This window comes from Rana temporaria, chromosome 13 (genome assembly GCF_905171775.1).
Source record: "Rana temporaria chromosome 13, aRanTem1.1, whole genome shotgun sequence".
NCBI lineage: Eukaryota > Metazoa > Chordata > Amphibia > Anura > Ranidae > Rana > Rana temporaria.
In genome coordinates, this window is record NC_053501.1 from 14,603,555 (window position 1) to 14,664,502 (window position 60,948).

Consider the following 60,948-nt stretch of genomic DNA (forward strand, 5'->3'; position numbering starts at 1 on the left):
GCGACGGGCGTACGTACGTTCGTGAATCGGCGTATCTTGCTCATTTGCATATTCAATGCGGAAAACAACGGAAGCGCCACCTAGCGGCCAGCGTAAAAATATGCACCCTAAGATACGACGGCGTAGGAGACTTACGCTGCTCGTTTATTAGCCTAATTTAAGCGTATCTGGTTTCCAGAATACGCTTAAATATACGACGGCGCAGATTCTGACTTACGACGGCGTATCTACTGATACGCCGACGTAACTCTTTGTGAATCTGGCCCATTGTGTGTGCACCTGCTGATGTACTAATAATGAGTTTACCTTGTCAATATCCATACAACTTTGAATGCAAAATGTTAAATTAACTATACGGCAACAGTGCGCTATTGTTCACTGGAATGCCAGCTGTCTAGTGGCTGTACATGGAGGAAAAGGTTGCATGCTGACCCTCGCCCTATAGGCTCAATTCACCAAGATTTAACACCAGGATAAAGATAATTTTTCTTTTAGTCATGTGACTGTAATTTTCAAATAAAATCAACGTACCTGAAAAGTCAGAAGGTGTTTTATCTTAACTACTTAAGGCAGGGCCGTCTTAATAGCACCATGGGCCCCTGGGCAAAGAAATGCACTGGGGCCCCACCAGGTTGCCCCAATTTACACATCTACTTTCAAGAAATAAAGTATAAATAGTTGATAGAATTAAACATATATTTATTAGTACTTTCAATAAAATCCATTTTACAAAAGAAAAGCATTCCATAAATCAAAGACTAGTCAACACAAAGGGCACAGTACAGGAGGGGTCAGGAGGGCACAACACTGGGATCAGGAGGGCACAGTATAGGTTCCGGGATGCTTCCCGGGACACGACTATATCGGTACAGTTTAGTAAAAAGCAGGACTGTCCCAGCAAATCCGGGACAGTTGGCAAGTTTGATGTAATGAAAATTATTGTGGGGCCGGTCTGCGGTCACATGACAGCCCGCCACTTTCCTTCCCTGCTCTGAGGACTACAGCGGGAGGGGCTGAAATTCCCCTCTGACATCAGCCGGGAGGTCACGTGACCGCGCACACCGGCATTGGGAAAGAAGGTATTTAGCTGTATGATTTAAAAAAAAAAACAGACTTTGCACAGTATACAGGCATACCCCACTTTTAAGTACACAATGGGACCAGAGCATGTATGTAAAACGAAAATGTACTTAAAGTGAAACAATATATTTTTTCACTTATAGGATGTAGTGGGGGGGTCAGGGGGTGTAGTGGGGGTGTTAGGAGCTGTAGTTAAGGTCTCAGGGGCTGTAGTGGGGGTGTCAGGGGCACACTGGAACAGGGCGAGCTATGCTCCCTGAGCTTCAGCTCCTTCTACTGCGGCTGCAAAACATCTGTATAATGCTTGTAAGGCACTTTACATACACTCACGGGTATGTCCTTAGTCGCGAGTGTATGTAAAGTGAGTGTACTTTTTTTTTTTTTTTTTTTTTTTTTTTTTTTCTTTCCACTTCAGACTCAACCTCATAGAGTGTGTATTATATGCTCATGTTCTGCGTACCAGCCCATTGCATCTCTATATTGGTTTTGCATCATGAGTGTCGTTTCTTTTTGTGTGGAAATTTGCTTTTTATTCCCCTTTCTTTTTTTTTTTTTTTTTTTTTTTTTTTCCTTTTTAATATGAGAATATATTATAGTTATTTATTAAATATCACTCCTCATATTTATGAGGCACAAAGTAATTATAATTTCCGTTATCCCCCCCTGGTCCTTCCCCCCCCCCCCCATCCCCCCTATCTCACCTTAAACAATCTCTTATATCTCTAGTTCTCTCTAGTTTTCTCCTAATGTATCTTTTAAGTATCTACCCTTAATTTTTCTGCGTGGCTCCACGATTTCTTGAAAGTCCTCCATTTATCCCATTTCGTGGTTTGTAAAATGTTGTTACCCTCTATAGCCTCTTTTAGTTCTTCCATTTTATAAGTTTCTTCAACCGCATCTATCCACTCCCAAATTAAGGGGCACTCTACCTCTTGCCACTTCCTTGGAATAAGTCTCTTAGCAGCATTGAGTAGATGTGGCACGAGCGTTTTCCTATAGCTTTTTATACCTTCCTCCCCCCCATGGAATAGGATGACCCATGGGTCCATCTTGATCTTTTTCCCTGTGATCTCTTCCACACAGGCCAAAATTTTTTCCCAATACCTCTTAACCTTGGGGCATCCCCACCAGAGGTGTGCCATATTTCCTGGTGATCTACATCCCCTCCAGCACTCTCCTGTCTGTTCTTCTTTAAATTTTTTTAGCTTATCCGGAGTCATGTACCATCCGGATATGCATTTAAAACACATCTCCGCCGTACGACTATCTACCGCCGAAGAGTGTGTCAGAGCCAACATTTTATCTATTGTGCCCCTATCCCTCTGTGTTCCTAGCTCCCTTTCCCATTTTTCAATGTATGGAGGTACGTTCCGCTCATCCATCTTCAATATAATCCTGTATAACTTTGAGGTAACTCCTTTAGATCTTTCCGTGGAGCATATTTTTTCTAATTCTACTAGCTGATCTCCCGCTCTCAACGGACCGGGGAGATCCTGGATAAAATGTTTAAGCTGCTGGTACCTCCATTCATTAATTTCCATTAAATTATTTTTAAGTTTTAACTCCTGAAGTGTTATTATGTGGCCATCCTTCATTATATCCCTTAATTGTGCCGTGTCCTGTTTAATCCAATTACCCCCTACTTGTGTTTTACCTGGTGCGAAATAATCGTTATCTTTTAGTGCTATTAAAGGTGAATTATATTCCTTCTGCGTTTTTTTATAAACATTGTCCCATATTTTAAGTGCATTTTTTGTTATTTCATGTGCGTTTTTATCTAGTGTCCTGAATTGGGGAGGGTTCCAAATTATCTTGTCCAACCTCGCCTGTGCTAACTCAATTTCTAAACTTACCCACCTTTTTTCTTTGTTGGCTCTAGCCCACTCCACCACCCTTGTTATTACCACCGCATCATAGTATCCTTTAATATCCGGAACCGCTAGACCCCCCTTTTTTTTTGGTTGTTTTAGGGTCTGGAGTGATATCCTATGTTTCTTATTTCTCCATATATAATTCATAATTAATTTTTTTAGTGCCGAAAATAGTGTTCTCGGGAGGGCTATGGGAATCATCTGAAATTTATATAAGATTTTAGGTAAAATAACCATTTTGCAATAATTGATTCGTCCTATCCATGATATTGCTCTATTTTCCACTCTTTTTGTTTCTGTCTTAATTTCATTCAATAGGGGGATGAAATTTATCTTATACATTTTTTTTATAGAATTTGCTAACAATATCCCTAGATATTTGAGTTCTTTAACCCAGGCGAACTGGTACTTCACTTTCAAGAATTGCTCTTCCCATTTACTTATATTTATACTCATAATCTCCGTTTTGGTGGGGTTTATTTTAAAGTTCGAAATTTCCCCGTAGTCTCTACATAGATTTAATAGGCTTAGGATTGATGTTTTGGGTTTATCCAAATAGAAGAGGACGTCATCTGCAAAGGCAGAGAGTTTGTATTCCTCCTCTCCTATTTTAATACCTTTTATTTCTTTACAGTTACGGATGCTGGCCAGTAACGGCTCCAAAGAGAGCACAAACAGGAGTGGCGACAAAGGGCATCCCTGCCTTGTACCGTTTTTCATTGAGAAAGTTTGAGATAGGCTGCCATTTATCTTAATTTTGGCCGTGGGAGACATATAGAGGGCTGCAATCCAGTCTATCATTCTCGGTCCAAACCCCATGCCCCTCAGAGTCAGCAGCATAAGTCCCCAGTCTACTCTGTCGAACGCTTTTTCTGCGTCGATCGACAGAAGTAATCCTGGGGACCCTACTGCCTTCATTCTCTGGAGCAACAAGAGTGTTTTTACTCCATTGTCTCTACCCTCTCTACCCTGAACAAAGCCCGTTTGGTCCGGATGTACCAGTTTTGACATTTCCTGTTTAACTCTTCCGGCCAATACCTTTGCGTACAATTTTATATCTGTGTTTAGCAGAGATATCGGCCGGTACCCTGAACAGCTTCCTGTGTCTTTACCTTCCTTTGGAATAACGGTGATGGTTGCCTCTGATGCTTCTTTACTTAATTTATACTCCCTTCCAAGGCCATTAAAGTATTGGCATAATTTTGGTAGAAGAATCTCCTTGTATTTTTTGTAATACATCACTGTGAAGCCGTCCGGGCCCGGACTTTTTCCTGCTTCCGAACTTGTTAATGCTAGTTTAATTTCATTTTCTGTGATAGGCCTATCCATCCCTTCTGCCTCCGTTTGATCAATTTTTGATATTCCTGCTTCTTTTAAAAATGTTGTAATCTTGTTTTCTTTCTCCCCTTTTTGCCAGTTCTTTTGCTCTACCGAGTATAATTTTTCATAGTATATTCTGAATGTTTCTGCAATATCTTTTGTTGTATGTAAGACCTTACCTTTTTCGTTTTTAATTTTGTCTATATAATTCCTGGATTTCTTTTTTTGTACCATCCGAGCAAGGTGTTTGCTTGTTTTATTTCCCCACCTGTATCTTTCCCTTGCTATTGAGTTGAGTTCCCTTTTTGTGTCTTGATCTAAGAGTTCTTTAAGCTCATTTCGCTTGTTTACTAAGTTTAGGTATACATCTTGTTGCTTTTCCATTTTCTTATGTTTTTGTTCGAGATTAAAGATCTCCCCTATAAGTTTTTCCTTTTTACTACTCTCTTCTTTCTTCTTCCTTGCTCCCTCAGAGATCAAGACCCCTCTTATCACCGCCTTATGGGCGTCCCATAGTGTTGCTTTAGAGATTCCATCAATCTCATTTGTTTTAAAGTACTCTTCTAATTCTTTTTTAACCCTCAGGAAACTTTTCTCTTTGATTATTAGCTCCTCATTAAGTCTCCAGTTTTGATAGGGCTTTTGATTCCCTGAGATATTTATGGATATGCTAATGGGGGCGTGATCCGAGATCGTCATGGTTTCTATTCTTGTCTCGACCACCATTTCCAGCATTCTATGGTCTACCAGTATGTGGTCGATCCGAGAATAGCTACCATGAACCGGGGAGAAGAACGTATAGTCTCGCTGGCCTGGGTTGAAGATCCTCCATGTATCCACTAATTGATTTCTATATAGGCTTTCCTTAACCTTTTTTAGTTGTATGTTTTGGGTATCTGATGTCTGATGAGTTTTATCTATTTTCGGGTCCATACAGAAATTTAGATCCCCTCCCAATAATAACTTTCCCCTCCTAAAATCTTTTAATTTCCCTAGTATTCCCAACAGGTATTTCATCGGGGAGGTATTCGGGGCATATATATTTACAAGAGTGTATTCCTCCTCCTCCAGTTTTCCTCTTAAAAAAAGGAATCTCCCTTCCGGGTCTGTCATTCTATCTGTTAGAGCAAACCGTGTCCCCTTCGCTATTCCAATTGCTATCCCTCTAGCTCTTTTTGAAATGGTATCTCCATAGTACCATCTGGGGTAGTCGGGGGAGTATATCTTTATGTTTGACCCCAATGTAAGATGGGTTTCTTGTAAAAAGGCAATGTCTGTCCTATACCTTTTCAACTCCCTCAATATCTTATGTCTCTTAGTTGGATTATTAAGGCCTTTTACGTTATAGGACAGACATTTAATCACTGGCATCTTTGTTTTCTTTTCTTCATATTATGCTTTCTTCTGATTGTTTTGGTGAGATAGGGTTTCCTCCCTCCCTCCTTCCCATCCCTCCCCTCCCTCCCATCCCTCCCTCCCTCCCGTCCCCTCCCCCTCCCACCCAACCCTCTCTCCTTCCCATCTCCTCCCCCCTCCCCCCCTCCCCCCCTATTTGGCCTATTAACGGCCTCTGAACCGTCTTCCATGTCTTGGTCCAGATCGCCCTGGGTGGGGGTCTGAGACTGCCTCCCCCCCCTCCCGGTATTCCTCCCGGAAGGGAGGGGGGGAGGGGACACAGCCCCAACCAGGGGTCCGAGGAGAGCCCAAGCAAGGGACAAAAGAGAGCACAGGGGGAAAAAAAAAAAAAAAAAAAAAAAAAAAAAAAAAAATATTTAGGAAGACACAAAGTCATACAAAGTAGGGAAGAGGGAAAAAAACAAAAAAAATAAAAAAAATAAAAATAAAAGGGTGCAACTAGAGAGAGCAGGGAGAGGGGAGAGGGGGGGGCCTCCCTTCTCCCAAAGTGAGTGTACTTAAAGCGGGGTATGCCTGTATCTTGTTAGTGATTACAATTACCAATAATAATAACTTTACAGACACATATACTAGCGGCCAGAGGGGAGGGGCAGGGAGGAGATGGCTCACACACTAGAAACTGAGAGGCAGGGAGGGGGAGAGACTCTGAACAGAGCAGGATGACGGAGGCACGTAAAATTGCTATGGTATTATGAATCGGCAGCTATGATTACCATGGTCATCGCACACAGAGGGACACAGGAACAGGCAGGGTCAACCAGGTATCTTACAGCATAGAAATGGACAAATAACATGCATAGGATGCATTAAGGTGAAAAAATATGAGGGTTTACAACCCCTTTAAGTAAAAAAAAGTGTACTGATTATCTTTGGGGATTGTGGATATCAGAGGCAGGGCCGTTTGAAGGAATTTGGGGGCCCCAAGCAAAATGGGGGCCCCTAGCACCCCCCGCATGCAAAGCCTACGTTAACGCTGCACTAATTTTTTACACCCATGTTCTTACTCCCCCCCCCCCCCCATCCCTAGTCCCTATGTTTTTCTATTCTCACCTCCCCTTTTTCCCTGTAGGCTGCCACTGTAGCGTGGCCGAGCTCCTCTTCCTCCTGTCAGTCTATCATTATGGTCCCCAGTTCCCTGTCAGATAGTGCCTGGGCCGGGCTGGGTACCACTGGGTACAGGAGATTCAGTTTCCTGTGTTCCCGGCCGGACTGAAAGGATGTGAGCACTCAGTGTGCACTTCCTGTCAGTCCAGTCGGGAACAGGAAACTGAATCTCCTGTACCGTGCGCGGTACCCGGCCGGACTGACAGGACTCCAGGAGGAAGGAAGAGGAGCTTGGCTATGCTACAGCCTGGGAAGGGGAAGTTGGGGGCCCCAGGCCAGCTCGGGGCCCCAAGCAATTGTTTGTTTTGCCTGTGCTGTAGCGACGGGCCTGATCGGAGGGGTAATCTGCAATGCATTCTATTTTTTTATTTTTTTTGGATATGCTTTAGATATGTTTCTTGTTTCAGGGTGTTGAAGTACGGCCCGGTTGTCCGTCTCAATGGTTTGCACAAGGTTTTTTTACTTGTTACTGATCCTGAAGGAATAAAGGTAAATACAGGCCTGTAAAACTGTCATCAAAGCCATATACATGGAGCTCAACCTGTGGCCCTCCAGCTGTTACGGAACTACAAGTCCCATCATGCCTTTGTTTTTTGGAGAAATGCTTGTAACTGTCAGCCTTGCAATGCCTCATGGGACTTGTAGTTCTGCAACAGCCGGAGGGCCACAGGTTGAGCGCCCATACGTGCAAATTAATTGGATGTTCTTTTGTCTCAGGAATTCTTGATGTCATCAAAGCACCCGAAGGACCAATTTTATGAAGATATATTCTATTTGTTTGGAGTACGGTAAGTGGCACAGAGAAGATCGCAACTAAAAATCGGAGAGGACACCCATGCGATGCGATTCAGGTGTCGGGGAAATAAAAAAAAATGAGTCTGGTCCTGTTCACACGGAATTCGCAGTTTCCACACCGCATCCAAATCGCACCTGTGACGGGAGTCACTTTGGACGGACAGCGCCCTATTAATGTATGGCTCAAATCGCACATGTGATGTGCACAGGAATGCGGTGCAATTCTTGTGCGAATCGCATGCAGTGTCCCGCACCGCACAATTGTCAACCCAGGCTCAATGTGTTATTATTATATAGGATTTATATTGCACCAACAGTTTGCGCAGCGCTTTAAACATGAGGGCAAACTTTATAGTTTCAATACAGGAAGAATCAGAGGGTCTGGCTCATTGGAGCTTACAATCTAGGACAGGGCCGGGTGTCAAACTCAATTTCAAGGGCCGCATCAGCATTATGATTGCCCTCAAAAGGACCGGTTGTATCTGTAAGATTAGATGTCCAGCACATCCCCTCCCCTTAGGCCCCTTTCACATTGGGCAGTGGAGGTGCGGTGACAGTATAGCGGCACGATATACCGTCGTATTTACAGCGATATTCGGTCGCTAGCGGTGCGGTTTTAACCCCCGCTAGCGGCCGAAAAAGGGTTAATACCGCCCGAAATGCGCCTCTCTAGAGGCTCATTGCGGGCGGTATTACCATTGATTTCAATGGGAAGGAGCTGTATAGGAGTGGTAAACACACCGCTCCTATACCGCTCCAAAGATGCGGCTAGCAGGACTTTTGGAGCGGTCCTGCTAGCGCACTGCTTCAGTGTGAAAGCCTTCGGGCTTTCACTTTGAAGCCTGCAGTGCACGATTTTTTCAGGCGGTATAGCAGCGCTATTTTTAGCGCTGAACCGCCTGAAAAACGTGTCAGTGTGAAAGGGGCCTTACATTAGATGTCAAGAGCCACCCCACCATCAGAAGTTGAGTCCTCCACTCTCCCTTACATCACAGTGCACCCCCCCCTTTCCTTATGCTGCTGCTGGGAAGAAGCTGGATGCATTGTTTGAAAGCAGAAAGTAGGGGTCTGGAGGAGGACCAGAGGAGGGCTGGAGGGCCGGATTCGGCCCGTGGGCCTTGTGTTTGACACCTATGATCTAGGAGTTCATCTAACATGCCTCTATTGCTTTCTGCCTACATTAGATTCTTAGGGAAAGGATTACTGACGGATCGGGATCACCAGCACTGGCACAAGCAGAGACGACTGATGGATCCTGCCTTCAGCCGATCGTAAGTAAACCCTCTCCAGTAATATTACCAATGGGCGCATCTCAAAAAATTTGAATATCAAAAAGGTCATTTATTTTAGTAAATCAATTAAAAAAGTGAATCTCATATATTTTTATATGGATGCGTTACACACAGTGATATATTTCAAGCATTTTTTTTTTTTTTTTTTTTTTGATGATTATGGCTTGCAGCTTGTGAGAACCCAAAATGTAGTAATTTGAATATTACATAAGACCAATAAAAATAAGGCTTTTTAATACAGCAATGTTGGCTTACTGAAAAGTACCGTATTTATTGGGGTATAGCACGCTCCCGCGTATAGCGCGCACCCCTAACTTTGCCCCCCGAAATTCCTGTGAAAAAAAAGATTTTTGTACTTACAGTTTGGTGTCTTGCGCGGCGTCCATCAGCGGCCTCGTCGGGTCCGGCGTCCGTCTGCGGCTTTGGGTGTCCTCTTCGTCGGGTCCGGCGTCCTTCTGCGGCGTCCTCCCCGCTCGTTTCCCGCTTTCCCGCGCCGAGTTTGAATACTGCGCCGGCATATACCGAGCGCAGTACACTCGGGCAGGCTCGGCTACTCGCGCGCTGACGTCCTGTACGTCCAGGACGTCAGCGCGAGAGGAGCCGAGACTGCCTGACTATACACGAGTGTACTGCGCTCGGTATATGCCGGCGCAGTATTCAAACTCGGCGCGGGAAAACGGGTATCGGCGTATATCGCGCACCCACGATTTTGCCCTGATTTTCAGGGCAAAAAAGTGCGCGGTATACGCCGATAAATACGGTATGTCCATGTACAGTATAGTATGCACTCAATTCTTGGTCGGGGCTCCTTTTGCATGAATTACTGCATCAATGCGGCGTAGAATGGAGGCAGTGCCGATCCTGACCTCCCTGGGGTCCCTAAGCAAAATGACATGTCACATTAAAGATTAAAGTTGAGAAGCGGGGGGGAGGGGGTGTTCTGCTGTCGAAAATGACATCTTACCTTAAAGTGAGAAGCTGGGGGTGCTGACTTTTTACCTCTTCTCCCATGCAGCCAGCGAGTGGAGAAGTGGGATGAGGGGCTGAAAATTACTTCTCACCAAGCGGGGCCTCTAGTAATTTGGGGGGCCCTCCGCAGCTTTGCGGGGCCCTAAGCGGCTTGCATAGTGAGCCTATAGGGCGGATCGACCCTGCGTGGAGGAGATCAGCCTGTGGCACTGCTGCGGTGGTATGGAAGCCCAGGTTGCTTTGATAGCGGCCTTCGGCTCATCTGCACTGTTGGGTCTGGTGTCTCTCATCTTCTTATAGACCAAACCCCACAGATTCTCTTTGGGGTTTAGGTCAGGTGAGTTTGCTGGCCAATCAAGCACAGTGATACCATGATCATGTGACCAGTTATTGGTACTTTTGGCAAGTGGGCAGGTGCCAAGTCCTGCTGGAAAATGAAATCGGCATCTCCATGAAGCTGGTCAGCAGAGGGAAGCATGAAGTGCTCTGGAATTTCCTGGTAGTGCTGCGCTGACTTTGGACTTCATAAAACACAGTGGGACCAACACCAGCAGATGACACGGCTCCCCAAATCATCGCTGACTGGGGAAACTTCACACTGGACCTCATGCAACTTGGATTCGGTGCCTCTCCACTTCTCCCCCAGACTCTGGGACCTTGATTTCCAAATGAGATGCAAAATTTACTTTCAACAGAAAAGAGGACTTTGGTCCACTGAGCAACAGTCTAGTCCCTAACCTTAAAAAAATATTTAATTAATAATAATATAATAAACACCCAAACCCGGGAAAAAAAAAAAACAGAATAATATTTAATATATTTTGTGTTTGGGGTTAAGGTTTTTTATTTATTATTATTTTTATTATTATTATTATTATTATTATTATTATTATTAATATTATTATTTTTTAAGGGTTAGGGGTTAATTATTTATTATTACTTAGTGTTCATTTATTGAATGTATTTATTTATGAGATGGTAGTAGTAGTAGTAGTAGTAGTAGTAGTAGCTAATCTAACGATAATATTAAATGAATAATAAAAGCTGAAATACAAAGCAACAGATAATAGTTTTTTCTATTGGCTAATAATAAAAAGCGCAAGTCGCACATAAAAATGTGCCAAGATCGTGCATAAAACGCTCAAAGATGCTACGCTCAGGTGTAAATGCAGCCTAACAAGTGATCTTAGGTTTTTTTTTTTTTTATTCCCTGCAGGGCAAGATCAATTAGTAAAAGCAGAACATAATACACACAGTAAACATTGTTAGGCGCACATTTAACCCCTTGATCACCCTTAAATGTTAAAGCCAGTGTCATTAGTACTGTACACTGTTACTGTACTAATCACTGTATTAGTGTCACTATCAGGGCCGTTTGAAGGAATTTGGGGGCCCCAAGCAAAATGGGGCCCCCAAACCCCCCCCCCCCCCCCGCATGCAAAGCCTACGTTAGCGCTACACTAAATTTTTTTTCTATTCTTACCTCCCCTTCTTCCCGGTAGGCTGCCGCTGTAGCGTGGCCGAGCTCCTCTTCCCAAGTCCCCTATCAGATAGTGCACTTCCTGTCAGTCCGGCCGGGAACAGGAAACAAAACTGAATCTTCTGTACCACGCATGGTACCCAGCCGGACTGACAGGACTCCAGGTGGAAGGAAGAAGAGCTTGGCTACATCCTGGGAAGGGGAAATAGGGGCCAGCTCGGGGCCCCAAGCAATTGTTTGTTTTGCCTGTCCTGTAGCGACGGGCCTGGTCACTATTGATGTCAGTGTACTCGCCCAGCCAGCATCAGCTAGTGTCACATTGCCGCTATTTTATCACAGTCCTACTATAAGTCGCTGATCACCGCCATTACTGGTGTAAAAAAAAAAAGTTCCAGTGTTTATACCAGACGCTATAAATTTCACGCAAACCAAATAATATACACTTACTCAGATTTTTTTTTCTTTGATGTTTTTTTTACCAAATACATGTAGCAGAATGCATTTTGGCCAAAATTCATGAAGACATTTTTATATATTTTTTTAATATTTTATAACAGAATTTTTTTTTTTTTATTTCACCCCCCTTTTTTTTCCATTTATATCACAAATAAAACAAACCCAGTGGTGGTCAAATACCACTGAACGACAAATTTAATTTGCGTATGGTGTAGCCAGTTAAATTAGCGCAGTGCTGAATAGCAAAAAATGCTAACCATGATGTGCAGCTAACACCAGAGACAATGGCCCCGGATTCACATACATTGGCGCATATTTATGCCGGCGTAGCGTATCTTTTTTAGGCTACGCCAGCGCAGCGCAGAGCGGCAAGCACAGTATTCACAAAGCACTCGCTCGTTAAAGATACGCTGGGTTTCCTCGGCGTAAGCCAGCGTAGGTGGTAGTGGGCGTGAGCCATGCTAATGAGGCTTGATCCCATGCAAATGATGGGCCAAGCGTCATAGAAGTACTTAAAACGAACGGCGCATGGACGTATCCCAGTGCGCATGCTCAGAATCACGTTGAAACTACTCCCTAAGATACGACGGATCACTGCCTACGACGTGAACGTAACCTACGCCCAGCCCTATTCACGTACTACTACGTAAACGACGGAAAATACGACGGCTGTTCCCTGGTCCATACCTTTGCTTGAGTTGCGCCTCATAGATAAGGAATAACTATACGCCGGACGTAAGCCTTGCGCAAACTGCGTATATTATGCGCCGGGCGCAACTACGTTCATGAATCGACGTATCTCCCTCATTTGCATATTTGCAATGAGGCGGCCAGCGTAAATATGCGCCCACGATACGCCGGCGTAGGAAAGTTACGTCGGTCGGAAGAAGCCTATTTTCAGGCGTATCTAGTTCTGTGGGCACGGCGCACAGATACGACGGCGCATAGTTACACTTACGCGGCGTATATCGAGATACGTCGGCGTAAGTGCTTTGTGAATCCGGGCCAGAGTACATGGACAGGAAGTGGCTGAAGGCGGCTGCAGGAGATCAGCAGCACTGAGATTGTGCAAACCGCATTTTATGAAAAAAAAAGGGCATTTACTGTATTTATGATACATGGGACTAGGTGTCCTCCAGTTATGGTTTACATCTACAATGGTAGGATTTTGAGCTTAGAAAGCAGAGTTGATGTTGAGCCTTTATTGCAGGTTCCTGATGGGTTTAATGGGAATGTTCAATGACAAAGCGGAGGAGTTGGTGGAAAAGCTGTCAGGGATGGCGGACGGAAAAACAGAAGTTAAAATGCACGATATGTTCAGTAAGGTGACGTTGGATGTCATTGCCAAGGTAAGCTACCTCCACCCTAGTGGTGGAACAGAGGAATGGCGTTAGGGGTATGGGAGTCAGGCTCCCGCCCCTCCATATGAAATTGTAACCTAATGCAATGGATGTCCATATGTTTATATTGTCCATGCGTCTATTTGGCAGGTTGCATTTGACCTGGATCTGAATACCATACAAGACAACCAGACGCCGTTCCCGCGAGCCATCCTCATGGCCATGAAAGGAATGGTTGAGATGAGAAATCCCCTTGTTCGTGTGAGTCTTGGCAAAATACAAACTGAGAAGGATAAAAACTTTTTTTCATTTTTTTTTTGTTAAAAGCTGGATGCTTGTAGAATAAACACAGTCTAGGCCATCTTTTATGTAGCACAACAATTCTTTTTTTAATATCCATAGAGAGTTCTATGCCATGTTGAACTTCCAGTGATCAGTATGAAAGAGTGAGAGCGATAACACCAAATTTATCACACCTGCTCTCCATTCACACCTGAGATCTTGTAACACTAACGAGTCACATGACATCGGGGAGGGAAAATGGCTAATTGGGCCCATTTTGGACATTTTCACTTAGGGGTGTACTCACTTTTGTTGCCAGCAGTTTAGACATTAATGGCTGTGAGTTGAGATATTTTGAGGGGACAGCAAATTTACACTGTTATACAAGCTGTACACTCACTACACAACATTGTAGCAAAGTGTCATTTCTTCAGTGTTGTCACATGAAAAGATAGAAGAAAAGATTTACAAAAATGTAAGGGGTGTACTCACTTTTGTGAGATACTGTGTGTGTGTGTGTATATGTGTGTATTTGGGATGTTTTGATGCCTCGGCAATCTATTGATTTTCATTGGGCTGCCCTAACGCATGTTAACAAGCAACATAACGCACCTTCATGTCTACTGGCTGGGGCACCTCTGACCCCTGGGTGGAACCTTCTGTTTCCAGGCTCTTGGCTGGGGCTCCTCTGACCCCTAGGTGAGGCCTCCTGTCTGTTGGCTTCTGGCTGGGGCTCCTCTGACCCCTGGGTGAGAGATCCTGTCTCTTGGTTCTTTGCTGGGGCTTCACTGACCCCTGGGTGAGACCTCCTGGCTGGACCTTCTCTTACCCCTGGGTACGTTCTAGCTGCTGACTAGGGCTCCTATGACCCCTGGGTGAGGCCTCCTGTCTATTGGCTCCTGGCCGGGGCTCCTCCTGACCCCTGGCTGAGATATCATGTCTCTTTGTTCTTTGCTGGGGCTTCTCGGACCCCAGGATGAGACCTCCTGGCTGGGCCTTCTCTTAGCCCTGGGTGAGATCTTCTGGCTCCTGACAAGGGCTCCTCTGACCTCTGGATGAGACCTCCTGTCTCTTGGCTCCTGGCTGGGGCTCCTCTGACCCCTGGGTGAGATATCCTGTCTCTTGTGTCTTTGCTGGGCCTTCTCTTACCCCTGGGTGAGACCTCCTGGCTGGGCATTCTCTTACCCCTGGGTGAGACCTCCTGGCTGGGCCTTCTCTTACCCCTGAGTGAGACCTCCTGGCTGGGCCTTCTCTTACCCCTGGGTGAGACCTCCTGGCTGGGCCTTCTCTTACCCCTGGATGAGACCTCCTGGCTGGGCCTTCTCTTACCCCTGGGTGAGACCTCCTGGCTGGGGCTCCTCTTACCCCTGGATGAGACCTCCTGTCTGGGGCTCCTCTTACCCCTGGGTGAGGCCTCCTGGCTGGGGCTCCTCTGGCCCCTGGGTGAGGCCTCCTGGCTGGGGCTCCTCTGACCCCTGGGTGAGGCCTCCTGGCTGGGGCTCCTCTGACCCCTGGTTAAGGCCTCCTGTCTTTTAGCTTCTGGCTGGGGCTCCTATAACTTCTTGATGAAACCACCTGTCTCCTGGATGGGGCTCCTCTGACCCCTGGATGTGATATCCTGTCTTTTTGTTCTTTGCTGGGGCTTTTCTGACCTCTGGGTGAGTTCTTCTAGCTGCTGACTAGGGCTCCTCTGACCCCCGGGCTCTTGGCTGGGGCTCCTCTGACCCCCGGGTGGGATATCCTGTCTTTGTTCTTTGCTGGGGCTTATCTGATCCCTGGGCTCTTGGCTGGGGCTCCTCTGACCCCTAAGGGACACCCCCTGTCTCTTCGGTGGGGTTTCCGCTGACCCCTTGGTGAGACCTTCTGGCTCCTGGCTAGGGCTTCTCTGACTCCTGAGTAAAACCTCCTGACCTAGGTGGAGCTCCTCTGACTCCTGGGTGAGACCTCCTGGTGGAGCTCCTCTGACTCCCTGGGTCAGGTGAGACCTCCCGTGACTCAGCCAGCCAGCTTTCGTGAAATTAGAAGCATATAATCTTGGAACTTTAAATTACTATATAAAAAGGTCCTTAATGAATGTGACACACATCCGTTTCAACCAAACTTGCTGTATTCTGTGATACCGGTATAACCATTACATATGATTGTGAGCGCCATCTACTGGCCATAAAGTGGTATTTGTTTTTAAATACCCCAATCAGGAAAAAAAAACATTTGCCCACTAGATGGTGCTTGTGGTCATACGAGATGGCTATATAATGCCAAATACAGCACGTTTCATTGAGCTAAGCAGACGGTATATCGCATTCGTTAAGAAAACCTTTTATACATAGACCCCCCAAAGTTGCCAAAGTGTAATAAATGTGCGTGTCTGTGCTTTTAAACAAAGGTTCTTCCATCAAAACGGTCCATTGTCCGGGAGATTCGCGACTCTGTACTTCTTCTCCGTAAAACGGGAAAAGACTGTATTGAGAAGAGACAGAAGATATTACAAGAGGGGGCAGAGGTTCCTGGAGATATACTGACACAGATCCTTAGAGGTGCTGGTAAGTGTTGTCACTTATTCCCAGAAAATGTGCCACCATGTTTCTTAGAGATAGACAAGGCAGATGCGTCAAATCATTTTAGGGCCCTTCACCTCACCAATGTCAATCCTAAAGCAATCTCATAACATCAATGTCAGGGGTCTCCGAACTTTCTAAACGGAGGGCCAGTTTACTGTCTTTCAGACTTTAGGGGGGCCGGACTGTGGGCAGTTATAGTAGAAAATGTCATCAGTGGGAGTAAACCATGCCTCATCTTTGATATTAGGGGAAAGAATAGCGCCCCTTCACAGATGCCAGTGGGAGGAATAGTACCCCATCTTTGGTGTCGGTGAGAGAAAAAGTGCCCCGTTGCTGGAGTCACTAGGAGGAACATTTCCCTCTTGTTGGTGTCAGTGGGAAGAACAGTGCCTCGTCGTTTCAGTGGAAGGAATGGTTCCCCACCATTGGTGTCATTGGAAGAAATAGTGCTCCATCATTAGGAAGAAATAGTGCTCCATCATTAGTATCAATAGAAGGAATAGTGCCCCATCCTTGTCACTGCAAGGAATAGTGCCCCATCATTGGAGGCAGTGAGAGGAATAAGGAATAGTGCCTCCTTGTTGGTGTCAGTGGGAAGAACAGTGCCTCGTCGTTTCAGTGGAAGGAATGGTTCCCCACCATTGGTGTCATTGGAAGAAATAGTGCTCCATCATTAGGAAGAAATAGTGCTCCATCATTAGTATCAATAGAAGGAATAGTGCCCCATCATTGGAGGCAGTGAGAGGAATAAGGAATAGTGCATCCTTGTTGGTGTCAGTGGGGGGGGGGGGGGGGGGTAGTGCTCCCATAGGTGTGCCCAGCCTATTGCATTAGGGTGTGCCCTCCCAAAGCTCAAACACATATGCATGTGTGAATAAATACTGACAATGGCCCGGATTCAAAGAGATCTGCGCTCTATTGCCCGGCGTAAGCGCGCGCAATGTAAATGATCCCGCCGGGGGCGGGAATCATTTAAATTAGGCGCGTTCCCGCGCCGATCGTAAAGCGCATGCGCCGTCGGGAAACTTTCCCGACGTGCATTGCGGCAAATGACGTCGCAAGGACGTCATTTGCTTCAAAGTGAACGTGAATGGCGTCCAGCGCCATTCACGTATCACTTACGCAAACGGCGTGAAATTCAAATTTCACGACGCGGGAACGGAGGGTATACTTTAGCATTGGCTGCCCCTACTATTAGAAGGGGCAGCCTTACGCTAAAGACGCCGTACGGAAACTCCGTAACTTGCGTACGCAGGGCTCTCGCAACATTGTGAATCGGCGTAAGTATGCAATTTGCATACTATACGCTGACCAAAATGGGAGCGCCCCCTAGCGGTCAATGCAAGAATGCAGCCTAAAATCTGCGTGGCATAAGAGCCTTCTGCCACGCAGATCTTAGGCTGCAGTCAGCGTAACAAGTTCTCTGAATCAGGAGAACTCGTTACGCCGGCGCAAGTCAGCAATTGCGCTGCGTAACTATGGTTACGCAGGCGCAATTGCTTACTGAATCTGGGCCAATGTCAGTAGAGCAGTGGACGGTGTCAGTAGGACAGATTTGTGTCAGTAGGGCAGTGGGTGGTGTCAATAGTTCTTATATATTTTTTTATTCTATTTTACTTTTCTTTTTTTGGGGAGCCCTGTTAGGGGGCTTTGGTGAAATATCAGGTATCAGGGAATCTGCACCACACGGGGTGATTAGGATGTGCTCAGGCACACCTGGAACACCCTGTGCTCACGCCTATGAGTGCTCCATTGTTTGTGTCAACTATATAGTGTCCCTATATTGGTGTCAGCGGGAGTAATGGCGCCTCAAGGGTAATATAAAAGCAACCAAAGGCCACAGTTTGAAGACCACTAATCAATGTCATTAATGCAAACAATTAGACCTCCAAAAATAGAAATTGCATCATTGTACTCGGGGTAATCTTCCTGTTTTTTCTCTTTACAGCTCTAGAAGATGAGTGTGACATCGAGGTCATGATAGACAATTTTGTGACATTCTTCATTGCTGGTGTGTATCTAGTGCAAATCCCAATGTTCCTTCAAGTTTTATTCTTGATGTCCTGCAATGCTCTAGTCCTGAAAGGAACTCTTCTATAGACTTACACTTCTGACTAAAGTTGGCCAGAGTAGAAGACGCTTGAGAGGAGATATGATGGCGATGGAACGAAGCTTTTCAGTTTCAGGGAGTGTAAGAAGACACAATGAGATTGGAGGAGAAGAGGTTTAACCTAAAGCTGTGCAGGGAGATAAGGATGTGGAACTCTCTTCCACAATTTGATGGTGTCAGCAGGGAGTATTGATATTTTTAAAAGACTCTTGGATGTGAATCTTGGTGAACACATCATAGGTCTCGTACAGACGACCGGATCTATCCGCTGGGATTGATCCGCGGATCAGTTCCAGCGGACAAATCCGGTCGTCTGTACGGCCTAGCGGATATTTATCCGCGGAGATTCGTCGGGCTGATCGATTTCAAGCGGATAGAAATTTCTTAGCATGCTAAGAAATCTATCCGCTTGAATCGTTTCCAGCGGATTGATCCGGTCGTCTGTACAGACTCACCGGATCAATCCGTCCGCTCCCCTCCCTCGCATGCGTAGTAATGATTCGACGCATGCGTGGAAGTACTTACCTTCCAGCGTCGCGCACGTCGCCGCTTCATCGTCGCGGCGACGGCGCAACACGTCACCGCGGATGTATTCCGCGCGGATTTTGATCCGATGGTGTGTACAAGCCTCTGTAGTGGCAAAGTAGTGTAACAATGGATCATCCAATTGGAGGGTGTCAGCGGTGCACTGCTGAAAAATGTGTTAGTTTTCGTTTCACTCTTTTTTTTTTTTCTGGTCGTTTGTTCTGTTTGTAGATTCGTAAATTTGAAAATCCAAAAATTCTAAATAAGAACTACTATAAATATAGGTATTGTAACTTCCTTTCAAATCTGGCTGTTGGCTATTATGAAATAACGAATGCCGTATCTAAACAAATGGATCAAATTATTTAATAAATAACTTATTATTAATTTTGTTACATTCCATTTGTTTAGATACGGCATTTGTTATTTCATAATAGCCAACAGCCAAATTTGAAAGGAAATTACGATACCTATCATTTTAATAGTTGATAATAGAGTCGGTTCACACTGGGGCAGCACGACTTGCCAAGTGACTCGGCAAGGCGATCTGCTCACGACTTCAGAGGCGACTTGCAATATGACTTCTGTATTGAAGTCAATGCAAGTTGCCTGACGAGTCGCGCTCGTGTGAACTGGCTCTTAAAGCGGGAGTTCACCCGAAAAAAAATGTTTTAACATTAGATTGGGCCTAATTACGGGAAGCAGAATCGGGTGTTTTGATTAAAATCAATGCAGTACTTACCTTTTTTGAGATAGATGTTCTCCCGCCGTTTCCGAGTATGGTCTTCGGGACTGGGCGTTCCTATTTGATTGACAGCCTTCCGACGGTTGCATACAGCGCGTCACAAGTTGCCGAACGTCGGTGCGGCACTATAGGGCACCTGTGCACCGACGTTCGGCTACTTTCGGAAACTGGTAACGCGCTGTATGTGACGGTCGGAAGGCTGTCAATCAAATAGGAACGCCCAGTCCCGCAGCCCATACCCAGAAGCGGCGGGAGAACATCTATCTCTAAAAAGGTTAGTACTGCATTGATTTTAATCAAAACACCCGATTCTGCTTCCCGTAATTAGGCCCAATCTAATGTTAAAAATAGATTTTTCGGGTGAACCTCCACTTTAAGTTATTTTGAATTTTGTGATTTTTCAAATATTTAGAAACAATCGTTAAATGGATTTTTGTTAATTCGGATATTTCCGAATGAATGAATTTGACTAAATTCATAAAAAATAATAATTCGGAACTAAACAAATTGCACAATTTTGGTCAGCGGTACTCCACATCAGACTGGGACTATGGAATTCTCATCTTATAGGTCTATAAGGCTCAATCAAGGAGAGAGAAGCCTCCAATAGTGTGATATTGTTTAAAATGTATTGTTTAAAAGATGAAAAGTGACTTACAAATGAAATCTCTTGTTAGCATGCAATAAATCCAAACGCATACGCCACTGGTGCTAGCTCCAGCTAGGCGAGGATAACGTGCTCCACCTTGCCCTGACGTACGTTTCGTCTAAACAGACATTAGCAAGGGGATTAGAATATCTCATTGACAACGTCTGTTTAGACAAAACATACGTTTCTCATGTTGCTTGGAAGAAGAAAGAAAATGTCTATATGCTGTGGATGACAAACCCTTATTTATTTTTCACTGCTTCAGTTTTTATTAATCTAATATACTGGTAAATAAAACTAATTTTAAAAACAATTGCATTTTATAGGGATGGAGACAACTGCTAATCAGTTGTCATTTGCGGTCCAGTCACTGGCACAAAATCCGGACATCCTGAAAAAGTGAGTAGATGTTATTACAATGTAGAGTTAAAGAACTGAAGAGTCCCTTTTTATTATTTTTTTTTGTCTATGAGAAAATCTTGCTTAAAGTGTTACTAAACCCAGGACCCTGCATTTACTATATCTGGTCTCCCACAGTACACAGAAATGCAAGGTATGGAGGCAGGGCTGGTGCAAAGATTTTTAACACCAGGCGAAACCTAATTTTGCCACCCCCTTGGCCCCACCCCTGGCTCCACCTCCTTTGCCCTGCCCATGTATACCCCACCTTTTTAACAAAGCGAACCATCAAATGCAGCCTCACCAGCACCCATCAATGAATGTTTGCTTGCTTCCATTCATTCGGGAGCCGGGACACAGATACAGTTCTCCGCCACCGCTTTGCCTCTGACACTATGTGCAAATGGAGCACCGGCTGTCTGCTGATGCTGAGACTTGGTAGCTTGCTGCAGAGAGAAGAGAGTAGGAACACCCAGTGGTCAGGCTAATTTGCCTAGTGGTAGCACCGGCCCTGTATGGAGGGCTTCACTCACGACTCCTGAACTCAGGAAAGGGCTGCACATAATATTTAATAAATGTAAGACTGTCGGAGACTGTATAATTACTAGAGGGGATAGTAAGAAATTGCGGACATTCTACAGGTGGGGGTTGGAGATATGCTTGTCTAGACGACTTGAACGTGTTACCCGAGACTGCTAGAGATGACTGCCAACACAGCCCTATTATAAAATCAACGGTCCAGGGGCTGTATGGCAAGCATCAAAGGTCCACAGATTGGGCACCAGGGCCTTTGAGAATTTAATACTTAAGTACAACCAGTAAATCCTTTTTTACTGATCCACAGGGCCCAGGCGGAGGTGGATGAAGTCATCGGTTCTAAGAGAGACATTGAGTACGAGGACCTTGGTAAACTCCAGTACCTATCTCAGGTAAGATAACATAGTACAACAGTGTGGAGATTTTAAGATGTCACCAGCACTTTGTCAAGATGCAGAGTAACATTTTAATGGATTTGTGTGTGTGTAATATATATATATATATATATATATATATATTTGTCAACCAGGACTTTTTGTCACAGGGAATAGGTACAGGAACTTCCCCTTTGGCTCCATCTCCTACCCACCTCCGAGGATCTTTCCTTGATTCCACCCCAAACCCACCTCCAAGGATCTTCCCTTGGTTTCACCCCAAACCCACCTCCAAGGATCTTCCCTTGGTTCCACCCAAAACCCACCTCCAATGATCTACCCTTGGTTTCACCCCAAACCCACCTCCCAAGGATCTTCCCTTGGTTCCACCCCAAACCCACCTCCGAGGATCTTCCCTTGGTTTCACCTCCAAGGATCTTCCCTTGGTTCCACCCCATACCCCACCACCCAGTAGCTTCCCTTTTGAAGAATACACAAAATTATACCAAGTATCATATTGTGGTGCTAAATAATTTTGTATGGAATTTCTTAATAATAACAAGAAAAGCAGTAAAATAGATCTTTTTTATTTTTTATTTTGTTTAGATGTGATCATTGTGTTCTGCTGGTGGGGAAGGCTCCACGCTTGTAGAACACAATAGCGCTGCGGAAGGTATTTTACCATCATCACAGACTGTGTTGATGGGAGGATCAAGCACTTTTCTTTCCTTTTTAACCCGTGGTTGAAGGATAGAAAATGTTATAATCTCCTCTTCAAATTTATCTGGGAGCTCTCAGAAGAACAACCAGCACTGCCCTGAAAACACCGGAGTTGGCTGGTTACTGTTGTAATAACAAGTTTATGTCCCCTTTGGGGTGGTCTCCTACATGATGTTAGCCCAGGGGTCCTCAAACTATGGCCCTCCAGTTGTTCAGGAACTACAATTCCCATCATGCCTAGTCATGTCTGTGAATGTCAGAGTTTTACAATGCCTCATGGGACTTGTAGTTCCGCAACAGCTGGAGGGCCGTAGTTTGAAGATCCCTGTGTTAGCCAGTCTGGGCTGGATCTCCTTTCTTATTGACAGTGGGGCAGATTCATCAAGGGGATACGACGGTGGATCTCCTAATCCGCCGTCGTATCTCTGAGATCCCACGGTCGGATCTATGCGACTGATTCATAAGAATCAGTTCCGCATAGATCTCCCTTAGATCCGACTGGTGTAAGTGCCTTACACCAGTCGGATCTTAGGCTGCAATCTCCCGCAAATCTATCGAAAATCTGATGGAATCTGCCCCACTATGTATAAAGTGGGGATGGAGCTGCTGGTGTGGTGGTGTATGGGTAGAGCAGAACCATGGAGAGCTCCAGTAGGTTGTAGCCACTTGTCTCCCCTCAGTAGACCGCAGCTTTTGAGTTGTGTTATGCCCGTACACACGATCGGAAATTCCGACAGCATAAGTCCGATGTGAGCTTTTGAACGGAAATTCCGACCGTGTGTAGGCTCCATCGGAATTCTGCTGCTGGAATTTCCACCAACAAAAGATGAAGAGCAGGTTCTCAAATTTTCAGGCGGAAAAAATTCCTATTGGAAAATCCGATCGTCTGTAGCAATTCCGACGCATGCTCGGAAGCATTTAACTTAATTTTCTCGGGTCGTCGTAGTGTTGTACGTCACCGCATTCTTGATGGTCAAAAGTTCAGAGAACTTTTGTGTGACCGTGTGTATGCAAGCCAAGCTTGAGCTGAATATCGTCAGGAAAACCATCCAATTTTTTTCCGACGGAAAATCCAATCGTGTGAAAACGGCATAAGAGTAGCCTATGATAAAGACTCAGAACCAGACCATCGCTGGCTAAATACCTCTTTGCAGGACAATGTGACCATCAATTTGACTCTTATGCCATTATTTGGACCTTTTGTAATATCCGTTTCCTTTTTCGTTAAGAAAAGCAAATTCCTTGACTGGACATTCCAATAATGGGTCCTTACAGTTTATAGGACCACTTGTGGGCTCATTTATGCAGGGGTAACAGGGTGAATTTAAGTAGCTCCTACATTTTCTGTCCATGGACAACTGATCAGAAGAACTCTTGGGTAGTAAGACCAAGTCAAGCTGGCTATGGGGTGGGATGGCTGCATAGCACCCAACTGTCCCTGATTTGAAGCAACGTCCCTCTGCCCCTCATTCGTCCCTCATTTGTCCCTAAATTTGGTCTGATCTATATAGTTGTACATAAAATTTAGCTAGATTCAGGTAGTTTGCCGCAACTTTAAGGTGGTGTAGCATATCGTATTTACGCTACGCCGCCTTAAGTCAGAGCGGCAAGTACTGTATTCTCAAAGTACTTGCCTCCTAACTTACGGCGGAGTAGCGTAAATGCGGCGGGTGCAAGCGCGCCTAATTCGAAATAGGCTGAGGGGGCGTGTTTTATGATAATATGCTTTGACCTGACGTGATTGACGTTTTTTTGGAACGGCGCATGCGCCGTCCGCCTACATTTCCCAGTGTGCATTGCGGCTAAGTACGCCGCACGGTCCTATTGATTTCGACGTGGACGTAAATGACGTAATTCCCTATTCAAGGACGACTTACGCAAACAACGTAAAATTTTCGAATTTCAAAGCGGGAACGGCGCCCATACTTTAACATTACTATACCAACTATTTGATGGAATAACTTTAGGCCTGATAAAGCGTTGCGTAAACGGCGTATCTGTACCGCGTCGGCCGGGCGTACTTTCGCGAATAGGCGTATCTAGTGATTTACATATTCTACGCCGACCGCAATGGAAGCGCCACCTAGCGGCCAGCCTAAATATTGCACCCTAAGATACGATGGCGCAAGCCATCCTATCTTAGATAGGTTTAAGTGTATCTCTGTTTGAGAATACACTTAAACTTAGGTCGGCGCAGATTCCGAGTTAGGTCGGCGTATCTACTGATACGCTGACCTAACTCTACCTGAATCTAGCTAAAAATTCACTTTTTATCTATCAAAAAGTGTTTCCCAGCGCTAAACCTTTCATCTTATTTCTAAATTGCTGCATTTGTAAATTTCAAAAGCTAATATAAAGGAAGAGTAGTGGTAAAAAAAAGCACTTGTGGGTTTAACCAATCTTGTTTTTTGTACAATTCTCCTTTTAAGGGGGCGTGGCAAGGGGTGTGTCCTATGCCTGCATACTTTTGCTGATAGGTGTCCCTCATTCCCATCTGAAAAAGTTGGGAGGTATGTGGCTGTGGTTCCCCACATGGAGAAGATTCAGGGAGTTTTTAATGGAACGAGGTGTGGGAAACTGTTACTGGTGGCAAAGAACACAATCGGTGATGGTCTGCAAGTTACCCAATTTTTTGTGGGCTGTCTTTACTACCAATGCCCACTGCAGAATCGTATCTGCTGATTTCAGGAGAACAGGTACCCATCCTGTTCGGATTTAATACGTTTAAAATGATCTTCTTGTGTAGCTGCTGCCGGCTTCCATCTGTCTTTGTTTATAGAGTATGGCCCGGATTCACAAAGCACTTACGCTGGCGTATCTAGAGATACGCCGCGTAAGTGTCAATGTGCGCTGTCGTATCTATGCGCCGTGCCCACAGAACTAGATACGCCTGAAATTAGGCTTCATCTGACCGACGTAAGTTTCCTACGCCGTCGTATCGTGGGCGCATATTTTTACGCTGGCCACAAGGGGCGCTTCCATTGATTTACAAATCGAATATGCAAATGAGGGAGATACGCCGATTCACAAACTTACTTGCGCCCGTCGCAGAAATATATGCCGTTTACGTAAGGCGTACGTCCGCCGTAAAGTTATTCCACCTAAAGGAGGCGCATCCCATGCAAAGGTATGGACCACGGAACAGCCGTTGTATTTTACGTCGTTTATGTAGGACTACGTGAATAGGGCTGGGCGTAGGTTACGTCACGTCGTAGGCAGTGATTCGAAGTATCTTATGGAGTATTTTAGACGTGATTCTGAGCATGCGCACTGGGATGCGTCCACGGTACGGTGCATCCGCCGTTCGTTCGGCCCATCATTTGCATGGGGTCACGGTTCATTTAAATGGATCACGCCCACCGTCCACCTACTTTGAATTAGGCGGGCTTACGCCGAATAATTTACGTTACGCTGGCGCAACGTAGGGAGAAAGTGCTTTGTGAATACTGTGCTTGCCTCTCTGTGTTACGTCGGCGTAGCGCATATGAGATGCGCTACGCCGGCAGAAAGATGCGCGGATCTACCTGAATCCGGCCCTAAGTGTTCAAAGTCCCTCTTACATATACAAGCCACTGCTTTATTTATTTATTTATTTATTTATTTTAACAGGTGCTGAAAGAGACTCTGAGGTTGTACCCCAGCATAGCAGGAACATCCCGACAGACGTCAGAGGAAGTGGTGATCGAGGGAGTGAGGATTCCCAAAAACACATCTGTTCTGGTAAGGAATTCACTTCCATCATGGAGTTCCCTACCATCATTCACCCTTCCCATGAGGACTGGTCCTTTTCGGGTCCTGCATAAAAGGAAGGTCTGGAAGCTAACAACATTTTCCTTTTTAGAAAAAAAAAAAAACACTAATATTTGAACCATGATAATGAAGTTGCACCATTGGTCTCCATTTATCAAAGTGTTGGTAACTAGAATGCATGTATTGCTCTAAGTCAGGGGTCTTCAAACTTTCTAAACAAAGGGCTGGCTTACTGCCCTTCAAACTTTAGTGGGAGTAGAAAATGTAATGATTTCAGTGGAGGTAAATAATGCCCCATCTTTGGTATTAGGGGGAGGAATAGTGCCCCATCATTGGTTTCAGTGGGAGGAATATTTCCCCATTATTGGTGTCAATGGGAGAAATGGTGCCCCATCATTGGTCTCAGTGGGAGGAATAGTTCCCTGTTGTTGGTGTCAATAGGAGGAATGGTGCCCAATCATTTGTGTCAATGGGAGATATAGTGCCTCATTGTTGGTGTCAGTGGGAGGAATAGTGCCTCATCAATGTCAGAAGGAGGAATAGTGACTCATTGTTAGTGTCAGTGGGCGATCTACTGCCCTTTGGTTGGTGTCAGTGGGCACAATAGTGCCCCTGTGGTTGGTGTCAGTGGGCACAATAGTGCCCTATGGTTGGTGTCAATGGGCCGGATTCAGGTAGAATTGCCCATTATTTACGGAGGCGCAGGGCAACGTTTTTGCCCTGCGCCCCCGCAAATTTGCTCCGCTGCCCTTGATTCACGGAGCAGAAGCTCCGTGAATTGCGCGGGCGCGCCGGCAAAATGCCCGGTGCAGGAGCACGCAATTTAAATGATCCCGTAGGGGGCGGGAATCATTTAAATTAGGCGCGTTCCCGCGCCGATCGTAGCGCGCATGCTCCGTCGGGAAACTTTCCCGACGTGCATTGCGGCAAATGATGTCGCAAGGACGTCATTTGCTTCAAAGTGAACGTGAATGGCGTCCAGCGCCATTCACGATTCACTTACGCAAAGTACGTAAAATTCAAATTTCGCGACGCGGGAACGACGGGTATACGTAACATGGGCCGCCGTACGTAAACGACGTAAATTGCGTACGCAGGGCTCGTGCAACGTTGTGAATCGGTGTTAGTATGCAATTTGCATACTATACACTGAGCACAATGGGAGCGCCCCCTAGCGGCCATCGCAAGAATGCAGCCTAAGATATGCGGGCATAAGAGCCTTATGCCGCGCAGATCTTAGGCTGCAGTCGGCGTAACGAGTTTCCTGAATCAGGAGCACTCGTTACGCCGGGGCAAGTAAGCAATTGCGCTGTGTAACCTATGGTTACACAGGCGCAATTGCTTCTTGAATCTACCCCAGTGTGTGCAATAGTGCCCTATGCTTGGTGTCAGTGGGCGATCTAGTGCCCCATGGTTGGTGTCAGTGGGAGGAAAAGAGAGGCAGGAACCATGCTCCACTGTTGCTGACAGTGGGGAGAATTATGCCCCAAAGGCTGGATAAAAGCAAACAAAGGGCCACATCCAGCCCCGGGGCCACAGTTTGGAGATCACTGCTTTAGGTAATCATAGCAGTGTGGAAGAATATGGTTGCCTTTGGCAAGTCAGTCTGTAGGTGCCAGATCGAATATGTTGGCCAATGCCTTGGGCAGCAGGCTAGAGTGGACAGCTACAAGCTTCAATGTAAACAAATTAGTCATTTTTAATATTGTTTGCTTCTTCGGTCCATCTTTGAACACTTGACAAAATTCAGCATAAGAACCACAGGGAAAAGAGAATGAGAGGAGCCAGAAGACTCATCAATAGTTAATGGAACCAGTTTTGCGTTCTCATTTGGTGATTCTCTGCAGAATGAATGTTCATTGAAAAAAAAATTGTGTGAATGGGGAAAATACCACAACATGGCCACTAGATGGAGCTGATAAGTAGACTTATTTTGTATACTACTCTGCGCCCTCTAGTGGCCATAATGCGGTATTTTCCCCAGTCACTTAAAGAAGAACACCCAATCTGCAAAGAATATAACACAATCGGATTGCTTCCAGGGATGTTTGCAGCAGCTTCTTATTTGGTTCCCTTTTCTTACAGCTGAACACCTACATTACTGGGAGGATGGAGACGTTTTTTCCGGATCCACTCACTTTTAACCCAGACAGATTCAGCCGTGGCTCTCCCAAGTGAGTTTTTTGCTTGCATTCAAAGGAAAGGATTGCACTGGGACAGAGGCGTAACTAGAATGGGGGCCCCCCTGACTCCCCTCTGAGCCCGGTCTCAAGTACGACCTTTGTGACCCTAGTAGTTCCGCCACTGGTGTCAGTATTTTTTTTTTTGTGTGTTTGTGTGTGCGTTTTGTTTTATTTCTTTTTTTACAGTTTTTATTTGATTTTTCAGTTTTTTTTCTAGTTGCCCTGTTTTTTTTTTTGTTTTGTTTTTTTTGTGAAATCTCATCCCTCAATCTATATCTCTGCAGCCTCAGCTGCACAGAATGAATGGACAGGAATAGCTCTGTACAGAGCTTCCAGTTCATTCACAAACGGAAGCATAGTAAACACGGTTTACTATGCCTCAGTTATAAATGGACAGTCGGTGATTGTTACGAATCTTCTTCCATTCAGAAAAGGAAGGGGCTGGTAAATGACAAACCTAACAGCTCCCCCCCTTTCCATCCTGTCAGATCCCCCAGCAGCATCCGGTGGGAGAGGGGAGGGGGGAAGACGCTGATTAGGAGGAGAGGTGGGGGCTGCTGCATGTAGAGGAACCGATCCCCCCCTCAATTTTTCCTCCTGAATGCCCGCCTCTCCTCCTCTCCCTTCTGCAGGCATTCAGTGGCTGCAGAAGGAAAATGGAGGGGAGTAGTTCCTCTATATGCATCTGCCGCTACCGCTCCTCCTAATGCGGGTCTCTGCGGTATGTAGTACCGCATTTGGCCAGAGGTGTGGGGGCACCATGATTAAGCACTAAGTATTAGTGTGAAACGCGTCGGCTGTGTTTCTTAATTTTTGCTGTGATTTGTAGTGATGTTATCCTTATTTTACAAATAAAGGCAACCGAAAGTTTTTTTTTTTTTTTTTGGAGTGCGGCTGTCCAAACATATTTCTTTAAAGAGGTGTGGGGGCGCCGGAGCCGTTCGGAAACACCCGGAAATACTCAGGGTTAGGGGTTCCCATTGAAGAATATGGCTAGGACTCAGGAATTGGAACAGAGACCTCCCCCAAAGGTCAGAAGGCGGGTTTCCAGAGGTCAAAGGTCACAGGGCGTGGCTGACCCACCCCCACCAAAGTGTACCGCCTACCCCAACTAAGTCGGGGAATGAACAAGTCGGGGAAAGCACCTTAATACCCCTAACACTTTAGTGGGGGTGGGTCAGCCACGCCCTGTGATCTTTGACCTCTGGGAACACGCCTTCTGACCTTTAGGGGAGGTGCCTGTTCCAATTCCTGAGTCCTAGCCATATTCTTCAATGGGAAACCCTAACCCTTAACCCTAATGGACACATTTTTTATCAGTTCACATGTCTAGGTCCCTGCACCATTCTCCCCATTTCACAATGATGCAGCGCAGGATTCGTAGCGATTACCGTGCGGTTATCGCTTGCGTTTGGGTGGCTGCAAACATGTGCGCGTTTTTCTAGATGCATTAACAATAATAACACCCACACACGTCGGCAGCGCGTTCCTGCCCTGTGCGGGAAACGTGCGTTTCCGTGTATGTTTATTAAATAGGGCTTTACAGGGATTGCATCATTAGATGTAATATGTATGGCCTACTTTAGTGGGAATTCAGCCGGCTGCTCTTTAATAAAGATGGTGGGCCTCCAGGTCCAAAATTGTTTTTTTTTTGGCCTGTAAAAACTGTTCGGTTTCCTGGTCATGGTAAGTGAAGTAGCAGAATGACGCAACATTGGTATTGATCCATTTTTTTTTTTTTTACAGGCCGTATTTTACTTATTTTCCATTCTCTCTTGGCCCCCGAAACTGTATTGGGCAGGTGTTTGCACAGGTATGTGGATCATTTTATATCTCAGTGTTTCCTATCCTGACACCAATGATGGGGCGTTATTGCTCCCACTGACACCAATGATGGGGCGCTTTTGCTCCCACTGACACCAATGATGGGGCGCTTTTGCTCCCACTGACACCAATGATGGGTCGCCATTGCTCCCACTGACACCAGTAATGGGGCACGATTGCTCCCACTGACACCAGTGATGGGGCGCCATTGCTCCCACTGACACCAGTGATGGGGCGCCATTGCTCCCACTGACACCAGTGATGGGGCACGATTGCTCCCACTGACACCAGTGATGGGTTGCCATTGCTCCCACTGACACCAGTGATGGGGCGCCATGGCTCCCACTGACACCAGTGATGGGTCGCCATGGCTCCCACTGACACCAGTGATGGGTCGCCATTGCTCCCAGTGACACCAGTGATGGGTCGCCATTGCTCCCAGTGACACCAGTGATGGGTCGCCATTGCTCCCACTGACACCAAGATATTAGATGGGCTCCATCTGACTCGCTGCAGCTTCTAATGCACATTGTGAGAAGCTCACAGTGTGCAATGAAATCAGAGTAAGAAATTGCAGCCCAGGGGAGGAGCCGGTACAATTGTGCAAGACTGAAGTAAAGGCCGGAGTTCCGCTTTAATAAACCTTTTTCCTTTTTCTGCCAATACTCAGGTGGAGGCCAGAGTCATCATGGCCAAATTGCTGCAGAGACTTGACTTTGAGCTGGTGGCGGGTCAGAGGCTCACCATTTTGGATGCAGGAACGCTCCGCCCCATGGACGGCGTGATGTGTCGTCTTAAACTCCGGGAGAAGCACTGAGAAGAATGCAGAAGAATCCATCCGGAGAAAACGTTATTCCTGATCATTGCGGCGACTTACTGAGAAGCGCTAGTCACGTTCTTTGTTACATGTAACTCTTATTTGCGGTATTTTGCTTCTGGAATCGGCATTGGATTCCTATAACTCAGGGAACTAAATTCAAATATTTGTACATTTTTTTTTTTTTTTTTTGGGCATAATTTTGAAGAAATGTCTTTATTTTGTAGATTTTTTGCTGCTTTTACTGTAAATAAGCCTTTCCAGACAAAAAATTACCATATTTATCTATGGAAAATTATAAGCATCTGGATGTCCAGGGGGCCCAGCTACAAGCCAGGGGGGCATAGTGCAATTGGTCAAAGCTGTACACCAGGGCATGATGAACTTGTAGGTTGGTAAAGCGGAGCTCCATCCAAAAGGGGAAGGCCCCCATCCACTGCCACATTTGGTACCTTTTCGGGGGGGGGGGGTACCTGTTTTTGACAAGTACCCCGTCCCTACTACCAGGAGACCTCGCCGCCAAAGTTCAGCCCCCTCCTCCTCCTTCCCCCTGCTGCCGGACCATTCACAAAGTACAGCGTGAATGCGCAGTAGGGAATCTGCCTACGACGTGAAAGTAACTTCCGACTCACGCAAACGACGTAAAAAGATGCGCTTGTTCTGACATCCATACTTTGCATGGGCTGCGCCACCTAGAGACCAGCTTTATCTTTACACCGGCGTATGTCTTATGTAAACGGCGTAACTAATTGCGACGGGCGTACGTACGTTCGTGAATCGGCGTATCTTGCTCATTTGCATATTTGACGCAGAAAACAACTGAAGTGCCACCTAGCGGCCAGAGTAAATATGCACCCTAAGATATGACGGCGTAGGAGACTTACGCCGCTCGTATCTTAGCCTAATTTAAGCGTATCTGGTTTCCAGAATACACTTAAATATACGACGGCGCAGATTCTGACTTACGACGGCGTATCTACTGATACGCCAACGTAACTCTTTGTGAATCTGGCTATATATCTGGTCTCCCACAGTACACAGAACATGGAAATACAATTATTTTAGTCAGAGCTTTTTTTCTCAGAAAATAGGTGCAGGAACTCAACCACGAACCGTTCAGATTTCACAAACAGTAGAAGGGTCTTAAAGGGGCATTAAATACCAGGATTGCATTACATACAGAGTGCAGAGTTCAGGGGTGTTACATACAGAGTGCAGAGCTGTCACTTGTAAACACAGAAACCGGACTTCTGTATTTACAAGTGATTGTGGTGAGCTGGCACCAAAGGGTCTGAGCCAGAGGTGGTGGAACTGAGTTCCCCCAAGTTCCCCCTGAAAAAAAGCCCTGCTTTTAGTAAATATAAACTGCTAAATACCTTTTCTCATCAGCAGTATATAGCAGTCTTGTGACTTCTATCAGTGTCCGGTTAAAGCTTGTAGGAGGAGTTTTCATTCTCCTCTGACTGTCCTATGAGGCTGCAACACCCCTGACCCTCTGTCTGGACAGTGCTGATTGGCCCTGTGCTGATCACATGCACCTTCTTAAGAAAAATCTCTCTAGCAATACACACCAAACTGAGCCTGTGCAGAGTGCCTCCAAGGCTCTATACTATCAGGAGATGGATTGGGGACTGTAAAAGAAGGGGAAGATCAGAGAAGACAGGACCAAACAGCCTTTTTACACAAGGCAGAGGATTAACCCCTTGGGTTCCACAGTGAGTATTAACAAACATGCTTTACTGCATATACAGACTGATTTTACTGTTGTGGGATTAGTAACACTTTAATCCGGCCATAAATGGATGGAATCTCGGCTGGTTCAGTAGGGACTGGCTGAGATTCGATCCATCTGTGGGCAGGTTGTTTGTGCTGATGTCGATCCATTGATCAACTTCAGTACAACCAGCCTGTCAGATTTATTATTTTCATGCAATCACTGATCAGCAGTGATCATTGTGTTCTGCCAGCAGGGAAGGCTCCCCCACCAGCAGGAAACAACAGCGCAGCGGGAGGGATTCCCCCATTAACACTGACTGTGAAGCAACGTCAAGCAATTTTATTTTCTGGTGGAAGGAATGAAGATTGCGTAGTCTGTGGGCTGCTTTAGCGTCTGACATTGCTTTGCTCCCCCATCAACTGCAGTTGACTACCAGTTTAAGACGGCACCCATTGACATGAATGTGTTTTGACTTGTCATGTGACTTTGTGTCACAGGTCACATGATAAGTCGCAGCAGTGTGAACTGGGGCTTATAAGGGGCCACGCAACAGGAGTTAAGGGCCCCCCCCCCCCAGGATCAGTGGGAAGGGCCCTAAGCCCAGAGCGAAAGGTCTCAGGCCTAAAAGGGAAGGACCTTGGGACCAGAGGAAAGGGCCCCCCCAGTGGTCAGGGGGGCCCCTTCATGGTTTCTTGCACCGGGGTCCTAAAGGTTCTAGTTGCACCTCCTGGGCTGAAGGCTTCTATTTCCATAAATGAATCCATAGACATGTATAAAAAAAAAAAAGAAGGGGGCAGATTCACAAAGATCTGCACCGGCGCAGCGTATCTGAGATACGCTACGCCGCCGTAACTTACCTGGCTTTGGTTTGAATCCAGAATAAATTTGCGCCGTAAGTTACGGCGGCGTAGTGTATCTCCCGCGACGTAAGGGCGCGGAATTCAAATGCGGCGAGTAGGGGGCGTGTTTCATTTAAATGAAGCGCGTCCCCGCGCCGAACGAACTGCGCATGCCCCGTCCGTCAAAACTCCCAGGGTGCATTGCTCCAAATGACGTCGCAAGGACGTCATTGTTTTCGGCGTGAACGTAAATGGCGTCCAGCCCCATTCACGGACGACTTAAGCAAACGAAGAAAATTTTTCTAAAATGATACGCGGGAACGACGGCAAAACTTAACATTGAGTACGCCACCAGATAGCAGCTTTAACTATACGCTGGAATAAGCCGAACGGAAACGACGTAAAAGAATGCGACGGCCGCTCGTACGTTCGTGGATCGTCGGAAATAGCTAATTTGCATACTCGACGCGGATTACGACGTGAACGCCACCCAGCGGCCGCCGGAAAATTGCATCTTAGATCTGACGGCGTACTAAGGCGTACGCCTGTCGGATCTAACACAGAGGCCGTCGTATCTGGTTTGGTGGATACCAAAACAAAGATACGACACGCAAAATTTGAAATTACGCCGCTGTATCAAGAGATACGCCGGCGTAATTTCTTTGAGGATCTGCCCCACTATATTTCTTTAAATTTGTAATGCCAATGACACATCAGCAGGTGGCGCTCTACATAGAGAACAAAGAACAGGATCAAGTCTTGTCTATTAGATTGTAAGCTCTTAGGAGCAGGGCCCTCCTAACCCTCTTCTAATGAATTATATTGTTGATGTTCTGTCTCCCTTTATATTGTAAAGCGATGCGCAAACTGTTGGCGCTATTTAAATCTTGTATAATAATAATATAATGATAATCTAAATTCTCAAGCTTTTTTAAGCAAACTCATTAAAAGATATAAGCTGTAATTTGTGTTACATATTAAAAAAAAAAAAGTTTTTCTTTTTTTTTGCGGCCTGTTTTTTATTATTTTTTTAATTTTTATTATTAACTATTTTAGTCCAAAAGAAAAATGTAATAAATGTGTTTCAAAAGCACAACACCAAGGGGTCTGTGTATAACATTTTCAATATGGGGATGTCATAAGCTTCCATACAGGCACCCCGAAAGTCTACCGTATTTTTTTGTAATGATGATTATCTCCTATGATCATCGGCTCCATCAAGTGGCCATAATGCAGATTTTTTTTTTCTTTTTTTGAAGGCATTTCAGGAAAATGCTGCATTATGGCCACTAGATGGAGCTTATCATGGGAGATAATCGTAATGACTAAAAATACATTGGCCCGGATTCACATACATCGGCGCATATTTATGCGGGCGTAGCGTATCTAATATACGCTACGCCGACGCAGCGCACAGATGCGAGCACTGGATTCGCAAAGCGCTCGCCCCCAAATCTACGCTGGGTTTCCTCTGCGTAAGCCGTTGTAGGTGGAAGTGGGTGTGAGCCATGCTAATGAGGCGTGACCCCATGTAATTTCCTAGATACGCCGATTCACAAACGTACGTGCGCCCGGCGTTCGTTTTTTACGTCGTTTGCGTTAAGGCTTTTTCGGCGTAACGTTGCTCCTGCTATTAGGAGGCGCAGCCAATGTTAAGTATGGACGTCGTTCCCGCTTCGAAATTTGAATTATTTACATCGTTTGCGTAAGTCGTTCGCGAATAGGGCTGGACGTCATTTACGTTCACGTCGAAACCAATACGTCGTTACGCCGTACTTGGAAGCAATGCACACTGGGATATGTACACGGACGGCGCATGCGCCGTTCGTAAATCACGTCAATCACGTCAGGTCATCACATATTACCATAAAACACGCCCCCTTCCCCATTTGAATTACGCACGCTTACGCCGGCCCCATTTACGCTACGCCGCCGCGACTTACGGAGCAAGTGTTTTGTGAATACTGCACTTGCTCCTGTAAGTTGTGGAGGCGTAGCGTAAATACACTACGCTGCGCCGCCGTAAATTATAGCGTAGCTACCTGAATCTAGCCCAGTAAGGCTAGGTTTCCACTATTGCGACCCCAAAGTCGTGCGATTTACAGTGCGATTTTCGATGCAATCTCATGCGAACCAGTGAGAACAAGTCACACCGATGTCGGGGGGGAAAAAAAGTGGTGCAAAAACCTTTTTTGGAGTGCCAGTGACTTGAGTCGCACCGATTAGAACAGGGACCATTGAAATGTATGGGTTGTGACTCGTCATGCGACTTCACATGTGTCAAGTTGCACAACAACTCGCAGTAGTGGAAACGGCGCCTAAGCCCCCGTTGACATTTGAGCGACGTGTCGTGCATTTTGACAGGTCAAGTCACCGTTCCAATCGGTGCGACGCTGACTTTGCGCCACCGTACCGATTTTGCAAAAGTAGGGCCAGATTCACGCAGAAGTGCGGCGGCGTAACGTATCGTAGATACGCTACACCATCGCAAGTGCCTGATTCACAAAGCACTTGCAATGAAAACCTACGCCGGCGGCCTCCGGCTTAAGCCCGCGTAATTCAAAGGGGCGTGTGCCATTTAAATTAGGCGCGCTCCCGCGCCGGACCTACTGCGCATGCTCCGTTCTGAAATTCCCGCCGTGCTTTGCGCGAACTGACGTCATTTTTTCGAACGGCGACGTGCGTAGCGTACTTCCGTATTTTCCCAGACGTCTTACGCAAACGCCGTGAATTTTTAAATTTCGACGCGGGAACGACGGCCATACTTTATACAGCACATACGTGTGCTGTGTAAAGTTAGGGCACCCAAAACGACGACTAACTTTACGACGGGAAACTAGACTAGCAGCGACGTAGCGAACGCGAAAAAACCGTCGTGGATCGCCGTAACTCCTAATTTGCATACCCGACGCTGGTTTACGACGCAAACTCCCCCCAGCGGCGGCCGCGGTACTTCATCCTAAGATCCGACAGTGTAAAACTATTACACCTGTCGGATCTTAGGGATATCTATGCGTAACTGGTTCTATGAATCAGCCGCATAGATACTCTGAGAGATACGACGGAGTATCTGAGATACTCCGTCGTATCTCTGCTGTGAATCTGGGCCGTAGTTCCTGCAATACTTTTGGCGATTTTTGGGTTGCGACTTCAATAGGCATCTGTGCATGAAGCCGCACTGATGTCTTTCAAGTGGCACCTGAAATGCGGCTTTGTGATTTCAGATGAAAAGCCGCGTTCAATGTGAATGAGAGCTAATATGAAGAAAGTTATCCTATTGGACATTCCTTTTAGAAATAAGCCCCTGGTGGTATTAGGAGTCCTTGTCATTGCATTGTCCACTGGGTGGCAGCAGAGAGCCAACTACTGTATATCAATAGCCTGAGCCCAGGTAAGGATTGCTGCCTCCTCCTCCCACACAGTGGGTGTCCCTGAGCCCATCAACCCTCCCCATTAGACAAACAGGGACAGGCATTCCTTTCCTAATTAACTCATTTACAGTAAAGGGACAGAGGTGAGAAGCTGGTCACAGCAGCAGCACAATGAAAGGACACATCATTTTCCTTGGTGCCGCTCTCCTATTTATTGGCATTTTTGTGAAACTTTCACCCCAAGGAAAAGGTTCCTATAATGACAAATACCTGTCCCTGCTGGGGTCCCCGCACAGCCCCGACCTGCGCAAGGAAATCGCCCAAAGGCACAGGGACCTGATGATCTTCCATAAAATGTTACTGGGTCGCCAAAGGACAGATCCCGAGGGTGAGCCGCTGAGGATTCTGGGAGCCGAGCCACCGCCACGCGAGACGCTAACGTGCCAAGACCTCTCCGATTTGTCGGCAATCGATTACATCGGGTCCGGCTTTACCAAACTGGTCCTGAGGGGGACTTTATTGAACGGCGAAGCTATTGCGATCAAGACGGTCCACGGCGAAGGGAACGACGTGAAAAACTGCGTGAAGGCGTACGGCGACCGCGTCGGCTGTCACCGGCTGGCTACGTACAAACTGCAGAAGGAGATCGCGCTGATGCAGATTCTGCGCCACCCCGGCGTCACCCAGGTACGGTGTCCTGATCAATATACTGGGGGGTAGAGAACAACGGGATTTTTTATTCCTTAGTTACTTCTTTTTGCTATTTATATTAGCGAGATTAACCACTGAACCGCCGGACCATATTGCTGGTCAAAGACCAGAGCACTTTTTGCGATTCGTCACTGCGTCGCTTTAACTGACAATTGTGCGGTCGTGCGACGTGGCTCCCAAACAAAATTGGCATCCTTTTTTTTTTTAGATACCTCACTCTTTAAAATTGCGCACATTCGCGGAATGGCGCCAAACATTTGTACTTAAAAATCTCCATAGGCGACGCTTTAACGTCCTTTTTTCCCCACAAAGAGAGCTTTCTTTTGGTGGTATTTGATCACCTCTGCGGTTTTTAGTTTTTGCGCTATAAACAAAAATAGAGCGACAATTTTGAAAAAAAATTATATTTTTTACTTTTTGCTATAATAAATATCCCCCAAAAATATATAAAAAAAACAATTTTTTTCCTCAGTTTAGGCCGACACGTATTCTTCGACATATTTTTCGTAAAAAAAAATTCGCAATAAGTGTTTATTAATTGGTTTGCGCAAAAGTTATAGCGTTTACAAAATAGGGGGTATTTTTATGGCATTTTTAGTAATATATATTTTTTTTTACTAGTAATGGTGGCGATCAGCGATTTTTTTTTTCGGTACTGCGACATTATGGCGGACACTTTTGACACATTTTTGGGACCATTGGCATTTTTATAGCGATCAGTGCTATAAAAATGCATTGGATTACTATAAGAATGCATTGGATTACTATAAAGATGCCACTGGCAGGAAAGGGGTTAACACTAGGGGGCAGGGAAGGGGTTAAGTATGTTCCCTGGGTGTGTTCTAACTGTAGGGGGGGTGGACTGACATGGGGAAATGACTGATCTTCTGTTCATACATTGTATGAACAGAAGATCAGCATTTCTCTTCCTGACAGGACCGGGAGCTGTGTGTCTGTAACGAGCGATCGCGTGTGCCTAGTTAAATACGGTTACAGTAAGGTGGTCCAGGGTGTTGTTACCCCAACTGGAAAATCCGGGTACATGGCTCATATATATACTCGTCTCCAGTGTCTCAAAATGTCACTCCGTCTTACTATGTCTGTCTCCATGTTCTCATTCATGTCTCTCCTCTCTCTTCAATTTATTTTTATACAGTATATAATATATAGTGCCTACATGTGGGCTGTACAAGGGAAGACTATAGAGGCCACAACACTACGAGGCAAAAGTGTCCCGCTCTTCTTTCCTTTATATTCTCGTTCTCTGCTCTTTTCTCTCTCTCTCTCTCTCTCTCTCTCTCATTCATTCATTCATTCATTCTCTCTCTCTCTCTCTCTCTCTCTCTTCTCTCATTCATTCTCTCTCTCTCTCTCTCTCCTCTCATTCATTCTCTCTCTCTCTCTCTCTCCCCCCCTACCCTTCTTTATTTTCTCCCCCTCGCTCTTCTATCCTCTCTCTGTCTCTATTATCTCTCTATTTTTTACTCTCTATTCTCTCATTTTTTTTCTATTTTCACGACCTCTCTCTCCTCTTTTCTTTTTTTTCCCCTCTCCGTCCCTCCTCTGTCTCAGGCCCCATACACACCATAGAATCCATCCGCAGATAAATCCCAGCAAATGGGTTTCAGCGGATAGATCCTATGGTGTGTACACGCCAACGGATATTTATCCGCGGATATATCTCCTCTGGGATGGATTTCAGCAGATGAATATTTGCTGACATGCACAACAAATCCATCTGCTGGAATCCATTCCAACGGATGGATCCGCTCGTCTGTACAGACTTACCGGATCCATCCGTCTAAAGGGATTCCCCGCACGCGTCGTAATGATTTGACGCATGCGTGGAATTCCTTATATGACAGCGTCGCGCCCGTCGCCGCGTCATAATAGCGGCGACGGCGCGACACGTCATCGGCAGAGGATTTCAGCGCGGATTTCAATGCGATGGTGTGTACACGCGTATCCGCGGATAAATCCTCTCGTGTGTATGGGGCCTCACTCTTCTATTGTCTCTTTCCTTTCTATTCTCTTCTCTCTCTCACCCCCTCTTTCTCTCTTCCCTGCCTTTCTTCTCTATTCTCTCTTGCCTCTCTCTCTCCTTCTCTCTCTCTCTCTCTCTCTCCTTCTCTCTCTCTCTCCTTCTCTCTCTCTCTCTCTCTCCTTCTCTCTCTCCTTCTCTCTCGTGCTCCTTCTCTCTCTCACCCCCCTCGTTCTCTCCCTCCCCTGCTCTCTCTCTCGCTCTCTCTCCCCCTCTTGCTCTCTCTCTTCTCCTTTCTCTCTCTCTCTCTCCTTCTCTCTCTCTCTCTCTCTCCTTCTCTCTCTCTCCTTCTCTCTCGTGCTCTTTCTCCCCCCACCTCCTTCTCTCTCTCACCCCCCTCGTTCTCTCCCTCCCCTGCTCTCTCTCTCGCTCTCTCTTCTCCTTTTTCTCTCTCTCTCTCTCTCTCTCCTTCTCTCTCTCTCTCTCTCTCTCTCCCACCTCCTCTCTCTCTCTCGTGCTCTTTCTCTCCCCACCTCCTTCTCTCTCTCTCTCTCTCTCTCTCTCTCACCCCCTCGCTCTCTCCCTCCCCTGCTCTCTCTCTCGCTCTCTCTTCTCCTTTTTCTCTCTCTCTCTCCTTCTCTCTCTCTCTCTCTCTCTCTCTCCCACCTCCTCTCTCTCTCTCGTGCTCTTTCTCTCCCAACCTCCTTCTCTCTCTCTCTCTCTCTCTCTCTCTCTCTCACCCCCTCGCTCTCTCCCTCCCCTGCTCTCTCTCTCTCTCGGGCTCTCTCTCCCCCTCTTGCTCTCTCTCCCTCTCCCCGCTCTCTCTCTTCTCCTTTCTCTCCTCTCTCTCGCTCTCTCCTCCCCTCTCCTCTCTGCCCTCTCTCATCCTTCTATTCTGTCTCTTCTCTCTCTCCTCTCTCACTCTCCCCCCGTTCTCGCTCTCTCCGCTCTCTCTCTCCCTCTCGCTCTTTCTCTCTCGCTATCTCCCCCTCTCGCTATCTCTCTCTCCCCCCTCTCCTTCTCTCGCTATCTCTCTCCCCAAACGCTCTCTCCCCCCCTCACTCTCTCTCTTCTCCCCTCGCTCTCTCCCCCTCCTCGCGCTCTCTCTTCCCCCTCTCTCTCTCCCCCCTCTCTCTCTCTCCCCCCTCGCTCTCTCCTCTCTCTCTCTCTCTCTCCCTCCCCTCGCTCTCTCCCCCCCCTCTCTCCCCCCTCGCTCTCTCCCCCTCTCTCTCTCTCTCTCCCTCTCTCTCCCCCTCTCTCTCTTGTGCGCTCTCCTTCCCCTCCCCCTCTAGCTATCTCTCTGACCCCCCTCTCGTTCTCTCTGTCCCCCCTCTCGTTCTCTCTGTCCCCCCTCTCGCTCTCTGTCCCCCCTCTCGCTCTCTCTTCCCCCTCTCTCTCTCCCCCCTCTCTCTCTCTCTCCTCTCTCTCTCTCTCTCTCTCCCTCCCCTCGCTCTCTCCCCCCCTCTCTCTCTCTTCCCCCTCTCTCTCCCCCCTCTCTCTCTCTCTCTCTCTCCCTCTCTCTCTCCCCCTCTCTCTCTTGTGCGCTCTCTGTCCCCTCCCCCTCTAGCTATCTCTCTGACCCCCCTCTCGTTCTCTCTGTCCCCCCTCTCGTTCTCTCTGTCCCCCCTCTCGCTCTCTGTCCCCCCTCTCGCTCTCTCTCTCCCCCTCTCTCGCTCTCTCTCTCCCTCTCTCGCTCTCTCTCCCCCCCTCTCTCTCTTCCTCTTCTCTGTTTTCTCGCCATCTCTTCTCATTTTTATCTCTTTTGTGACCATGCTTCCAAAAGTGCATTTGTGAGGTCAGGCACTGATGTCGAACGAGAAGGCCTGGCTCGCAGACTCCGCTCTAATTAATCTCTGTGTGCGTGCAAGGGAATGTGTCCCAATACTTTTGACACTATAGTGTATGTGAACGCTGAAGGGTCTTAGTGCGTTCCTTTGTTTTCAGAGGGCTCCATTGTGCTCAGAAGACGTCATCAAAGTGCCACAGTCCATAAAAGTGGTAAACATAACAAGGAGATCATTAGGAACTTTGTAGCCGGCCATCCCTGCAATAATACTGTCACTTTCCTCAGTGTCCTCCATTCATGAGAAAAGCACTTTTAATTGGACGGGAAGGTGTCGGATGACCTCAGGTTGCCCCATTTGACGTGATCACTGTCCCCCGAAGTGGGGGGTTGGGGCCCTTGTCTATGCCTGACCTCCGACCAGGTCACTTCCTTAGGTAAACGCAGAGGCCGGGCCTTTCACATGTGCGACAAAACCGCGGGGGAGGCCCGACGCCTCTAATTGATCAAATTCCAGACATTCAGGGCCAGATTCACAGAAAAAGTACGCCGGCGTATCTGCTGATACTCCGGCGTACTTTAAAATTTGCCGCGTCGTATCTTTAGTTTGAATCCTCAAACCAAGATACGACGGCTTCTGGCTTCGATCCGACAGGCGTACGGCTTCGTACGCCTTTGGATCGTAGGTGTAATACTTCGGCGCCCGCTGGGTGGAGTTCGCGTCGTTTTCCCGCGTCGGGTATGCTAATTAGCTGTTTACGGCCATCCACGAAGGTATGCGCGTTCGTTGCATTCTCTTACGTCGTCGCTAGTCGGCTTTTCCCGGCGTAAAGTTACGGCTGCTATTTCATGGCTTATATTTAGACCAGCCATGTTAAAGTATGGCCGTCGTTCCCGCGTCGAATTAAAAAAAAATTTTTTTTGCGTAAGTCGTCCCGGAATAGGAAAGGACGTAACGCACGTCGCCGTTCAAAAAATTATGTCGGTGCAACGTCATTACGCGCAAAGCACGGCGGGAAATTACAAAACGGAGCATGCGCAGTACGTTCGGCGCGGGAACGCGCCTAATTTAAATGATACACGCCCCATTTGAATTAGGCGGGCTTGCGCCGGACGGATTTACGCTACGCCGCCGCAAGTTTACAGGCAAGTGCTTTGTGAATCAAGCACTTGCCCGGAAAACTTGCGGCGGTGTAACGTAAATGACATACGTTACGCCGCCGCAAATGTACATGAATCTGGCCCATAGCATCTGTCAGCCTATCCAGATGTATGGCGGAAAAGTGACGCCTTTTTATGTCTTACTATTTCATGAAATTTAGACGTTTTTTGAACCTCTGTCCGGTTTTGATTGTTGCCTGAGATCTGGGCATGTGCAGAGCGGAAAAAAAAATTGTTATGTTCCAAATCTTTATTTACGGAGGCGCAGGGCACCGTTTTTGCCCTGCGCCCCCGCAAATTTTCTGCGCTACCCGCGATATTCACGGAGCAGTAGCTCCGTAAATTGCGTGGGCGCTCCGGCAAAATGCCCGGCGTAAGCGCGCGCAATTTAAATGATCCCGTAGGGGGCGGGAATCATTTAAATTAGGCGCGTTCCCGCGCCGATCGTAGAGCGCATGCTCCGTCGGGAAAATTTCCCGACGTGCATTGCGGCAAATGACGTCGCAAGGACGTCATTTGCTTCAAAGTGAACGTGAATGGCGTCCAGCGCCATTCACGATTCACTTACGCAAACTACGTAAAGTTCAAATTTCGCGACGCGGGAACGACGGGTATACGTAACATTGGCTGCCTTACGCGAAAACCGCCATACGCAAACGACGTAAACTGCGTACGCAGGGCTCGCGTAACGTTGTGAATCGGCGTTAGTATGCAATTTGCATACTATACGCTGACCACAACGGGAACGCCACCTAGCGGCCATCGCAAGAATGCAGCCTAAGATATGCGGGCATAAGAGCCTTATGCCACGCATATCTTAGGCTGCAGTCGGCGTAACGAGGTTCCTGAATCAGGAGCATTCGTTACGCCGGCGCAAGTAAGCAATTGCGCTGCGTAACTATGGTTACGCAGGCGCAATTGCTCTCTGAATCCGGGCCACTATTTTTGACGATTTCAGGTGTGACTTCAATAGACATCTGCGCATGAAGCCGCACTGATGTCAGCCACGTCGCAACTGAAATCGCACTGATGGTGGGATTTAAAGTGAACAATTTGAACCCCTTTGCGTCCGTGCTATAGCAGAATGACGGCTACAGCGCGGACCAACATTGCCGGGTGGCAGTCAATAGACGTCCTCCCCTTTGCATCCTCCCTGCGCACCCCCTGTGGGGCACTTGCGGCACTGTCTGTGATCACCTATACCGGGCCCCTTACCACGTGATCAGCTGTCAGCCAATGACAGCTGATCACGTGATGTAAACAGAAGATCGGTAATCAATTTTTTTTCCCTCCTCACGCAGAGAGCGCGAGGAGAAAAAAAAGCCAATCGCCGGCTTCTGTGAAAGGGACATCGGTCTCGAAGAGAAAGAGGTGCAGCTCAACTGTGCCCACCAGTGCCGCCTGCCAGTGCATATCAGTGCCACCTATCAATGCCCACCAGTGGTGCCAATCGGTGCCTCATCAGTGCCACCTAGCAGCACTGCTATGACTGCCGCCCATCAGTGCCACCTATCAATGCCCCATCAGTGCCACCTATCAGTGTCTCATCAGTGCCACCTGTCAGTGCACATCAGTGCTGCCTATCAGTGCCATGACTAAGCACTGATCGCAGTGCGAAACGCGTAGGCTGTTTTCCACCCTTTACTGTTACTTGTAGTGCATTTTCCATCCGCTGTTTTATAAAAAATAAAGACAACCTAAGGGTTTTTTGGAGGTGCGGCTGTCCATCCTTTTAGCCTCTACATTTTGCCTGTCAGTGCCCATCAGTGCCGCCTATCAGTGCCACTTATCAATTCCCCATCAGTGCCACCTATTGGTGCCACCTTTCAGTGTCACCTATCACTGTCCATCGGTGCCACCTATCAATGCCCTTCAGTGCCGCTTTATCAGTGCCCTTCAGAGCAGCCTATTAGTGCCCATCAGTGCAGCTTCATCAGCGTACATCAATGAAAAAGAAAAATTACCTGTTTGCAAAATGTTATAACAAAATATAACTGTTTTCCAGGATTTTTTTTTTAAAGTGGCATTTGTGATTCCAAGGTGCGAACTGGTCGAACTATAAGCGCGCCACAACGCGTGCTGCGCAAATACGCAACATGTTCTACTTTTCTTCAGTGCCCACCAATGCCGCTCATTCGAGTGAACTGAACTGATGAGGACAGAAGGCGTATTGCCTATCCGTTGGGTCTTGTGCCAAGTGTAGCCCAACCAGTCCTTCTATGGTCCAACCAATCCTTCTATGGTCCAACCATTTCTTCTATGGTCCTACCAATCCTTCTATGGTCCAACCATTTCTTCTATGGTCCAACCAGTCCTTCTATGGTCCAACCAGTCCTTCCATGGTCCAACCAGTCCTTCCATGGTCCAACAAATCCTTCTATGGTCCAATCAGTCGTTCTATGGTCCAACCAGTCCTTCTATGGTCCAACCAATCCTTCTATGGTCCAACCAATCCTTCTATGGTCCAATCAGTCGTTCTATGGTCCAACCAATCCCTCTATGGTCCAACCAGTCCTTCTATGGTCCAACCAGTCCTTCTAGGGTCCAACCAGTGCTTCTAGGGTCCAACCAGTCCTTCTATGGTCCAACCAGTCCTTCTATTGTTCAACCAGTCCTTCTATGGTCCAACCAATCCTTCTATGGTCCAACCAATCCTTCCATGGTCCAACCAATCCTTCTAGAGTCCAACCAGTCCTTCTATGGTCCAACCAATCCTTCTATGATCCAACCAGTCCTTCCATGATCCAACCAGTCCTTCTATGATCCAACCAGTCCTTCTAGGGTCCAACCAGTCCTTCCATGATCCAACCAGTCCTTCTATTGTCCAACCAGTCCTTCTAGGGTCCAACCAATCCTTCCATGATCCAACCAGTCCTTCTAGGGTCCAACCAATCCTTCCATGATCCAACCAGTCCTTCTATGGTCCAACCAGTCCTTCTATGGTCCAACCAATCCTTCTATGGTCCAACCAGTCTTTCTATGGTCCAACCAGTCCTTCTAGGGTCCAACCAGTCCTTCTATGATCCAACAAGTCCTTCTATGGTCCAACCAGTCCTTCTATTGTCCAACCAGTCCTTCTAGGGTCCAACCAATCCTTCTATGGTCCAACCAGTCCTTCTATGCTGTGTCGTGGTGTCCTGTAAAGAATTTGCCTGCACTGAATAACAATGGGACCCTCCTAATGTTTTTAATGATGATGAGTAGGACCCCCTATGTTCATTCCATGCTTTATCATGACAATTTCTCTTTTCTCTCGGCAGCTCCATGGACAGTGCTACGTGAATAGCGAACCCGCGGACCTGAGGGTCACCGCCATGCTGGATCTGGGGTCTCCCCTTGAGATGATTCAGCTCCTGCAGGCCCCCTGGGAGGAGAGATTTAAAGTAAGGACAAGCAAACAATGGTAATTGTTTCAGTGGCTCTCAGGGACCCCCCCACTGAGGTCGGGATTAACCCGTTCACAGCTGGGGGCGGGATGCAGCCTGTGGCTTTTGAAGGTTGGGCTTTGGCCTCCTGCTGTGATGTGGTTAATGAGTCCAGTTCTCAATGGACAGAAGGGATTAGAGAGCTGAGCAAACAGCGTGTGAGTGGCCAGAACACAATGGGGGGGGGTTCTCTGCTCAATCACTCAGGATGGATGGGGGGTCTGTGTCTCTGCTCAATCACTCAGGATGGATGGGGGGTCTGTGTTTACATAAATGACACTGAGAAAGGTCAGGGATCTGCCAGGGACTTGCCATGTCAGTGGATCAATCCGCTCATCTCAGCGCCCAACTCCAAGGCTCGGCTCGTTTACACTTCAACACACATTAAAGCACCTACCGCTTCAACGAAGCTTCGGGGGGGGGCTTTCGATAATGGTTCTGCGGTGCCTTTATGATGCTTTGGTGGGGCTTCGATGATGCTTCGGTTATACTTCTGCGATGCTTCAGTTGTACTTCAATGATGCTTCGGTGGGGCTTCAATGATGCTTCTGTGGTGCTTCAGCGGGGCTTTGATGATGCTTCGGTGGTACTTTGATGATGCTTCGGTGATGCTTCGATGATGCTTCAGTGGTGCTTCGATGATGCTTCAGTGGTGCTTTGATGATGCTTCAGTGGTGCTTCGATGATGCTTCAGTGGTGCTTTGATGATGCTTCAGTGGGGCTTTGAAGATTCTTCAGTGGTGCTTTGATTATCCTTTGATGGGGCTTCAATGATGCTTTGGTGGGGCTTCAATGTTGCTTTGGTGGGGCTTCAATGTTGCTTTGGTGGGGCTTCAATGTTGCTTTGGTGGGGCTTCAATGATGCTTCTGTGGTGCTTCTATGATACTTCGATGGTGCTTCAGCGGGGCTTTGATGATGCTTCGGTGGTACTTTGATGATGCTTCGGTGATGCTTCAGTGGTGCTTCGATGATGCTTCGATGGTGCTTCAGCGGGGCTTTGATGATGCTTCAGTGGTACTTTGATGCTTCGGTGGTACTTTGATTATGCTTCAATGATGCTTCAGTGGTGCTTCGATGATGCTTCAGTGGGGCTTTGAAGATTCTTCAGTGGTGCTTTTATTATCCTTTGGTGGGGCTTCAATGATACTTCAGTGATGCTTCGGTGATGCTTCAGTTGTGCTTTGATGATGCCTCAGTGATGCTTTGATTATGCTTCGGTGGTGCTTTGATGCTTTGGTGGGGCTTCAAATATGCTTCGGTGGTGCTTCGATAATGCTTAGGTGGTGCTTCGATGATGCTTCGGTGGTGCTTCGATGATGCTTCAGTGGTGCTTCGATAATGCTTAGGTGGTGCTTCGATAATGCTTCAGTGGTGCTTTGATGATGCCTTGGTGATTCTTCAGTGGTGCTTCGATAATGCTTTAGTGGTGCTTTGATGATGCTTCAGTGGTGCTTTGGTGATGCTTTGGTGATGCTTCAGTGGTGCTTCGATAATGCTTCAGTGGTGCTTTGATGATGCTTCGGTGGGGCTTTGATGATGCTTCGGTGGTGCTTTAATGATGCTTCGGTGGGGCTTTGATGATGCTTCGGTGGGGCTTTGGTGGTGCTTTAATGATGCTTTGTGGGTGCTTTTTTTTGACACATGAAGCTTGGCAGTAGCCCTGTGTGTGTGTTGATATCTTATACCTGCAATACCTCCTAAACCAAGCGAAGCTAAAGCTGATATAAAGCCTCTCAAAAGCTTCAGGTGTTTTAAAGTGGAGGTTCACCCGGAAATAACATTTTTTAACATTAGATTGAGGCTCATTTTGTGAAGGGGAGTCAGGTGTTTTTTTTTAATCGAAGCAGTACTTACCGTTTTAGAGAGCGATCTTCTCCGCCGCTTCCGGGTATGGGCTGCGGGACTGGGCATTCCTATTTGATTGACAGTCTTCCGACGGTCGCATACATCGCGTCAGAGCCGCTGTATAGAGCCGCACCGACGTTCGGCTACTTTCGGAAAATCGTGACGCGATGTATGCGACCGTCGGAAGCCTGTCAATCAAATAGGAACGCCCAGTCCCGCAGCCCATACCCGGAAGCGGCGGAGAAGATCGCTCTCTAAAACGGTAAGAACAGCTCATATTTTAAAACAACTAGCCGATTCGCCTTGACAAAATGAGCATCCATCTAAGGGTAAAAAATTTTTTATGGGTGAACTCCCGCTTTAAGCGAGCTTTGCCATAGACTTCTATGGAGGCTTTAAAGCACCACATGGGGTATCATTTTTGAAGCGAAGCAAAAGCACTATGAACAGGGCAGCTCCCCATTTTATTTAGTGGCAGGAGCTCTGCCTGGCATTCAGAGAGCCTTGTTTAGAAGCGAGTGTAAAGGCGCCCTCAGTGCCGCGTGTCGGGGGTGCTATTCATTTAGCACGGCACCCCAATACACATCCGCAGGAGGCGGCATCGCAAAACGCCAAAGCGCAAAAAGAAAAAAAAAATGCCAGAGTTGGGCTTCAAATAACAAAATTTTTTAAATATTGCAAATTTCCAGTCTTTAGATGTGATGGCTGCATTTGTTTTCTTTTCTGCTTTCTGCTCATCAATTGCCACTACTGTGCCCATGAATTTCTGCCAGTGTGCCCATCAATTGCCACTACTGTGCCCATCAATTGCTGCCAGTGTGCCCATCAATTGCCACTACTGTGCCCATCAATTGCTGCCAGTGTGCCCATCAATTGCCACTACTGTGCCCATCAATTGCTGCCAGTGTGCCCATCAATTGCCACTACTGTGCCCATCAATTGCCACTACTGTGCCCATCAATTGCTGCCAGTGTGCCCATCAATTGCTGCCAGTGTGCCCATCAATTGCCATTACTGTATTCATCAATTGCTGCCAGTGTGCCCATCAATTGCCACTACTGTACCCATCAATTGCTGCCAGTGTGCCCATCAATTGCCACTACTGTGCCCATCAATTGCTGCCAGTGTGCCCATCAATTGCCACTACTGTGCCCATCAATTGCTGCCAGTGTGCCCATCAATTGCCACTACTGTGCCCATCAATTGCCACTACTGTGCCCATCAATTGCTGCCAGTGTGCCCATCAATTGCTGCCAGTGTGCCCATCAATTGCCATTACTGTATTCATCAATTGCTGCCAGTGTGCCCATCAATTGCCACTACTGTACCCATCAATTGCTGCCAGTGTGCCCATCAATTGCCACTACTGTGCCCATCAATTGCTGTCAGTGTGCTCATCAATTGCCACTACTGTGCCCATCAATTGCCGCTACTGTGCCCATCAATTGCCATTACTGTGCCCATCAATTGCTGCCAATGTGCCCATCAATTGCTGCCAGTGTGCTCATCAATTGCCACTACTGTGCCCATCAATTGCCGCTACTGTGCCCATCAATTGCTGCCAGTGTACCCATCAATTGCCACTACTGTAGCCATTAAAGGCTGCCAGTGTGCATCCCCCGCTCGCCCGGCACTTACCTGTCTCGGTGGGGCAGCGGGTCACGGCGGCGATGTCCTGCACGCTCCTCAATGTCTTCTCCTGTCCTCTGCTACGATTGGACGCCTAATAGGTGTCTAATCACAGCGCCTGTCGTTTCAGCCAATCAGGTGACAGATAGCAGACCCGGGCATCTGATTGCCTGAGAGGCGGTTCAGTGTTAGGAAAGCGAAAAATCATTCGCTTTCCTAACACAACGCTGAGTGAACTGCGTGTGCCCAGCATGGCATCTAATCAGGTGCTTCTAAAAAATACCTGCCTCTGTAATTCAGGTGCCCGGCGCCCGAAAAGGGGCCGGACACCTGAATAGGGGGTGGCAGCGGCGACCGTAGATAGATTAACGCAATGCATGAATCTATCTATGGTGAGAGAGAGGTGACATTAGAGAGGAGGCGGCGCCCGTGCGCCCTTTATGAACGCACCACCACCGGTTGAGTATCATGGGGAATGTAATTCCAAAACACCCGGGGTGCCAAGGTTCGCCATCACTGCCCTAAGATGTGTAAAAGAATTGTAGAGATTTACCTGCATGCTGGCAATCATCAGTCCCTGCAGAGATGAAGCACGGCGGCACAAATGGCATAAATCCTAACGCGTTTATTCAGCTGCGCCAGTAATGTGGATTGGCGTCGCGCTCAGCTAGTTATGTGTTCTTGTGTACGCCAACGTTTATTGTATATAGTAATTCATTCTGTATCTGCCCTCAGGTCTGCCTAGAACTGGTGCGGTTATTACATTACCTGGCGCACTCGCCCTTGGGTTCCGTTGCCCTCCTGGATTTCCAGCCGCGGCAGTTCATCCTGGTGGAAGGAAATCTGAAGCTGACGGATTTGGATGACGCCACCAATGAGGAGATCTCGTGTAGGCAGGATGCGGATTGCGCCCTCACCTTTCCTGCCAGGAGTTTCGCCGTCGCATGCTCTACGGGAGGGACCTGCATGGGAGCCAATGAGAAGAGAAATCTCTACAATGCTTACAGGTAATAGACGCCAATGGTGACTCGTGAAATCTGGTTTCTGTCTGTGATATACTTAACCGCTTAAGACCCGGACCTTCAGGCAGCTAAAGGACCTGTCCAGTTTTTGCGATTCGGCACTGCGTCGCTTTAACTGACAATTGCGCGGTCGTGCGACGTGGCACCCAAACAAAATTGGCGTCCTTTTTTTCCCACAAATAGAGCTTTCTTTCGGTGGTATTTGATCACCTCTGCGGTTTTTATTTTTTGCGATATAAACAAAAATAGAGCGACAATTTTGAAAACAATGCAATATTTTTTACTTTTTTCTATAATAAATATCCCCCAAAATATATAAAAAAAAATGTTTTTTCCTCAGTTTAGGCCGATACGTATTCTTCTACCTATTTTTGTTAAAAAAAATCGCAAAAAGCGTTTATCGATTGGTTTGCGCAAAATTTATAGCGTTTACAAAATAGGGGATAGTTTTGTTGCATTTTTATTATTATTATTTTTCTTTTACTACTAATGGCGGCGATCAGCGATTTTTTTCGTGACTGCGACATTATGGTGGACACTTTTTGGGACCATTGTAATTTTCACAGCAAAAAATGCATTAAAAATGCATTGTTTATTGTGAAAATTACAATTGCAGTTTGGGAGTTAACCACAAGGGGGCGCTGAAGGGGTTAAGTGTGACCTCATTTGTGTTTCTAACTGTAGGGGGGTGTGACTGTAGGTGTGATGTCATTGATTGTGTTTCCATATAAAAGGGATCACACGATCGATGATGCCACCACAGTGAAGAACGGGGAAGCTGTGTTTACACACGGCTCTCTCCGTTCTTCAGCTCCGGGGACCGATCGCAGGACTCCAGGGATGGAGGTTCGGACCGGGTCGCGGGCGCGCGCCCACGACCCACGGCTGGGCACTTAAAGAGGACGTACCTGTACGTACATGTGCCCAGCTGTGCCATTCTGCCGATGTATAGCTGCAGGAGGCGGTACTTAAGTGGTTACAAAGGAATGTCCTCCTATAGGCTATATGTACAGGCTATACACTGACGCGTTTAGGCTAAGAAGCCTCAATCAAAGCTTTGAAGGCTTCTTAACTGAAACGCATCAGCGTATAGCATGTCCTAAACGGCGCCTGTTTAGGAGATCTTTTCGGTACATATAGGTAAGGTCCAGTGCGTTTTTGATGCATTTCAGTGCATTTTTGATGTGTTTTACTGCGTTCCGGTACAAGAAAAATGCAGCATGTTTTCCTGCCAGTAAACACTTTATACAGCCCTTTTGCTGTTTTTTATCTGGTAAAAAAGCCTAGGCTTATGACATCATGCACATCTCTCTCTCTCACTCTTGTGAGAGTTTGCCAGGAAGGGAGGGGGATGAGTCATAAGCGGACAAATGAGAGCTGCAGAGCTGGAGGTGTGTCTGTGTAAATCCAGGAAGTGAACAGGCAGCCGCTTCAGCTGCTCACAGTTCAAATGGATGCAGATAGACTCAGTGGCCCGGATTCAGATAGAAGTTACGCTGGCGTATCTATTGATACGCCGCGTAACTTCTAGGAAGCTCCATCGTATCTTTTTTCTGTATTCAGAAAACAAGATACGTCGGAATTTTGCTAAGATCCGACTTGCGTAAGCCTCTTACGCCGTCGTATCTTAGTTGCATATTTACGCTGGCCGCTAGATGGCGCTTCCGTATATTTACGCAAGGAATATGCAAATTAGGTAGATACGCCGATTCAGAAACGTACGTCCGCCCGGCGCATTTTTTTACGTCGTTTACGTTAGGCTTTTTCCGGCGTAAAGTTACCCCTACTATATGAGGCGTATCTTATGTTAAGTATGGACGTCCTTCCCGCGTTGAATTTTGAAAATTTTACGTCGATTGCGTAAGTCGTTCGTGAATAGGGCTGTACGTAAGTTACGTTCACGTCTAAAGCATTGACAATTTGCGGCGTAATTTCGAGCATGCGCACTGGGATTCTTAAAAGCATAAAAAATACAAAACACAAATTGCTGCAAAATCACTCGTGCAAAAACGCAAAATGCACAGCAAAGCACACTGCGCAAATGGATCAAAAGCAAAGTGGAAGTTCTTTTGTATAACATTCGTCATCGAATGTACTGAGGACCTTTGAAAATCTTCTAGCGTGTGGCCATGTTTACTGAAGATATTTTGTACTTTCCTTTTGAATTTAAAGTTCCAGGATTTTTATGTAGACCAGTTTTGTCTTTCCAGATTTTTCTTTACTTACCTCTTGCCCCACGCCTCACCTCCTGCCCTTCGACCTCTCCTCCAGGACATCATGAATGCAACAGGTACTTTGAGCAGACAAAAACAGTTGTTTCCAGACCATATAAGTGCCTGTTTTCCCGCTGACAGACCCTCCATAAAACGTCTGCTCTGATTGCAGGTGATTTACGCTTCGGGATTCATGAAACCCTGAAGGCCTTTGAAGATGTCCTGAGCTATTACAAGTCAGGAATGAACCAGAGCTGGACCCAAGATCTGAGAGGTCAGTCCCATTAGTGTCCATCTCCACCTTTTTTGAAGTTATAAAGTCACTTTCAAAAGATGACATCGGCGAAAATTATACAACATTTTTACGAAATTGCTACAAAATTGTTATGAAATTGTTAAAAAATTGCTATGAAATTGTTAAAAAATTGCTACGAAATTGTTACGAAAATTTTTCAAAAATTCGACGAAATTGTTACAAAAATTGCTATTTTTTTTTTACAAAATTATAAACAATTGTTCAAAAATTGCTACAGAATTGCTACGAAATTGTTAAAAAAATTGCTACGAAATTGTTACGTAAATTTTACAAAAATTGCTACAAAGGGCCAGATTCAGGAATAATTACGGCGGCGTAACGTATCCCCTTTACGTTACGCCGCCGCAAGTTTTCGGCGTAAGTGCCTGATTCACAAAGCACTTGCCTGTAAACTTGCGGCGGCGTAACGTAAATCTGTCCGGCGCAAGCCCGCCTAATTCAAATGGGGCGTGTGTCATTTAAATTAGGCGCGCTCCCGCGCCGAACGTTCTGCGCATGCTCCATGTGAAAATTTCCCGCCGTGCTTTGCGCGAAATTACGGCGCCCCGACGTGTTTTTTGAACGGCGACGTGCGTAACGTACTTTCGTATTCCCGGACGTCTTACGCCCAAATTTTTTTTTTAAATTCGACGCGGGAACGACGCCCATACTTTAACATGGATGGTGTCATTTTACACCATCTAAATAGCACTCTTAACTTTACGACGCGAAAAAACGACTAGCGACGACGTAAGAGATTGCGACGAACGCGTGTATCTTCGTGGATCGCCGTAATCAGCTAATTTGCATACCCGCCGCTGGAAAACAACGCAAACTCCACCCAGCGGCCGCCGGAAAATTACACCTAAGATCCGAAGGCGTACGAAGCCGTCCGCCTGTCGGATCTTAGCCAAAAGCCGTTGTATCTTTGTTTGTGAATTACAAATAAAGATACGACGCGGCAAATTTGAACTTTGGAGCAATTTTTGTAACAATTTAGTAGCAATTCTGTAGCAATTTTTGTAACAATTGTGTAGCAATTTTTTTAACAATTTTGTAGAAATTCTTGAACAATTGTGTATAATTTTGTAACAATTTTGTAGCAATTTTTGTAAAATTTACATAACAATTTGGTAGCAATGTTTTAACAATTTCGTAGCAGATTCACAGAATTTTTTTTAACAATTTCGTAGCAATTCTTGAACAATTGTGTATAATTTTGTAACAATTTCGTAGCAGATTCACAGAAAAAGTACGCCGGAGTATCTGCTGATACTCCGGCGTACTTTTTCTGTGAATCTGGCCCAAAATTGTTACAAAATTATACACAATTGTTCAAGAATTGCTACGAAATTGTTAAAAAATTGCTACACAATTGTTACAAAAATTGCTACTAAATTGTTACAAAAATTCTACGAAATTGTTACAAAAATTGCTAAAAAATTGTTACAAAATTATAAACAATTGTTCAAAAATTGCTACAGGATTGCTACGAAACTGTTAAAACATTGCTACGAAATTATTACGTAAATTTTACAAAAATTGCTACAAAATTGTTACAAAATTATACACAATTGTTCAAGAATTTCTACGAAATTGTTAAAAAAATTGCTACACAATTGTTACAAAAATTGCTACAGAATTGCTACTAAATTGTTACAAAAATTGTTCCAAAGTTGTTACAAAATTACACACAATTCTTCCAAAATTGCTACAGAATTGCTACGAAATTATTACAAAAACTCATGAAACAAAACTGAATTTGCTAACACAAATTCCCAGACCGCCAATTCCTCGCTGCTGAATAGATTTGCTGCATTTCTGAAGCTTTGGCTAGACTGGCCCAAGCACTTGCCCCATTCCAGTCTTCTCTCCTTCCCTTTGTTCACCATCTGGATTTCCCACTCCTGAATGGGAAATCCAGGCGTCTGTAAAATTTGCAAGCCAGAGCTCCAGGCTGATATAAAATACGCAAATACACAAATACACAAATCATTGATGCATTATTCAATGTATTTTTTTTGTTGTTGTTATGCAAGCATTTTAAGTACCATTTTTTGACCTGGTATCAGCTTACTGTAGTCCCTGTATAACAGAGCTCAGACTGGGAGGAGCCAATCAGTTGTGTTCCAGTATAAGGAACATGCTGACAGGAGGAAAGAGCAGGGTAAAAAGAGATGAGCGCATCAGTCTGCTGCACTTCTCCCTTCATTAACCACTTGCCTACAGGGCACTTTTACACTTTTCCTGCCCAGGCCAATTTTCAGCTTTCAGCACTGTTGCACTTTGAATGACAATTGCGCGGTCATGCAACACTGTACTCACTTTTTTTCCCCACAAAAATAGAGCTTTCTTTTGGTGGTATTTAATCACCTCTGGGGGTTTTATTTTGTTGCTAAATAAACAAATAAAACTGAATATTTAAAAAAAATAAAAACATTATTCATAATTTGGCAAACAGGTAATTTTTCTTATTGGGCAGCACTGATGAGGCGGCATTGATGGGTGGCACTGATGGACACTTATTGGCAGCACTGGTGGGCACTGAATGACAGCACTGGTGGGCACTGAATGACAGCACTGGTGGGCAGGGCTGTCTTAATGAGAGGGCACACCGGGGCGCTGCCCAGGGGCCCCAGCTGCATGGGGGCCCTGCACTTTCCCCAAAGCAGCTGGTCGTTGAGCCCACCCTGCCCTGAAATTGGGGGCCCCATGATGGCACTGAGAGTGATAGATGCCAAGGGGAGGCAGTCTGCCTCCTACCTTCTTAATGTCTCTTTACCTGCACTGTCATCATTGTATGGGCCCCAGAGCATTACTTTGCCCAGGGGCCCATGATGCTATTAAGACGGCCCTGCTGGTGGTGGGCACTGAATGACAGCACTGGTGGGCACTGATTGACAGCACTGGTGGGCACTGTTGGAACTGCATTGATAATCATCACACTTACAGTATAATAGATATACAAATCCTTTGACAGGTTAAAAAAAAGCTCCCTAATGTGTATTCAGCATTAAGCATTCAGTGCTTCCTTAATAGAAGAGCCTCCCATAAAAAAGTACAGCAGCATTGTATTGTATTGTATTGTATATGTCTATCGGCATTCAGAGTTTTCTCGTAGCCCCCACCTCTGCAAAATACCTGTTGATTCTGCCAGCAAATTCAACCTTCCAGTGATGGGGTGGCAACGATACTGCACTGCTCTGGATTCAGAGCAGAGTTGCCCCTCTCATGTAGGCTGGGTCTGTAATGTGATGAGAGGTTGGAGAGGGGAGTGGCTATCACTACTGTCAAAACTGATAGCTTGTCAATCAGCACCTGGCCACACCTAGCCCCCACCCCCTACTTTCTGGATGGACAGCACTGCCTCTGCTGCTAAAGCCCGCCCACTGTGATCTGCAGTGTCTGGGAAGGGGAGTGTGTGAGACACAAATGGAGGAGGATTTGGCTCAGTCAGGGAATACTATGAATATCACATAGTAACTGGATATGGAATTAGTTTTAGACTGTCCTACAGGAGACTTTAGTTGTACTTTATATGTAATCATTCATTTGATCAGCGTTTTAGCAGATAGATGCTGTACCAAACTTTTGTGTAGGCCGCATGCGTTCAGGGGTGTATGCCCAGGGAACAAAATTCCCGCATTCAGGGCATACATCCCGGAGCACAATAGGTCCTAAACGCACGTTTAGCTTTGTTGAATGTTCTACATTTGCTTTCTGTAGCCGGAAATTCCATTGATTTGATTATTATGTGTTGTGTGATCTAAGCTCAGTGGTTTGCTATTCCAGAATACTCGGCGCAGAAAGGATTTCGTATCAACGAGACGACCAACGATTTCCGCTGCTGGCCGTCTTATAACCACCAGGGATGCCTGCTGTCTATGCACAGCGCCACCGAGGCGGCACAATTCTGCAGCAGTCACCCCCGCTGCTGGAACTTCATGATCGGCCAACAGAGGACATGGACGGGTGAGTGTCCTATATCATCCTATTGTAGGGAAAATGGAACGGTTTTGGGTCACTTGTATTTTAGAGATTCAAATTTATAGTTTGTATGCTTTTTAACCACTTCAATACCGGGTGCTTACACCCCTTCCTGCCCAGGACTATTTCAGCTTTCAGCGCTGTCACACTTTGAATGACAATTGCGCGGTCATGCAACGCTGTAAACTAAATTTTTTAATTTTGTTCCCACAAATAGAGCTTTCTTTTGGTGGTATTTGATCACCTCTGCAGATTTTATTTTTTGCTAAACAAACTAAAAAAAAAAAAAAACATTTTTTGAATTTTTTTTAAGTTTCTGTCATAAAATTTTGTTTTCCCCCTTCACTGACGAGCACTGATGAGGCGGCACTGATGGGCACTGATGCAGTGGAACTGATGGGCACTGATGAGGAGGCACTGATATGTAGAATTGATGGGCACTGATATGCAACACTGATGGGCACTGACAGGCGGCAGTGATGGGCGCTGATGGGCAGCAGTGATGGGCACTGACGGGCGGCAGTGTTGGGCACTGACGGGCGGCAGTGATGGGCACTGACGGGCAGCAGTGATTGGCACTGAAAGGCGGTACTGATTGGCACTGACAGGTGGTACTGATGGGCAGCACTGATGATGAGGTACTGACAGGTGTTACTGCTGGGCAGTGATTGGCACTGTGGTAGGCAGGGATTGGCACTGTGGTGGGCACTTTCAGATTTTATTATTGGGGCACTGGTTTGCAGGTGATTGGTACATTTGGGTGGGGCTGTGCTGATTATCAGCACAGCCCCCCCTCTGACATGGAGAGCCGCCGAACTGAGAAATGCCGTTTACTGGTTCACGCTATGATCAGCTGTGATTGGTCACAGCTAATCACGTGGTAAGAAGCCTCTGACAGGGGCTTCTTATCACGATCGGAGATGTGGGGTGTCAAAAAGCCGACTAGAGACGACGTTAGAAAATGCAACGGCTGCGCGTACGTTCGTAGATTGTCGTAAATCGCTAATTTGCATACCCGACGCGGAAAACGACGCGAACTTCACGCGGCGGGCGCCGAAGTATAGCATCTAAGATCCGAAGGCGTACAAACCCGTACGCCTGTCGGATCGAACCCAGATGCCGTTGTATCTTGGTTTGAGGATTCAAACTAAAGATACGATGCGGAAAATTTGAAAGTACGCCGGCGTATCAGTAGATACGCCGGCGTACTTGCTCTGTGGATCTGCCCCATAGTATTTATTTTTGTTCCTTTTTTTAATTTATTTTTTATTTTTTTGCTTTTTTTTTTTACCTTAAAGGAGTTCTCTGACCTAAAAGTTTTAACCCCTGCTGTGCCCGGGCTGTAAAAAAATAGAAAATAAACTGTCACTTACCTGCCTACGATCCCCCGTTGCTCCGATATCGCCGTCCCGTTCTCCGGTCCCGGTCTCTTCCGCTTCCTGTGTGTCGGTGACTCATAGTGCGCTCAGCCTATCAGTGGCCGCGACGGGACATTGCTGCGGCCGCTGATAGGCTGAGCGCACTATGAGTCACCGACACACAGGAAGCGGAAGGGGCCCGGGACCGGAGAACGGGACGGCGATATCGGAACAACGGGGGATCGTAGGCAGGTAAGTGACAGTTTATTTTCTATTTTTTTACAGCCCGGGCACAGCGGGGGTTAAAACTTTTAGGTCAGAGAACTCCTTTAAGATTTAAAATTTTTGTTGCTTTTTTTTTATTTTTAAGCTTTTTTTAAAGCTTTTTTTTTTTTTGAGGAATGCTTTAAATCCGTTACATGTGCCTCTTGTCCTCATCCACAGGGTCATTCAAGCTTGAGAAAGAACGTGGAAGTCGATATGCACTCTGTAAAGCACCGATAGCCATCTCAGAGAGACGGCAAAATTTGTTTTGTTTTTTTTGTGGGGAAATTTTGGCCTCGGGGACATTCTCTGTCCATTTCGAAAATTCCATCGCCAGCGCCGGACCAAGCTGTCCGTTTTCAATTATGTAAAGTGGACCTGTCATTTGTAACTTCTAATAGTCTTCCCCTCTGTTGTGTTTCCACAGGTCGCTATCTTGTGTCCTTTACTAGCGGCGGAGCGCGGCTTATCCCAGAGGAGAACTCATTTGTCTACGTCAAGCAGTCAAGTGACAACGGAAGTCACGATGTACAAAATATACAGAAAGGCTGAAGAATTGCTTGCTACCCATCGCAGCGCTAAAATGCGTAAAGGCGTCCGATCAGCATCAAAAACATTATGAATTGCACAAAAGTATGTAATGCAAGTTACATAGGATGCAGGTTCCTCATCTCATGGCCAGAGTCCATAGGCGTCTGGGGCCCAACCTGCAACTCAGGGGCCACATGTGGCCATTTGGAACTTTCTGAATGCCTGTTGGGACCCCTGCAGACACTAATGTGTGTTTCACAATTGCCCTGTGAAAGCCGTGATTACCAGTAGTCTCTTGTAATGTGCTACCTGTCTATGTCTTCTGAATCAAGTCCCCGGTCACCAGTATCTCCTATACCATGTTCACAGTCTTACCATTTTCTCCAGCATATCCGCAGTCTCTGATCATCTCCTGTATCATGTCCGCAGTCTCTGGCCATCTGTTGTATCATGTCTGCAGTCTCTGGCCATCCGTTGTACAATGTCTGCAGTCTCTGATCATCTCCTGTATCATGTCCGCAGTCTCTGACCATCTCCTGTATAATGTCTGCAGTCTCTGGCCATCCATTGTATCATGTCCGCAGTCTCTGGCCATCCGTTGTATCATGTCTGCAGTCTCTGACCATCTGTTGTATCATGTCTGCAGTCTCTGACCATCTGTTTTATCATGTCTGCAGTCTCTGACCATCCGTTGTATCATGTCTGCAGTTTCTGGCCATCCGTTGTATCATGTCTGCAGTCTCTGGCCATCTGTTGTATCATGTCTGCAGTCTCTGGCCATCTGTTGTATCATGTCTGCAGTCTCTGGCCATCCGTTGTATCATGTCTGCAGTCTCTGGCCATCTGTTTTTTCATGTCTGCAGTCTCTGACCATCCGTTGTATCATGTCTGCAGTCTATGACCATCCGTTGTATCATGTCTGCAGTCTCTGACCATCTGTTTTATCATGTCTGCAGTCTCTGACCATCCGTTGTATCATGTCTGCAGTCTCTGACCATCTGTTTATCATGTCTGCAGTCTCTGACCATCCGTTGTATCATGTCTGCAGTCTCTGACCATCCGTTGTATCATGTCTGCAGTCTCTGACCATCTGTTTTATCATGTCTGCAGTCTCTGACCATCCGTTGTATCATGTATTTATTCTCTAAACCATCTCTTGTTGCGTGTCCACAGTCTCTCACCATCTCTCTCTTGTATCATGTCCGCAGTCTATGAACATACGTTTTATCTTGTCTGCAGTCTATAACCATCCATTGTATCATGTCTGTAGTCTCTGACCATCTCTTGTTGCGTTTCTGCAGTCTCGGGCCCGTACACATGATTGGACTTTTTGACAACAATTGTCCGACGGACCTGTTTTTGCAGACAATCTGACCGTGTATACGCTCCATTTGATAAGCTTTTTCGTTTTTTTCGTCTGACAAATGTTCGGCACCAAAATGTTCTACGACGACTAATCCGGTCGTGTGTACACATTTGGCCAGCAGTGGGGGGGGGGGGGGGCACCGGAGCCGTTTGGAACTACTCGGAAACACTCAGAAATTCTCCGTTCCTGAGTGTTTCTGAATGCAGCCGAACGGTTTCTGAGTATTTACGAGTCTCTCCAGCGCCCCCCCCCACCTCTGGCCACATGTGGTATTGCATGCCATAGAAGTCAATGTGGAACAAATTATTTTAGTTTCCATTGACTTCTATGGGGAAAGTCGCTTTGATATGCGAGTGCTTTGGATTACAAGCATTCTCCTGGAACGCATTAGGCTCGTAATCCCAGGTTCCACTGTATGTCCATCGTCTACATGAATACCACTTCACCCCAACGGATAGATGGGGGTGGAAAAAAATCACCCTAGGTTGATTTATGAAAACCTATGTGGTATAAAGGGATCTTTGTCATAATAGGCCAGTGATGGAGAACCTTGGCACCACAGATGTTTTGGAACTACATTTCCCATGATGCTCAGCTACTCTGAAGAGTGCATGAGCATCATGGGAAATGTAGTTCCAAAACATCTGGGGTGCCAGGGTTCTCCATCACTGTAATAGGCAATCAAACTGAACCCCGCTGTCGTTTCTTACTCTGCACCAGCTGCTTTCTGATTGGATACTGGAGGCAGCACAGACATTTTTGATGAATGGGGATCATTTTGGCATCTGTCTAGATGTGTGTTATATTTTACCTTGTAGGTATAAAGAATGTGCTTTCAGTGAAAGTAATC

The 60,948-nt window shown here is 46.4% G+C and overlaps 2 protein-coding genes across 2 annotated transcripts in view; both read left to right on the forward strand.

The window, feature by feature from the left end:
• Window positions 1-31,064, forward strand: part of LOC120920042 (cholesterol 24-hydroxylase-like) — a 43,544-nt gene extending 12,480 nt beyond the window's left edge. The window contains exons 3-15 of the mRNA XM_040331954.1: window positions 7,199-7,280; window positions 7,509-7,579; window positions 8,771-8,857; window positions 12,994-13,132; window positions 13,274-13,384; window positions 15,792-15,948; window positions 17,915-17,977; window positions 20,322-20,394; window positions 21,239-21,323; window positions 25,635-25,745; window positions 27,861-27,949; window positions 29,705-29,771; window positions 30,453-31,064. Of these exons, the coding sequence (XP_040187888.1) occupies window positions 7,199-7,280; window positions 7,509-7,579; window positions 8,771-8,857; window positions 12,994-13,132; window positions 13,274-13,384; window positions 15,792-15,948; window positions 17,915-17,977; window positions 20,322-20,394; window positions 21,239-21,323; window positions 25,635-25,745; window positions 27,861-27,949; window positions 29,705-29,771; window positions 30,453-30,599 (1,282 nt within the window). The 3' untranslated portion in view covers window positions 30,600-31,064. The remainder of the gene's footprint in view (window positions 1-7,198; window positions 7,281-7,508; window positions 7,580-8,770; window positions 8,858-12,993; window positions 13,133-13,273; window positions 13,385-15,791; window positions 15,949-17,914; window positions 17,978-20,321; window positions 20,395-21,238; window positions 21,324-25,634; window positions 25,746-27,860; window positions 27,950-29,704; window positions 29,772-30,452) is intronic.
• A 5,602-nt stretch (window positions 31,065-36,666) lies between these two features.
• Window positions 36,667-59,194, forward strand: LOC120920383 (extracellular tyrosine-protein kinase PKDCC-like). The gene is made up of 7 exons (XM_040332433.1): window positions 36,667-37,213; window positions 45,423-45,545; window positions 49,798-50,069; window positions 52,295-52,374; window positions 52,470-52,571; window positions 56,385-56,564; window positions 58,629-59,194. The coding sequence occupies exons 1-7, from the start codon at window positions 36,698-36,700 to the stop codon at window positions 58,751-58,753; spliced, it is 1,398 nt and encodes a 465-aa protein (XP_040188367.1). The 5' UTR covers window positions 36,667-36,697; the 3' UTR covers window positions 58,754-59,194.
• Window positions 59,195-60,948: the final 1,754 nt, after the last annotated feature.

Excerpts from the sequence above, each read along its gene's own strand:
- LOC120920383 (XM_040332433.1), top strand. The coding sequence starts at position 36,698 with ATGAAAGGACACATCATTTTCCTTGGTGCCGCTCTCCTATTTATTGGC. Across the intron at positions 45,546-49,797 it reads CCTGGGAGGAGAGATTTAAA|GTCTGCCTAGAACTGGTGCG; the intron begins GTAAGGACAAGC and ends ATCTGCCCTCAG. Across the intron at positions 52,572-56,384 it reads CTGGACCCAAGATCTGAGAG|AATACTCGGCGCAGAAAGGA; the intron begins GTCAGTCCCATT and ends TTGCTATTCCAG.